At 43.9% G+C, this 66,860-nt stretch overlaps 7 protein-coding genes across 15 annotated transcripts in view; 2 read left to right on the top strand and 5 right to left on the bottom strand.

Moving 5' to 3' along the window:
• The window catches only part of LOC127785458 (endoribonuclease Dicer homolog 4-like), a 5,246-nt gene extending 1,342 nt beyond the window's left edge, over nt 1-3,904 (bottom strand). For 2 of the 3 annotated variants that reach the window (XM_052312909.1, XM_052312910.1), the window contains exons 1-3: nt 3,770-3,904; nt 3,251-3,684; nt 35-146 (exon numbers count right to left, since the gene is read on the bottom strand). In XM_052312909.1, the coding sequence (XP_052168869.1) occupies nt 35-146; nt 3,251-3,554 (416 nt within the window). In that variant the 5' untranslated portion in view covers nt 3,555-3,684; nt 3,770-3,904. The remainder of the gene's footprint in view (nt 1-34; nt 147-3,250; nt 3,685-3,769) is intronic. The other variant, XM_052312911.1, reaches the window with a different exon arrangement.
• A 2,828-nt stretch (nt 3,905-6,732) lies between these two features.
• On the bottom strand, nt 6,733-13,111 carry LOC127784988 (sugar transport protein 7). Its single transcript, XM_052312418.1, has 4 exons — nt 12,544-13,111; nt 8,332-8,651; nt 7,617-8,243; nt 6,733-7,361 (listed from the first exon to the last, which is right to left on the bottom strand). The coding sequence occupies exons 1-4, from the start codon at nt 12,686-12,688 to the stop codon at nt 6,918-6,920; spliced, it is 1,536 nt and encodes a 511-aa protein (XP_052168378.1). The 5' UTR covers nt 12,689-13,111; the 3' UTR covers nt 6,733-6,917.
• Nucleotides 13,112-21,570: 8,459 nt separating this feature from the next.
• LOC127783959 (ATP-dependent 6-phosphofructokinase 5, chloroplastic-like) lies at nt 21,571-28,751 on the top strand. Of its 5 annotated transcripts, none has more exons than XM_052311117.1 (15): nt 21,571-21,725; nt 22,971-23,094; nt 23,976-24,302; nt 24,408-24,480; nt 24,897-24,970; nt 25,179-25,290; nt 25,715-25,810; nt 25,892-25,993; nt 26,089-26,163; nt 26,653-26,793; nt 26,875-26,991; nt 27,078-27,182; nt 27,301-27,381; nt 28,137-28,265; nt 28,376-28,751. In XM_052311117.1, the coding sequence occupies exons 2-15, from the start codon at nt 23,030-23,032 to the stop codon at nt 28,541-28,543; spliced, it is 1,665 nt and encodes a 554-aa protein (XP_052167077.1). In that variant the 5' UTR covers nt 21,571-21,725; nt 22,971-23,029; the 3' UTR covers nt 28,544-28,751. The 5 variants fall into 5 exon arrangements, with proteins under 5 accessions (XP_052167077.1, XP_052167076.1, XP_052167078.1 ...); XM_052311116.1 differs by having other exon boundaries at nt 22,968-23,094; XM_052311118.1 differs by lacking the exon at nt 22,971-23,094 and having other exon boundaries at nt 21,575-21,725.
• A 101-nt stretch (nt 28,752-28,852) lies between these two features.
• On the bottom strand, nt 28,853-32,401 carry LOC127783958 (probable methyltransferase PMT2). Of its 2 annotated transcripts, none has more exons than XM_052311113.1 (7): nt 32,146-32,401; nt 31,009-31,661; nt 30,718-30,928; nt 30,276-30,570; nt 29,674-30,063; nt 29,517-29,594; nt 28,853-29,430 (listed from the first exon to the last, which is right to left on the bottom strand). In XM_052311113.1, the coding sequence occupies exons 2-7, from the start codon at nt 31,648-31,650 to the stop codon at nt 29,205-29,207; spliced, it is 1,842 nt and encodes a 613-aa protein (XP_052167073.1). In that variant the 5' UTR covers nt 31,651-31,661; nt 32,146-32,401; the 3' UTR covers nt 28,853-29,204. The 2 variants fall into 2 exon arrangements, with proteins under 2 accessions (XP_052167073.1, XP_052167074.1); XM_052311114.1 differs by lacking the exon at nt 32,146-32,401 and adding an exon at nt 31,978-32,131.
• An 18,071-nt stretch (nt 32,402-50,472) lies between these two features.
• On the top strand, nt 50,473-54,388 carry LOC127785468 (uncharacterized). Its single transcript, XM_052312924.1, has 3 exons — nt 50,473-50,855; nt 51,234-51,620; nt 53,280-54,388. Exons 1-3 carry the CDS (start codon nt 50,482-50,484, stop codon nt 54,070-54,072), a joined length of 1,554 nt encoding a protein of 517 aa, XP_052168884.1. The 5' UTR covers nt 50,473-50,481; the 3' UTR covers nt 54,073-54,388.
• A 7,906-nt stretch (nt 54,389-62,294) lies between these two features.
• On the bottom strand, nt 62,295-62,921 carry LOC127783774 (uncharacterized). The gene has a single exon (XM_052310940.1). The coding sequence runs from the start codon at nt 62,919-62,921 to the stop codon at nt 62,295-62,297; it is 627 nt and encodes a 208-aa protein (XP_052166900.1).
• Nucleotides 62,922-63,119: 198 nt separating this feature from the next.
• On the bottom strand, nt 63,120-65,909 carry LOC127783903 (uncharacterized). Of its 2 annotated transcripts, none has more exons than XM_052311053.1 (8): nt 65,557-65,909; nt 65,158-65,481; nt 64,920-65,063; nt 64,707-64,787; nt 64,592-64,614; nt 63,789-63,854; nt 63,541-63,620; nt 63,120-63,308 (listed from the first exon to the last, which is right to left on the bottom strand). In XM_052311053.1, the coding sequence occupies exons 1-8, from the start codon at nt 65,658-65,660 to the stop codon at nt 63,267-63,269; spliced, it is 864 nt and encodes a 287-aa protein (XP_052167013.1). In that variant the 5' UTR covers nt 65,661-65,909; the 3' UTR covers nt 63,120-63,266. The 2 variants fall into 2 exon arrangements, with proteins under 2 accessions (XP_052167013.1, XP_052167012.1); XM_052311052.1 differs by having other exon boundaries at nt 63,541-63,626; nt 65,557-65,904.
• Nucleotides 65,910-66,860: the final 951 nt, after the last annotated feature.

Below are 66,860 nucleotides of genomic sequence, written 5' to 3'. Positions count from 1 at the left end.
CATTGACAATTCACCAGTTAATAGAAAAACTTACAGTTTAAGATGGGAAGGCCCTTGTTCTTCAAAGTCATATGATGGTTCCTTCCAGTGAGTTGCAGAGCAGATTTTATGCAGTCTCAACCTTGCTGGTTCATTATCTGTAGTCCCTGCAAATTTCAACAAAATTATTAGCTTTTGAAATCAGCGGCTTTCCTTTAAATATTGTATCATGTAAGATACAACAATAATCTATATGATCTACTGATGTCTCCTCATTTTAAATGCCATAACCAATTGTTCTATGCCCTGGTTTATTTATGAAAGATCACATTTTGATCCAGAGTTCAGGATTCTTGATTTCAAGCATGGAGAAAATTGGATTGCCATTTACAATACAGTAGTGTTGATCAGCCAGAAATCCATGTGTTTGGAGTTTGGATGTTATTTCTCAAGAATGTATACTTAGTGGCTTCAATCTAATAAAGTATACCATGTATCAAGGATCTGCAAAAGCAAACTGTTAGATCGATCTCTAAATTAATTGGAGGCTCTCCTAGAAGTCACCCATGCTTTTCCCTAGGAGGTAAAAAGTGTACAAGGATTAATTGCCAGTTTAATCCATTTTAATTGACTTGTTTTAAGGTGCCCAAGAAATGTACGAGGATTAATTGCATGGATGCATGTATGCAACATTTTTTTTTAAGATAATGGAAAGAAATCCAGCCTCTATATCCACAGACGGATATAGACAGCCAGCATGCATGCAACATAGAAAACACATTCAAAATTAATTATCCAATTATGACATTGATGTTTAAGTTTTATGTAAGTTGATATAATGTTTGAATTTGATCGGTTGGGTCTAAGTTATATTGTTGGAAAGTCAAGTTTGCTTTGCCAAAAATTGATTCTCAACAAGTTTACTTGGTATTTCTGTTTTCTAATATACTGTAAATTATCTGGATCTTTGAAGTAATCAAATTTATATTATACTAAATTTAATTTTCTGGAATATTTCTCGGTTATTATTTGATATAAGGTTATATTGGTTTATGGTGATTAAAATATATATTAAAAATATTAATTTATAGTTTACTTCAAATGATGCGGCTGCAGTCCATGCGTGATGCATCAGCGCCGTTGCCATTGGGCCCATGCATCAGCGTTGTCGTCGATGGGAGCCCGTGAGAGAAGTTGGTGGCAGCGTGGGGAGAGGATAGCTAGGATTGTAGAGTTTTAGGGTTATGACTCAAAGATACTCCTAGAGATGGCCAGATGGACTTTGCTGGGATGGTTTGGGCTGCTATGCTGGGGACTGCCACTAGCAGGGCTTTCGTTGCTAGCTTGGCTCGTTTGGTTCGTGAGCTGCTCTGGCTCGAGCTGGCTCGTTATCTCTAACGAGCTGAAACGTCAGCTCGGCTCATTACAAAAACGCAAAGAGCCAAGTCGAGCGAGCTAACGAACTTTTTGTCCAGCCCTAGATTAGTAAATTTCACATGCCATTGGCATGCTTTGCTCCACCATTGCTCTGCTCCACACGACCATTGGCCCCATGTACAGGCTCCTTGCAATTGCTAGCGGAAACTCCGAGTGAAAGAGCAGCAGCCTCCTCCATCAACTTCTCCATGGCTGCGGCTTCAATCCCATGTTGCTGTCGGACTATGGAATCGGAAAACTTACCCCTTTTCACATTCAAAGTTAAATATCCAATTATGACATTGATGTTTAAGTTTTACGTACGTTGATATAATGTTTGAATTTGATCGGTTGGGTCTAAGTTATATTGTTGGAAACTCAAGTTTGCTTTGCCAAAAATTTATTCTCAACAAGTTTATTCGGTGTCTCTGTTTTCTAATATGCTGTAAATTATCTGGATGTTTGAAGTAATCAAATTTATATTATACTAAATTTAATTTCCTGAAATGTTTCTCGGTTATTATTTGATACAAGGGAATATCATTTTATGGTGATTAAAATATATTTTTAAAAATATGCTGTGATTCTATAGTAAGGGAAATATTAAATGGAATGATTTTAGCATTGCATAACAAACCCTTGCAGAAAGGGGAAGAATTGAGACACTGATTAAATCCTAAGGGGAAAAAAGTGTATGAGGATTGATTGCATGAATGCATGCGTGCAACAATTTTTTGGATAATGGATAGAAATCTGGACTCTATAACCACAGACGGATATACACAGCCAGCATGCATGCAGCATAGTTTTAGCATTTATTTCTTTCTATAATATGTTGCCAAAAGTCTTATTTCCCTTTGTGATAAATAATGACATTAGTACCTCCTATATTGTAATAGTCATAACAACCATAGGATGTTCTAGAATGGATGGGCTAGAATTACTTGGGAGTAATAAAAAAATTCCTAATTACAAACACAACTCATACATAAGGTTAGTAGTTAATGCAGCAACTTGCATATATCTGAATATGGAAAGTTTCAAGCAATGTCACCAAAGTTCTAAGGTCAATGGTTCGTGGAATGGGATCGAGGGACACTACTTTTATTAGGGTTTAACAAGGCAGGGACGAGATTTTTCCCGTGTTCCTGGGATGAAGAACGTGGCATAGTTCCACATTTGACGTGACTTAGGTTTCCGAAAAGTTAGTACAGGGTAACAAACACACCAAAAGAGAAAAAAAAAAGGAGGAGGGGGGTGGGGGGGGGCAGGTGAAGGACAATTTAGCCATGCTATGATGAGTTAGCATCTTGTGACCTTCTGCGTTATCCTTTCTCATAGATCCATGCATATGGCATTTCAGTATTCTAACATGCATGCATATTATATCAAATTCAGAGTAAAATACAGTTTGAACAGGTTCACACTTGTCTAAATTATGTATAGAGGTCATTTAAACTCATATATTACATGAACAAGGATGTCTTTGTGATCTAACAGACTATCCTTAACTGTTTGGATTTGGTTGGTTAATCTGTAGGAGACCATGACTAAGTGACTACATTGTTCTAGTACCATGCTAATCTGTCTTTATGTCAATTCTCAAATCCGTGTCCAGCTTGACTTCTCTAATAAACTAATTCAACAGATCAGATATCTGTAAAGTGTTACATAACAAATAATCAGCATTCATAGACGAGCAAAGGCTATTTCCTGGCGTGTTTCACATCCTACAAGGTGCTATATCCTAATTAAGGGGCTGCAAATATCCTACACCCTAACTTCAAATATTAGCACTATACTGTAAATCACAGTCAGATTAGCGAACTGTTCCGAAAGAATAAATTTCAGATACCATTGGCATGCTTTGCTCCACAATTGCTCTGCTCGACACGACCAGTGGCCACATGCACAGGCTCCTTGCTAGCGGAAACTCCGAGTGAAAGAGCAGCAGCCTCCTCCATCACCATATCCATGGCTCCAGCTTCAATCCCCTGTTGCTGTCGGACAGTGGAATCTGAAAACTTAGCCCTTTTGCGCTTGCATAACAAACCCTTGCAGAAACAGGAAGAATTTAGACACTGATTCGATCCTAATAAGGAAGTAAAAGAAAATAATAAAGAAAACCCAAACAACAATGCCACTCTAAACAACGCCATGGCTGCGGCCTGTGGGGTCACATCTGCTTGCTGTTACCTCCTCTTCTTCCAGCTCCAGTTCATCCTCCTCCCACGTGTTCACCGGAGTGATGCTATCCTGGTTCACGGGAGTCGCCATGACCAGAAAACCCTAACAATGCAGAGCAAAACCACCTGAGCAGTCGGAAGGGGGCCGGGCGATGGAGTGACGGAAGCAGGCGGGTTGAGGCAGATACCTCGTCTGGAGGCGGCAGCAGCGCTCTCCGGCCCGGGCTTGCTCGTCGCCGTCGCCGACTCGCCGGCGCCGCCGCGGCGTGGGCAACTCTTCGGATGGGCGGCGGAGGAAGACGAGCAGCCAAAGCCGGGCCTGGATCGGGACAGCGAGAGAGAGTAGAGCGAGTTATGGGCCGTAATTTGTGGACCGTGATGGGCCGGGCCTTCATCCGGGCCCACCTCTCCGCCGTCCGAAATCCGAGTCGGGGAAGGTATATTCCGCCTCGAAAAGCTATATATATTTGCCGCCACATCGTCCGCTCAAATCGTCTCCCGCCTTCTCGCGATCGACGCCGAGTTAAACACCGAGTTGATCGCGGCGTCGCCATCGCCATGGCTTCAGTGTTGACGCTCCGGCCCACTGACTGCCTCCGCGGCGGCGGCGGCGGCGTGCAGTGTGCAGCAGCAGCTGCCGCCGCTACGGATCACCCGACGCGTGCGTCCAAGCTGGCGCGGCCGCCGCGCCGCGGTGGACGGGCGAACGGGCGGCAGCCGCGCGGGCGTGGGTCGTCGTCCCACTCTCACCGCGCCGCCGCGCCGCGGCCGTCGCAGTCGCAGTCGCAGATGCGCGCCATGGAGAAAGTCGTGATCCTGAAGCGCGGGGACCGATTCGCGCCGGAGATCGGTGCGGCGGTGGCGGTGGAGGAGCACGCCGAGCCTGTTACGGCGGCCGGGCAGCGCGTCGCGCCGGCGAAGAAGGCTGAGCCTGTAGCAGAAGCAGATCGGTACATCGCGCCGGCGGAGATGGCACCAGTGCAGTGCGTCACGCCGACGAAGATGGACCAGCCTGCGGTGGCGGCGGCGGCAGAGCAGTGCATCTCGCCGGCGAATAGCGCGGAGCCTGCTGTCGCTGCAGAGCAGTGCATCGCCCTCGCCGCGGCGAAGATTCCCCGGCCTGTGGCGGTGGCGGTGGCGGCAGCAGGACAGCGACGAGCCCCGGCGACGAAGCCGAAAACCTCCCGCGTCTTGTACGGGGGGCCATCGTTCGTGATCCCGCCGGATCCCTCCGAGCTGCCCATCCCCGTGCTCCTGCTCGAGTCTCGCGGACGCCGCTCGGCAGCGTGCGCGTGATGACGACCGGTTCGCCGCCGCGCAGCACGCCGGCGCGGCGGCGCCGACGGCTATATGGGTATAGCTTCGAGTTCAAGCAATGAGAGGGACAAGGAGTCAAGCAGAGTAGAGTAGGAACAAACTACGGTGCAAGTGGATCGACCCGTGAACCCACGTATAGAACTGTAGTGTGGTGTACAAGAATACTCCAGTACGGTAGGATCTCCGTTTGTATTGTCTCCGCGACGAACATGTCACCATGGGATTTACAGTTTATATTGTGAAGCTGTATGTGGGGTTAGGATGATATATCTCAAATTTTGCAAAATTATAATTGTATGGTTCCAATTTTCCCTTTTAAGTTTTAACCCGTCGAAATGCAAAATTGGCTGTCTTGTTGCCAGATCCGGGAAAAGTCCAGTCCATATGGTCCTCAAAACTCCAATCTACGGTAGTGAGAAAGTCGAACTAAAATTAAAAGGATCATGTTATGTACACAACCTCATCTACAGAGCATGTCGAACTGTCCAGTACTTCAGTGTGAAATAACTGAAAATAATAGTTGAGATTCAGTCTTTGCGTCGTAAAACATGTAGAAACCGACGGTAAAATTGGCATAGGTTCGGAATAGGGAGTGCATTTTGATCCCTCAAGGGGATATCCCTTCGTGTTTTTATGTCATTCAAATAGTTATAAAAACAATTAAAAAAATTAAGAAGATATATATTAATATGTGATATATCATTCCACAAACATGCAAGTATAAATTCAACTTCTATATCTCACAACGAAAAAAATAAATTAAACTACAGCGAGTTAATTAACGTATATTCGCAGTTAAATTTGTTTTTCTTCGTTGCGAGATGTAAAAGTTGAATTTGAACTTGCATGTTTGTTGAGTGATATATTATATGTCAATGCATCTTTTAAATTTTTTTAAAAAATTTTTATAACTATTTAACTGACATGCAAAGAGCGAAGGGATATCCCCTCGAGGGATAAAATTAGTTTCCGTTCAGACCACCTCTAATACCACTTTTTCTTAGTCCTAGTTTACCGCTAAAATTATATATATTTTAGGACAGAGATACTAATACATATGCCACAATGTGTGAATGCAAAATATAAACATATAAGGTAGGCCCTACAAGAGAAATAAAAGACCAATCCCTAGCCTCTCACACCCTGCACCTATGCCTACTTTTATACCACATTGTGGTTGCTCACAAGAAAAACGAAGGCATTCATGATTTCAAGCGTATCCCCTCTGTCACATGAAAAACCCAATCCTAAGTTTGATTCAAACCTAAGATAATCAAACTTATGATTGGGTATTTTATAAAACAGGGGAGTACTTTTCATGGCCATGGTGGAATACACTGTAGGGTTACTTCATACTACTAGCAGATACTCCAGTAACTTGTGACGAGTTGAGTTAACTTGACTGTAGATGCAAAGGATCGAGTAAATATTAGGGCATGTATTCCCTCGTCTCATAAAAAAATCTCGTATGAAAAAAAAAACAAACCTTGTATAAAACATATTTTAGTATTACGAATTTGAACGAATATTTCGTACTAGATTTTTTTTTATATATGTTTGAGGGAGTACACAATGGGTCTATTAAGATTGATGTTATTTTCAATCATATTATTTTTTTAAGTTACCAAAAAATATATACATTTAGTTTGTTGCCAAACTTTGATAAACACATAAGAAATCTGAACAGTCAACTTTTGGTAAATGTTGGTAAATTTTGTTAAAATTTTGGTAATATTGTCAAAATTGCCATGCTAAAATTTGGTAAAGTTTATTTTTGCTACAATTTGAACAACCCCCAATATTTTCACGAGGATTCAGACAATTAATAATCGAGTAGTATAAAATTTTGTGTTTCCAATATTTCTCTTCTCTGCCACGACAAACAGACATCATGATCCATGAACTTCAATTAACATACACAGAATGCATTACCGCACATGATCAATCTTAATCTCCTCATCCTACATGTCATGTCTCATCTACTGTAACCCCCATATACTATCTCAGAGTACATTTCTTTCACTTGTGATGACTGTCGCCGTCCTCGAGCGGCAGGTCGGGCATGACCTTCTTCCAGAACCAGTGCTTCCTCCATAGGAGCACCATCTCCTCGATGGGCACGCCCTTGGTCTCCGGCAGGAAGACGTGGACGAAGACGGTCATGACGGTGATCCACCCGGCGAAGAAGAGGAAGATGCCGAACTTGAGCGCGCAGAGCAGAGACAGGAACGCCTGCGCGATGACGAAGGTGAAGAAGAGGTTCACCGCCACCGTGATGCTCTGCCCCGCCGACCTCGTCTCCAGCGGGAAGATCTCGCTCGGCACCGTCCACCCCAGCGGCCCCCACGACCACCCGAACGCCAGCACGAACAGGCAGATCACCACCACCACCGCGATCGAGTAGCTCCTCGTCAGCTCCTTGTCCGTCCCGAACTTCACCCCCAAGATCACCGCCACTATCACCTGCAATTGCGTTTTCCAATAAACTCATCAGGATATATAAGACATTTTGACTTTGGTTAAAGTCGAACTATTTTAAGTTTGATTAAATTTGTAGAAAAAAATAGTAACATTTTCAACCCAAGATAAATTTATTAAGAAAATATATTTATTTATTTATTAATTTAATAAAACTAATTTGGTATTATAAATTAATACTATATTTGTCTATAAACTTAATTAAATTTAAAGTAGTTTGACTTCTGAAACGGGGAATACCTGGCAGATGATCATTTGGATGCCGCCGCTGATGAGGAGCTTGCGGCGACCGAGGCGGTCGACGGTGGAGATGGAGATGATGGTGGAGGAGAAGAGGACGGCGCCGGTGAGGACTGAGGAGTAGAGCGACGCGCTGCCGCCGAAGCCCATGCTCTGGAACAGCACGGGCGCGTAGAAGAGGATGGAGTTGATGCCCGTCAGGATCTGGAACGCCGGCATGCACACCGCCATCACCAGCTGCGGCCGGTTGCGCGGCTCCAGGATGTTGCGGAACGGGTGCTCGATGGAGTTGGCGAGCTCGCTCGCCTCCGCCATGTCCGTGAACTCGGCGTCCACGTCGGCGGTGCCCCGGATGCGCTCCAGCACGCGGCGGCCCTCCTCGACGCGCCCGCGCTCGATCAGGCTGTTGGGCGTCTCCGGCAGGAGCAGCCCGCCGACGGTCATCAGCAGCGCCGGCGCCGCCGCGAGCCCCAGCGAGAGCCGCCACCCCCACGGCCTGATGTGCTGCGTCCCGTAGTTGATCATGTTCGCCGTGAAGATGCCCAGCGTCGTCGCCAGCTGGAACATCATGTTCAGCGCGCCGCGGAGGTGCGCCGGCGCCATCTCCGACAGGTACAGCGGCACGGCCTGCGACGCCAAGCACAAACACCATTAGCATCAAAGCAACGCAAGCACAAGAACTCGATTCATTTCATCGATGTCGCATATATCGCACCTGGTTGCCGAAGCCGATGCCGACGCCGAGCAGGATGCGGCCGAGGATGAGCATGACGAGGTTGACGGCGGCGGCGTTGAGCGTGGCGCCGGCGAGGAAGCTGAGGCCGCCGCAGACGATGCTGGCGCGGCGGCCGTAGTTCCTCGTCACCGGCGAGGCGGCAAGGGAGGAGACGAGGCCGGCGAGGTAGAGGGAGGAGGTGAACGCCGAGAGGCCCTGGTTGTCGTACTTGCAGTAGTTGTTCTGGCCGTCGTCGTTCTTCTTCCGGAACACCACCGGGAAGAACTTCTTGAGGAACGGATCCATGGACGTCACTCCCCCTGCAGCAACCGTTTGTCAGATCGCCGGAGCTCAACTGTGATTTCCAGGTGAAACATGATATTTTTTTTTAGCATCTTTGATGGAATGCGATGCTCTAGCTTCAGAACTGACAGTACAAACATAGCTTCTCGAGTAATTTTACCATCCAACGATTGCTACCTCGAGGTACCATAATTTTTTTTACCTCGAGGTATTTTGTATTGTAAAATTTAGAAGATTTACTTCAGTTTAACAAAAAGTATCTTGAGGTACCGATATTTCACGGTACTAAATTGTATCCAATCGTTGGATCTAGCTAGACAGGATGGATATTGTTAGATCTAACGATCGGAAACAATTTGATACCGCGTATAGATGGCCATAAGGCCCGAGGACCGAAGGCTTGGCTCACGGCATGGTATTTTGGCCCGGCCCAAGCACGGCACGCCCCAACTGCTGGGACGTGCCTAGGCCTCCCCACCGGCACGCTGGGCCGGCAGGCCGGGCCCGGCACACAAAGTATAGGGACTAAAAATAGACATATTAATGTCATGGTCCAAAGAATAGAGACCTAAAATAGACTTATTTAGCTATTTATATGTCACAGCCAAAGAAGAGGGAGGGCAAATAGACTTTTTAGCTATATATATGTCACAGCCCAAGAGGAGGGAGGAAAACTAGACTTATTCTGTGAAAAAGCACGATGGGCTGTCGTGCCTTCGAGCCGGCCCGAGTCATGTGCGGCCCGTGGGCTGGCACGGCATGGCCCGGTGTGTAGGTCGGGTCGTACCGGCCCGACTACTCTTGGCCCAGTCACGGCCGGGCCTAGGCCGTGCCGCCCGTTTTGCCATCTACAATACCGTGAGGTACCGGTACCTCGAGATACTTTTTGTTGGACGAGAGTAAATCTCATGTTAGCAAATACAACTATCACAAAACTACAATCTTGTTATCTCTCAACACTATACGTCATGGACCCACCTGCCATACAAATAGAACTTGGCTAGGTGAGACAGGGCAACACATTGGTAGTCCATGTCACCAAAGCTACTGTAGCAAGATACCACATCATACGAGTACGTGGGCAAGAAGATGATAGAACAACTCAACACGTGGGCATCGCCTAGGTCATAACCTTGTCAAAGCACACTACATGACTTTGTTCCCCTCTTCTCAGTCTGCGGGGGAAGGTAATGAAAGGAGGCATCACTTCTCCCAGCCATAGTGAGATGGCGTGATAGGGAATAGGAAGGGGAAGGGAGAAGCTTCGTCGCCTCCTTGCACTATCCACTACGCCGGACCAGGTCATCTCTGACGGGCCCAAACCCTCACCTTTGACGGGTTTGGCCTTGGTCAGTGATTAGTGGTCACTGATGACAAAATCACCTATGACGAGTGAAACACCCGTCACAGATAACTCATCTTTGACCGGTATATAAGTCATCTCTGACGGGTTAAAACTTGTCACCCGTCACAGATGAGTCATCAGTGACGTGTCGTAACTACATGACCGTCACTGATGACTAATCTCTGACGGGTTGTAACTTATGACCCGTCACTGATGACAAAGCAAGAAATAAGGGAAAAGAGTCGAGTAGTGTACGTGGAATTCGCTCCTTCCTCCGCTTTGATTAAGTTATGACTTTGGCTAGTTAAAAATGATTGATAGATGATGAACTTGTAACTTTATTAACCAAATCCTTTCTTTCTTACCATAAAGTTATAACCCACTAAGTGCAATTAAGATCCTAAAGTTCAAACCTCAATGTGCCACATCATCGTTAATTCTTAGTCGTTGGATCAGTAGATTTGATCTTCTTTGAACCGTTAGATGAAAAAACACAGTCCAACCATCGCACACCACATTCACGACAGGAGGCCCATCTAATTTGATCGTGGCCCAATTCAATAGTGAGGGATTTTTATACAACTTCAATTTACCAAATGCAACCAGCCAACCACCAATCTCAATAAAATATTCCGCTGCAACGCGTGGGGTTTCAACTAGTTATCAAGTAACATTAGCAAGCAATTTTATATAGCTACAACGTTAGAGAGTACAATTATCACAATTCACAAAGCTACAATTAATTCCGTTACCTCTCTCAACGTTACTGACATCATGGACCCACTTGTCATGCAAATGTACTTGGCTAGGGCAAGACGAGGTGACACGTTGTCAGTCCACGTCACCAGAGCAACTGTAGCAGGGCATGACATCATATCACAAGGCGTGTGGGCAGGAAGACAAGTTGGTCCGATTGGCTACAACTAACTTGCACGTTTGTGTGTGTTTTTTTGGGAAAAAAAAGTGAACTGCTCTATCTTTTTTTAAAAAAATAAAAACTGTATTGTGGTAGTTCCCTACCAATGGAAAAACATGAAAAACATATGCTAACATATTAAAATAAACAAGAAGACAAACTAAAAGTCATACCGCTGACAAAAAAAAACACAGCTAAATGAAAATATCAAAGACGGCCCATTTCAGCAAATGAGAACACTTGAATAAGTTAGCATCATACAAATGATTCTTCCTTCGATTAGCATGAAAACGATAATTATACACCTAGCTAAAGCGATGTTTTGTGAAGTGGAGGAGATATGGTGTCCCATCTGAATATGTTGACGCTAGAAAACCGGCTGGTCTGGTATCCCCTACTACTTGGGAATAAACAATCACCATTCACAATGCGTAAGGTCTAGTTGATTGTTTGTTAAATATAATAAAGTCATGCAAATATAAAGCAACAAAGCTGTTTTATTGGTGAAGTCAATGGTCTTCTATGGATGGTGTATTCAGCCTGGTGTTCTCTTTTTTTTCTTAAAAAAAATAGTTTTGTTCTCACACGAGGAAATGATCGCCTAATTGTTGGATATGATGATGCAATCGCCCTCGTCCACAAGAATCGAACCCCAAGAGCACCACTCATCAGGCCAGGACGGCCGCTAAGGTCTCGCGGTTGTACCAGGCGTAGTACCTTCGACGAAACTGCTGCTAAAATTCAGTGCCTAAGAACGAGTTTAGTTCCAAACTTATTTTTCAAATTTCTAATTTTTTTATCACATTAAAATTTTTCTACACATACAAACTTTTAACTTTCCCATCACATCGTTCAAATTTTAATTAAACTTTTAATTTTAGCGCGTACTGAACACACCCTAATACTAACCTCCAACTTGCAGCTCTTGCTGGTACGAAGCAAATCTCTCCGACATGATTACAGCTTGACCGAAAACACAACACCGCGATATCTATCACTCTGAACTGAAAGAGGACACACATACGGTGGGGATTCCGGCCACGTGTGTAGTAGTGTAGTCAAAAGCAGCTTTTGCGTGTGTAAAAGGTTCCCAGTTTTTCTGCTTCCCTGAATTTGTTCCAAATTCTACTGCTACAGGAATGATCACATCAACGGATCATGCAAACCCAAAACCACTGCACAATGCCTGCCTACGCTGCACGAATCGCCCAATCATTCGCCTAGCTAGTCAGTTCAGAAAGGCCACACCATTGAATCTCAACTACTACTCTATGAACCAATCCACCTTTTGATCGGGAGGAGAAAAAAAAGGCTCTCACAAAGCGAAACTCTAGGTGTTACGCTCCCGTTCCATCCATGTGCGAACAAATAATCGCCGGGAGAAGCAAACAAACAGCGAAAAGGCATGAGAGTATGCGTGTTGGCGAGCGAAAGGGGCCAACACGAGCCGCACTTGGCTCCAAAATCCACGGGGGCCACGGCGTACAGCGCTAGGCCGCTAGCGAGCTAGCAAGATAAGACACGGGACATGTTCGTGGAACAAAGCCACACAGAAGTTGTTGTCTTCTCCAATGACCCCCATGGTGGCTGACGAGCAGCCGATGCGAAAGGAGCTAGGAGGTGATGGGGGGTGGTGTACGTGACGTACCGGAGATGCCGATGTCGTAGCCGAAGATGGCGCCGCCGACGGCGGCGACGAGGCAGGCCATGCCGACGGCGAGCGTCATGCGGCCCTTGTACTCCGCCGCCCGCTCCTTCTTCACCCCCAGCGCCGCCACGCCGCCTCCCGCCATCTCCTCCTCCTCCTCCCCAAGAATTCACCACGCAGCGACGACGACGACGCACAGCGAAGATATAGCCAGATAGCAAGAGGGATATATGGCTATCTCGCTCGCTCGCTCACACCGAACCAGTGCTGCAACCAACCAACCAGCCACTACTTATACACTGTCACTCTGTCACTCTCCCTTTGACCGACTTTGCCGATCGCTCTCCTTCCCCCTGCTTCGGCTTTCAGTATGCTATGCAGACAGGGTGATTCAAGTTGGAGGCTTGGAGGTGTATAAATTTACAAGGGATTTTTGTTTACAACTATAAATTCACAAGGGATGGGCTGGCATTTGGCAACTGAATAATACAGAAGATGCAACGGATGCTGTTACGTTGACCCATCCGCGCCCAACTTGGATATCATCAGGATTAGGATATGGACAAGTGCGTGCGTGAGCAATAAATTTGATGGGAGCCAGAAGCAGGGCAGAGAGCGGCGGCCGTGGCGTAGCGCCAACCGAAGGGCGAAGGCTTTATGCGCAATCAACCGACGATGAACTGTTGATTAGTATCAGCAGCCGCTGCATGTGGGGGTTTCTGTGGCATGCAGTAATGTAAGCTTTGGCCGGTGTTGATCCAGTTTGGCAAGATTTTTTTTTAAGGGAGTATCTAAAAACTGCCCCAAGTTTTTTAATGAAAAAAATTCAAATATACGTAGTAAGTATGTAACTACAATATAATTGAAATATAATTATATTGTGTATTCAACTATAATTTGGTTAGTTAGCATTGGAATCTTACACGTGACGTGTGTAAAAATTTCTTTCTAGCATTTTGTTCTCTTCATGCACAAATCTCAATGTGATCCGATGGTCACAAATATGAAAGTTTTTAGGGCAAAAACTTGCAAAAGTTTTCTAGCAAATCCCTTTTTTTAATCTACTACTACCTTTATTTCATATTATTAGTTGCTTTGACTTTTTTTTCTTTGTCAAACTATTTTAAATTTGACCAAATTTATAAAAAAATTAGCAATATCTAAAACATAAAATTAGTTTCATTAAATCTAACCATGAATATACTTTGGTATTAGGTTTGTTTTATGTTGAAAATTCTACTGTTTTTATCTATAAAATTAGTCCAACTTAAAACAATGTAACTAGAAAAAAATTAAAATAACCTATAATATAAAAAGGAGAGTACTTCCGATGATAAAAGAATGCCATTCTAAAATCCATTATGCTAACTTTGGCCGTAATTATTGTTCTGATATAGGAGTTGGATGTTTGAAAATTACATATATACATACATATATATACAGATGTATATATATACACACATATATATATATACACACATATATATATACACATATATATATATATATACATACATACATACATATACATATATAGGACACTCATATGGGGCACCATGGTGCCCGGGCACCATGATATCTAATGTACAAAATCACTCAAATTTTTCAAATTATGAGTATATATCTAGTTATAATAATTCGGTTCATACCTATAACTATCAACAAAGCAACTCAAATTTAATTTTATTTCACAATCCATGATTACATACCTAACTAATTATATGTATGGATGCTATATACCTAGAATCAAAATCTAACAAAAACACGTTCAAATTCAGTTCAAACTTGCTTTGAACTAGTTAGTAAAGTAGTTAATGTTAATACCTAAGTAATTGAAAAAGTTTCATACTCATTTGAATTGGGTATATACTCAATTTCAACAATGGTGCCTAGGCACCATGGAGCACCAAACAAATTTACTATATATATATATATATATGTGTGTGTGTGTGTGTGTGTGTGTGTGTGTAGTACTGCAAATTGTATAACTATTTCTGGACCACAATTTTCATAGTACTTACACTTGGGTAACTATTTTTGGATTTATACAAACTAATTAAGTGCTACATTGACTTTGAAAAGAATAATCTAAATTGACATACTTCTATGACTGGAGGGTGTATTGAACTATTGATCTAGTAGGAGATAAGTAAAACCCAATGCAAGTATGTACTCCCTCTGTCTCAAAATATAAATATATAAATATTTTTAGCATGGTATCAAGTCAAATATTTTTAATTTTGACTATTAATAGAAAAATATATATAAAAAAGATCAATCATATAAAATTGATGTTACTATATTTATAATTAAACAAATTATTATAATATGTGATTGTTGGTTAAACTATGTCGAAATCTAAAAATATTTATATTTTGGGACGTAGGGATTAGCTAAGAGCTACTAGTTCACCCAAAAAAAAATTGCTTGCTGGCGGCTATGGGGTCAGCTCTGATCAAAATCTGTTCTAATCTGCCGAATATGTCTATACATCATACTTTGATTGCTTGTTGATCAGTTGATTTGAAGCTCTATACAGCTCATGTAGCCATACCTGGAGTTAGCATTTAGCAAGTGCTCGGTTTTTGGGCCGACATGGCACGTTTTGGAATCACTAGTTTATGCAAGGTCAAATCCATGCATGTAGCATTGCAAATTGTATCTTTGCCCGGCCTGTTTTTGCGGCCAATTGTCCATTTTATACATTTGAGCATAGCTTGCAACAGTAAGCATGTGGAGCTCTCTCATCTCGGTTATCAACTTAGCATGTGCAGCTTGCTCTTACAAGAAACTGTCATAGAAAACTGTAGTAGTGCAGCATGCAGATGCAATTATGTTTTTGGAGCAAAGCTTCAATCAGTCGGTTATTTCTCACCGAAAGCAAACCATAGCATGCAGTTAAGCTTTGACTAATCAGATATTTTTTTCAGTAGTGCAGTTGCAAATCATGCATGATTGCATCATGCGTGCAACCCCGAGTGGATGATTAGTCGCGGCTGCAAGACTGCTTTGCGACTAAACCTTCCATTCATATGTGCTTGGAGTCTCTGGCTCAGATTTGGCGAGCTGAAGATATCTCAGGATATCCCCCTTTATCTTGCGTCAGGATGAGAATCTTGTTGCCTTGAACATGCTTCTTAAAAAGTTGCTTAAAGCAACCTTTAATTATTTATTCATAACAACGTCTAATGGGAAAACGACTTTGTTTTCATATACTCTCTCTGTTTCAAAATATTTAACACCGTTGACTTTTTAGCACATGTTTGACCGCTCGTCTTATTAAAAAAATGTGAAATATGTAAAACTATATGTGTACATAAAAGTATATTTAACAATGAATCAAATGATATGAAAATAATAAATAATTACTTAAAATTTTTGAATAAGACGAATGGTCAAACACGTACTTAAAAAGTCAACGGTGTCAATATTTTGAAACGGAGGGAGTATAAATTAACCAGAGTGGGACTATCGTGAGCTAGTCCAAGGTTGCTGAAATGTTCCTAAAAACAAGAATGGTCCAAACCTACTTTGTACTGTATGTCATCATAACCGTCGACGATCAAAGGAGATGCAGTTAAATTTGTGCAGATCATCTCAAGTCGTGAGATGTTGGTACAAAGCTAGCTAAACTCCACAGAAGCTTCATGATCTGTACGTGCTAAATTATTGCGAAAGCAACGGAACATCTCCGCGTATTTGCTGAATTTCCATCGAACTGCAGGTGAATTCTACGGTTGGAATTTCTTCCCGAGAGATCAGCCAAGTCGTATCCCCTCTGTTCAAAAACATTTTTGCGCTCATTCAACGATTCCAAAGCCAATCCTTTAACCTAATATCAGTATCCTCCTAGATGCTTAGAAAAAAAAATTCAAGACAATCAAAATTCAAAAATCAACAACTGAAATGACTAAAAAAACTTTAATCTATCAATAATATTTGCTAAATGAACTAGAAATTTTTATATTTTGGAACGAAAACTATTTACGGGACATGAGATAAAATTTACGTTTTGAGACTAGCTAGTAGCGTGATTAGATCCTCTGTGATTGTTGATTCACACTTGAAACCGATGCCATGGTACATCCAGCCATATGAAAGCAGAGTCTTACATTCAGATTTCAGAGCACAAACGCTAGTGGTTATATATTACCAGTATATAATATTGTACTCATGTACTGTAAAAAGTTCTCTACGCTAATGCTCTTGTGCCATGTTCGTCATGGTGACGCCGCATGATGCAGAGAAGATCGAGCTAGGCTCGCTCGCTTCATCTCGTCTAACCCCCCACGAAAGCATGTGTCAATATGTCATCTAGAAGACACCAAAGGAAAGCAGGAAACCGAAAAAAACGACATGATTGAATCGATAAATCTATGGCCAAATCGGAGGCCAACCCGACCACGCTGACGCCTTTGCACGGTCGTAATCTAGCAATCACACCAATTAGCCGATGCTAATTATGTTGAATTTTTTTTTGAACCTTTTTAATTTTTAATTTTAAAAATAAACGATCTAAAATTTATTTTCAAGATCTCCGTCTTTTTTACCACGACAGCCAAATTGACGTGGCAAAACAATACTTGACGTGACAGTGTTATTTGGCCACACCGCTCTCGCTAGCAAATTTAGAAATAATTTTTGTAATGGTCTATTAATAAAACTAGAACATAAAAAGGTCTAAAAAATTTAAAAACTCAATTATGTTTCCTTTTTAGATAATGAAATATAATCCCGACCTTTGCTCAAAGAGTTACAACCAATTATTACACCAACTTAATAAAAACTCACACCTAAATAAACAAAAGCACATACGAACTAATAAAAACTCACATAGTATAAAAAAATCACAAAAAATATTAAATTCTATTTGTGAATCTTCATCCAAAGTTGACGAACAGCTACATAACCAATGACTCAAGATTACGACATGCAACTTTCACTGATTTGACTTTATCAATTATGTTTCCTGGTCGAGCTTTCCCCATCAGGCCATCATACCCACCATTTTCGCGAATTCGCAAAGCTGAACAGGCTCCATCACGGCGCGTACGGCGCGTCGCGGTCAGGGGCCCCGTAGGTAGTACTAGCAAGCAGCCCACGTCGTCTTGAACCGAGCGAGCGAGAGCTATAGCTTGTCGGAGGAGACGCCGCAGTAGCCCACGTCGTCTCGCCGTACGTGTGCCGTGCCGTGCCGTGCGGTGGCCGGTGGCGTACGTGCGGAGCTCGCCGCGCGAAGCGCGCGCGCGAGAGAGAGGTGGGGCCGTGGGGGGAGCTACTGGCTGAGCTCTTGGCCGGCGCATGAGCCACCGATGCCTCGTCAGGGTTTACGATTCTGATAGGCCTTTCGTTTTGGACGCTGGGGAAATCAGAATTTCGTGAAATCCGGTGAAAAACCGGTAAATTCCGAACAAATTTATAAATCAAAATTTAAATACAAATTTCCTAAGTTGTCGACAAGTTCTTGAAAACCGGTCGGTTTTGGCGAAATTCCGATCGAAATCATCGAAATTTCAATCATTAATTTGTAATAGAGGTAATTTGCTGAAATTCTTTTTTTCATGATGTAAATTTTAATAAATATACACAATACATCATTTTTTTCAAAAATTTATATCCCAGTAAGTTCTATGAATACCATAGTATTTATAAGATTTTATTTTATTTTTTCTTTTTTATCAATTTAAATTTAAATTTAGATGAAACTTCTCAAAATCTCAAACGGTTTCTATTTCGAACCTCGTCGGAACGTCGAAATTTCGCGAAATCTGACCGGATTTCGTCGGAATCGTAAACCCTCCGCCTCATGCCTCGGAGAGAGATTTGCCGATGGTAACAGCGGCCGGGAGTACGGGACACGGCTCCGACGACGACGAGGAGATTGAGCTGGTCGTCGCGCGCGAGCTAGCTGTGATCGGCGACGTACTTGATAATGACCGGTGAAGTCCGCGGCGACGTACTTGATGATGACCAGTGAAGTCCGCGGCGACGTACTGGCAGTGGCACTGCTCAGTCTACCGTTTAGACGGGAGTTATTGAGTGATGTTAGGCCCTTTTTTTTCTGATTAACACTATGCCCGTGCGTTGCAAGTTGCAACTGGTAAAATAACAACTATTAAGAACTGAGTAATAAATTGTATTATTCTCTTTGGCCTAGCCAAGTGGACCACAGAACCACCTCGCATAGCCCTTTTCATCTCTCAAAATTTGCTGTGGGTTTTTTATCTGCTCGATCCCTTTTTATGTCCATAAAAATCGGGACGGTTAGGGAAGGTGAGGGTTTTTTATCCGCTCGATCCCTTTTCTATTTTTTTCCTCAAAATCAAAGTAAATCCATAAAACTCGGGATAAAAATGGTTAGGGAAGGTGACCTGTCGGCTGTCATCGGCGACTGATATTAAATCCGGTGAATTAAAGTCCAATTGAAAGTGAAATTGCAAGGAAAAAAATGAGAAAATTTTTATAATTAATTGGAGGAGACAAATAAGAGAGAAGTGTGGAATCGATTTCTCCAATTAACTGGAGGAGAAAACTTACAGTGAAACTGATCGATGACAGCGCCAGGTTCGTAAAAGAAAATGTGATAAAAAAACAGACGGACTAAAAAAGGACGGACGGAAAAAATACAACGATAAAAAAAACCAACTAAAACACGGCGATGAGAAAAACCGGACGAAGCTTGATCGGGAAACTAGCGAAAAAAACGACACGGAAAAAAAAGGGAGATGGACAAAAGAATAGCAGAAGTAATATGCCCGTGCGTTGCACCGGATGATTACGGAGTGTGTATATTGACCAAAAGTGTTGTTTGGTTTAGCAAAAGTGCCCGTATATTGCAACGGGAAGCGTACAGATCAGAAAAATATGCAATTAATTAAAATACAAATTTGCTAAAATATTTGGTGTTTTTAAGTAGGTATGCGTATAATTAAATAAATTTACAAGTAAAGCAAGTGTGAGAAATAAAATGACATGGTTAAATTTATTTTTTAAAATTCTCCATGATTAGTTACGCTCTTTGAAATTATATAGGAATTTTCAGAGCTTAATTGCTAATTTTATTAATACAAACATCATTTAACAATTATTTAATTAGAAAAAGAAAGAAAATACCTCCTTTTTAGGTTTGCTTCAAAATAAACACATTCAATAACTATAATTGTAATGCTTCTGAAAAAATAAGCACTAAAAATGAATTTATTCTCTTTTTTTTCGGCCCAAGGGACCAAAAATAGACTTATTTTTGGCCCTTGCCGGTCAGCCCATGGCCTTTTGTGCACGCACGGGCGCACTTCCCCTCCCCAGGCCGCAACCTGGGCTTGGGCCGAAAAAGTGACCTCACTCTCGATCCCTCTTGGGCCGATTTTGGCCCGGACGACACCGACCGTCCGATCTCTAGAGTTTTGATCGGACGGCCGAGCGTCGATATCGGGGAAACAAAACCCCCTCCCTCTCCTCAGCCGCCGAAACCCTAGCCCATTTCCCTCCCTCCCATCTCACTTCGCCACCCTCCCCTCCGCGCCCCCGAGCGGCGGCGGCGGCGGCGCCCTCCCTCCGCGAGCGGCGATGGTGTCTCCCCCACCACTGGCGGCGCGGTTGCGTCCTCCCCCACCACCGGCAGCACGACGGCGTTCTCCCCCACCACCGGCGGCGCCCGAGGAGGCGTTGGCGGCCCGCCGGTGTCCCAGCGGCGGCGGCGCCCCTCCCCTCCGCCGGATCCAGCGGGAGGAGAGCTGCGGCAGCGGCTCAACGGCGACCTCCCCTTTGATTTTTTTAATATATTTGTGTGTATAATGCTTCCTCCGATTTTATTTTATTTGTGTGATGGATTGAATTTCGATTGGGAGTTTTTTTTTTGGGTGGGGGTGATGGAATTCCGACTGGGATTTGGGGGAGACGAGAGAGACGAAAAAATCACCGCACCTATGAGGTGACGATCGGAAAAATACGAATATTTATATTAGTTATAGATTAGGTATATATAGATCATATGGATTATAAAAAACCAACTAAAAACCGAATTAGATACGGATGACGTACTAAAATTCCGGTAAAACATTTTCAATTTTTATAATATGGATATACATCCATATATATTTTTTTATTTGGGTTTTCAGTAGCACGGTCTTCAAACTTTCTATATAAAATAATATAGAAAGTCTAAATGGTTCATTTCTTATATAAAATAATTTGCTTTAAAGTATTTGATAAATTTATTTTTCAAATTTAGAATAATTAAAACTTTATTAATTATATACTAATGGCTTTCTCGTTTTAGTTGTCCGTACTTCCTATTTCTATATTCGAACTGGCTAGCGTTGAGTTAACCATACAAGTCAAAGATACTCAAACTAAAGTTCAAATTTATCTGAGGTTTCATCGGTTTTGCTGAGTAGTTGAACGGTAACTGTGTTTATCGACAAAGAACAGCTTTTATTCCTTTTCAGTGACCAAGGTTTCGTACTCCCTCTATCCCATAATACAAGGTGAGTACGTATTTTAAGATTTAACCTTCAAAACATTTAACCGATAATTAGTATAATATAGATTGAATTATGTTCGCTAAAAATTATATCATTTGATTGGCATTTGAATTTTCTTTCATATAGAGTTATAATTTTGTTGCTATAAACCTTATAGATATAAAAAGATATAAGCTAAATATTATTTATGACGACCTTTGCCAAGTTTAATCATGCATTGTAATTATACTAGAGGGAGTAATACATGAAAGCTGTAAACTGGAACAAGGAGATTCATTCAACCAAACTCCACAAGTTTTCATCTGTAGCCTACGCGCGTCAAGTCGTCAACACACAACACGGAAGAAAATGAGATAACCTCATCTCAAAATGGAAAAAAAAAACAAAATTACCTGCGCCAATTTGCCAATGAGTTTTGCTTGGACCCAACTCAACTTGAGAAACGGCCCATTCTTTCTTTCTCTCCCGCCCCTCATGTGACCGACAAACCAACCCCCCCTGGTTGGTGGACCCACTCCCGCCACCTGGATTCACGGCTGGGCCCCACCTCCACCTCCTCCGCTTTCCTCTGTTTCTCCGCCGCGCTCGTTCGTCGTCTCGTCAACGAAGCGAAGCGCCGTCGCGACTTGCGTCTCTCTCTCCCCAAAGCTCGGAGCCCCGCCGCGATCCGCCGCCGCGTCTCGCCGGCGCAAGCTCCAGGTGAGATGCTCGTCGCCGGCTCCGTTTGCCACCCCTCTGGCACGTGCTCCTCCTCCGGGATCCCCGGCTTGGCTCGCCCGAAGATCTGGCGCGCATTGCCTCGTAGGCTGCTCGGTCGTCGTGTCGGGGGGAACCGGTGGGTGGGTGGGTGGGTGGAGCGCCATCTCCCCCGGCTCCGGCGCCGGATAAGGGCGATCCTCGTGTGAGCGGTTTGGGTTCAGCAGCGCTCCTGCTGCGCCGGGTTGATCGGGGGATGGGGATGAGGGGTGTTGGTTTGGGGTTTTTGGTTCGTTGGTGCCTTTGGTTGATTGGTGCAGAGTGGAAATGCTACCGATGGAGGATCTGAGGCGATTTGGAGGAAGTGTGATTTGCCTCCGTGGTTTGTGTGTCTGGTTTGCCCTTCTGCCGCGTTAGCTGCTTAGTTGAACGTGTGTGCTTGAATGCGACTCCCTGCATCAGTTTTGCTTCCGAGTCCTCTATGAGCTTGCTTGCATGTTCTGATCTCTGGAATTGCAGCTGGATCTCATTGCCACATTGATGGCAGTTGGTCAGTTGTTCTGTAGGTGTAGAGACTCTTGCAAGTTCCTCGTGTAATACAAGTCAGGCAGATGTAGGTCCCTTTGTTTAGGCTTAAGCTTTTAAGTCAGCTTATTGGCTTATATGATTTATAAGCCGGTGGATTTAATGTCCTAAGTTTAATGGTGGAATCATACCTCTACCTCAAATAAGCCAAAAAAAACCTTCTCCAACGTAGTTTTTAGCTTAATAGTGTTAGAGTGGCTTATGGCTTAAAAAAAGCTAAACGAAAAAGCTGCTAGTTTGTTTAGGCTTAGATTTTTTGGCTTATAAGCCTAAACAAAGAGGGCCAGCCATTTCCTTTTTTTCCCGGTAATGGTGGATTTACATTCTCTCAGTTGTAGGCAGTAACAACTGGATTAGTGATCATTGACGCATTGTTCATTCACTATGTTTTTTGTTGTTTCATCATCTAACTGCCGAACACACCTGAAGATATCAGCACATGCAATTATTGGGCTAGTGAACAACCATAGCGACACTCTTGATTTATTTTTAGTCGATTCTGCAAGCTCCAGTGTTTCCATCTCTCTTCAAGTTCTTAAGGTCCTTTTTGCTTTGCTAAAGTAGTAATGAATCATTCGGCCTATTTGAATTTATATGCAAATTAGTGGGTCCGCTGTAATTTTTATATGGCCGTATCTGAGATGGACATTGCTTTTAAAGCAGGCACAAACTCTTCTACTTCCAGCAACACTGGTTGCATTCAACCAAGTACCAATGTCAATATGGTTTCAGTTCCACCCCTCTGGCACGTGCCCCTCCCCCGCCGGAGATCTGGCAGCATTGCCTCGTAAGTTGCTCGGTCGTCGTCTCAGGGGAAACCGGTGGGTGGAGCGCCATCTCCCCTGGCTCCGGCTCCGGCGCTGGATTGGGCGATCCTCGTGTGAGCGGTCTGGTTTCAGCAGCGCCCTGCTGCACCAGGTTGATCGGGGGATGGGGATGAGGGGGTGTTGGTTTTGGAGTTCAGTTTGGGGTTTTGGTTCGTTGTTGCGTTGGTTCAGAGTGGAAATGCTAGCGATGGAGGATCGAGGCGATTTGGAGGAAGTGTGATGTGCCTCCATTGATGTCAGTATCCAAATCCAGCGTGGTTTGTATATCTTGTTTGCCCTTCTGCCACGTTAGCTAATTAGCTGAACGTGTGTGCTTGAATGCGACTCCTTGCATCAGTTTTGCTTCCGAGTCCTCTATGTGCTTTGCATGTTCTGATGTCTGGAATTGCAGGTGGATCCCTTTGCCAGTTTGCCACATCGATGGCAGTTGATCAGTTGTTTCTGTAGGTCTAGAGACTCTTCAAGTTTTAGGGACTGGAAGTATATACGGAGTTCGTGTAATACAGTCAGATAAATGTGTTTAGCCATTTCCTTTTTTGCCCGGTAACGTAATGGTGGATTTACATTCTCTCTGTTGTAGCCAGTAATAACTGGATTAGTGATCATTTCCGCGTTGTTCATTCACTCCATTATTGTTGTTTCATCATCTAACTGCCTAATGCATCTGAAGATATCAGCACTTGCAGTTACTGAGCTACGTGAAAAACCATAGTGACGTTCTTGATTTGTTTTTAGTCGATTCTTCAAGCTCTCTCTTTTCTACCACTCTTGAAATTCTTAAGATCCTTATTGCTTTGCAAAATAGCGATGAATCATTCAGCTTATCCGAATTTATATGCAGATTAGTGGGTCCACATATGACCTTTTCTGGGATGGACATTGCTTTAAAAGCAAGCACACACTCTTCTACATCCCAGCAACACTGGTTGCATTCAACCAGGTACCGGTGTCAATATGGTTTGGGTTCCACTCACTTGAATGGAAGAAAGAGAAGTCCTATGGTACTGTCTGTAAGAGCTGTTTCTGGGAAATCAGACTTAGATTTCAGTGATCCTTCTTGGAAGGAAAAGTACCAAGAAGACTGGAATAGGCGTTTCAGTTTGCCGCATATTACAGATATATATGATTTGAAGCCAAGGCTAACTACATTCTCTCTGAAGAAAAACAGGTTTATCCGTGCTCACCTCTATACTTCTTGAACTTGTTCTTATTCTGAAGAGATGAAACCGTAACAGGTTCCTCATTTTAAAAAGAGTATCTGTTACTATGACAGGACTGATGGTGGTAGTTTATCAGCAGATAAGTGGAATGGCTATGTAAATAAGGATGATCGTGCACTTCTGAAGGTCAATGCTGAGCACATATAATGTAAAGTATTTTTCAGTATTTGTAAATGCATACGTAAAAAAATCACTCTCAAGACCTTTGTGCAAATTATTGTATAAATTACCTATTTGGAGGGAGGCGGCAGTACATTGTACCATTGCTCCAACTTTTAGCTATTCATTTGGCCACCTGATCACTTCTTGGCAGGCATAACCAGATAATCTTGAAGGCAACATATTGGAATTCAATATGCTGGCTTCATGGTGGATTAATTGTTCCTGTTAATTTCTAGGCTTCATACCGCAGAACATTACTATAGATAGAACCAATAATACAAACACATATCAGTAGATGCTTCAGTAGAACTGTAAATATTCAAGTAAACAATCTTCTTTTTGTAGCTAAATTTTGCACTTAACATATTTTGTTTCTTCAGGTGATAAAGTATGCCTCCCCTACTTCTGCTGGAGCTGAGTGCGTAGATCCTGACTGCAGTTGGGTTGAACATTGGTATGTTCTGATGCAGCACATTAGTTAATTTGCGCTTTTTTATTATGAAAGTTGTTTTCCCTAAGATGCTTGGTGAAACGTTAGCTTATATGAGTATGACCAGTAAATAAACACTTGATAATGTTTACGTTCTCATATTTCAAACGTTTTTATATTTAAGAATGGACAAAGCCACAAAGGGTAGGGCAATCATAATTTCTTTCAATAGGATTCATCGTGCAGGGCCTCGTAAGGAGATATACTATGAGCCTGCAGAAGTAAAAGCTGCTATTGTTACCTGTGGAGGCCTCTGCCCTGGTTTAAATGATGTCATTAGACAGGTAATATGGTTGTTCAAGCCATCTTGTGTCTTCAAAACTGCGCTGTTGTGTTGAAACTCTAAAAATATCATGGCATTCATTTGTTGAGAAGGAACATGTATGAGTTATTTAATGAATATTTAATCAGATGCCACAAAACGCAGAGGCAGATTATAATCTATTGGATCTTATTGTAATGCTTATGTATCAATCTTGTGGACATTCTTTGGTGCTGGTGGCAGCTAACTTCTGAATAAACCTTATATAACATTATAACTTCAAAGCTATACTTTAGGATATTTCATTATCCCGAAGCAGAACTCCCTGCTTCGAAGACCTTTGCAGGTGGAGTTCATTACATGCTTTTATTTAATGTTGACAGATATTCAGTAAATTCTGGCCATCATTTTGCCTGTTGAATAACCAAGCTTTCCTATATTTTCAGATAGTATTTACATTGGAGATCTATGGGGTTAAGAACATTGTTGGAATTCAGTTTGGTTATCGTGGATTTTTTGAGAAAGGCTTAAAAGAAATGCCTGTAAGTATGCTTTTCCATATCCTCAGATGCTCTAGGGTGCTTGATTCAATTGTGGAGTTACAATTTGATGACAACCTTCAGCTTTCACGTAAAGTGGTGGAAAACATAAATCTTTCTGGTGGAAGTTTCCTAGGTGTGTCTCGTGGAGGAGCTAAAACTAGTGAGATCGTCGATAGTATACAAGTAAGTGATCTGAAATGAAAGCCTTTGATGTTAGTCTTGCTGGCTTGCTGCTTTTGTAGCTGGTATTGTTTAACCTGATCAACTTATGCTTGTAGGCCAGAAGAATTGATATGCTTTTTGTAATTGGTGGAAACGGTAGTCATGCGGGAGCTAATGCTATCCATGAGGAGGTTGATATTTCTACATTGCATCTTATTTGTTATTTGTTATTTATGCGTCCAGGCACTTATAGTAATAGAAAACTTCGCGCCTCTTTGGATTCATTCACCACTTTGAGTAAAGGGGCAATTCTGAGTAAAACCTAGTTAGACCCATATTTAACCTGACTGTACACCTGGATAGGGTGTACCGGAATTATAAACCCCCACCCCCAATTTGGCACTAAAAATGCAGGTACCGAGGGAGCTAAAGACATAATATTATCTATTCTCTAATAAAGAGTTCTTGGTCCCAAATATCCAATTAATGTAATTTTTTATGATAAACATTTACCAGAACTAAAAAACTTGCATCTTGTGCATTATTTTGTCTAAGAACTAGGAAGGTCAGATTAAATATCTCTCGTCCAAAAGATCTTCTGGACTCAAAACACACCTTTATGTTTCATGCAATATGATTGTTCATGCTAGTTTATGCTCATGTGTTTTTCTGGTTTGCAGTGTCGTAAGAGAAAACTGAAAGTGTCAGTTGTAGCAGTTCCAAAGACAATTGATAATGATATACTATTCATGGATAAGACTTTTGGTTTTGACACGGCTGTAGAAGAAGCTCAGCGTGCCATCAATTCTGCCTACATAGAGGTGCAGTGGCATTTCTCACCTCTTAGCATGTTTTTTTAGCATGGAAACTTCAATGAAGAGGATTCTTCCTTCGGTTTTCAGGCACGAAGTGCATATCATGGAATTGGGTTGGTCAAATTAATGGGAAGAAGTAGTGGGTTCATTGCCATGCAAGCTTCTCTTTCCAGTGGACAGATTGATGTCTGCCTAATACCCGAGGTGTGTAAACACTATGCTGACAGAGCTTTTTTTTCCCTTTTTTTTGGCTTCCCATCTACTGACAGAAGCGTACTATCTGAATGCAGGTATCTTTTACACTAGATGGAGAACATGGTGTCATGCGACACCTTGAACATTTACTGGAAAAAAAGGGATTTTGCGTGGTTTGTGTTGCTGAAGGTGCAGGGCAGGTAATAGGCAGTGCGTGGTGTCTTAGGGTTTTGCACAGATGAGTGCTACAAATACTCATACAACTCATTGAATTAAATGGATGGAAATTTGATTAGATTCTTGGATTTGTTCTTGCAGGATTTACTGCAAAAATCAAATGCAACTGATGCATCAGGAAATGTAATACTTAGTGACTTTGGTGTCCACATGCAACAGAAGGTATGTTTTCATCTTAAACCCCCTCGGGCAAACAGATTTTGCATTTAGCATCTTCTATTATTATTATTATTATTATTATTTTTAGAAACACAATACAAACGCAGGCGCTCACAACGCGCGTACACTCACCCCTATTAACGCACATGCACACCTTAGCCCTATGAGCACCTTCGGAAGACTGGGCTGGCATATCTTGAAATTGGCGAAGAACATAAGTGTTTGAAATCATCTGGTAACCAGTCATTTGGTTAGCTAAAACCAGATTATGGATTATCGAGCAAATTATTCATGCCATGCTTCCAAAAATATTATTTCTCCAATAACTTTCTTCATCAACATTGCTTAGATTACTTTTTACAAGCTATGGGTTAGATTTATATTATATAATAATATTTAATTAAACCCTATGAACAATATCCGCTATTTCATCTGTTACAAATTCCTGCTGGACCAACCAACCAAGCACTCACTAACTGCAAAATTTTGTTGGTTTGAAGGCACATAACAAAAGTCACCTATTTTTAACTGGCAGAGCGATGTGCCAATTTCCCCCTTTCTTTCTTTTGTGGATTTATCTACATTCATTTCGTGTACACTACTATGCTAGTGCTGTGAGCTTAATCGTTAAATACTGTCTTGGGTACAAAGTTTCCTCTGTATTCTGCTCCTACATTGCTATTGCTCTATTCTTTATGATGTTCTTTTGTGAGCTTACTTAGTATTTCTGAATAAATGACACTGATATCGAACTCCAGATTAAGAGTCATTTCAAGGACATCGGTGTTCCAGCTGATGTAAAATACATTGATCCGACATATATGGTCCGGGCCTGTCGTGCGAATGCATCTGATGCTATCTTGTGCACTGTACTTGGACAAAATGCTGTGAGTTCGCGTTTTTCCTGTTTGTCCTTCTATATCCTTCACAGATGTATGAATGTCATTTATCGATCTTTTGAATTTTGAGTGTTTGAAAATCGAATGGTTTTCTGTAGGTTCATGGAGCCTTTGCCGGGTTCAGTGGTATCACATCTGGTATTTGCAACACGCACTACGCTTTCCTCCCGATCACAGAAGTCATCACAAAACCAAAGCGCGTGAACCCCAACAGCAGGATGTGGCACCGCTGCCTCACTTCCACTGGCCAACCGGACTTCCACTGACCTTGTACTATTTGGCATTTACCTCACTTCTTTTATTGGAGTTAATTTAGCATTATTTTTGCTAATCATGAGACTAGTAGCAGCTCATGTTACCACAAAGGTGATCAATAAATAATGTTGTAACGCGATGACAAGTAACTCTGGTAGTTTATTTTCAGCACCAATATTTTTGTGTATCGCAATGCTGAAAAGATTCCTTTTTCTTCGAGATCGGCTGCGTGATTTCACCTATGAGACGTTTTATTAATTCTGAAGCAAAATCTTTCATCTATCTTGCTGGCTGCTGCAACAATGCTACTATAAGCAGACTACTCTTAACCTGGACGTTCTCTTCTCTTCTGTAGGCAAACTGATTACATAGCGGCTTACAGAAGACGCGAAACCAAGAAATCACCGTGACAACTGACAAGCAAACCTTGAATTAAGCATCGTAACCAGTTAACACTAGAGAGTGACAAATGAAATTACAAAATTGTTACAACAATATACGCCTGCCGATCATCAGAGCAACCAAGAAAAGCCCGGGTTGCTTCTTCATCGCCACTCCGACAAGATCACCTGGCCTCTCACTAAATGACTCCCCTATCTTACCTTTCCTGGAAGTCAGTTCAGGATGGATTGCAGAGTTCTTCCATCTTTTGTGTTAGGATTTACGCCTGCTTCATGCTGCAGTCTGGTTTCCACCTACCCAGTACTGCTTCACAGCATACAGCACCTTCTCACGCACCATGGGGCCGTCCTCGTGATCGACCAGCCTCGTGTTCCATTTCATGCCGAGGGCGAGCCTGTTCACCTTCGTCAGGATATCGACATCGTCCCTCATTATGACGGCGCCTTCTGGCCTCAGGACGCGGTCCATCTCCAGTAGGATGTCTTCCATGTTGCACCTGATGTCGGTTTTTAACCAGAGAAAATGAGTCATCGTAGGTAATTCGAGCCGTCAAACAGATGTCATAAAGCTTGAGGATCTTACTTGTTTTTGTACAGGGTGAAAAGGCCACTAGCGTGGATAAGATCATACGTTCTTGGGTAAGTAGAGAAAGCTTCGCACCTGGCATATAGTTGTCACAAATGGTTAATTTCACGCTCATATTGAAAGGATGTGCAATGCAAGCAAATAAAAGACATACCAGTCGTGGTATATGCCAATCAATCCTCGCTCGTAAATAGCCCCTAGAGTTGACATCTTTGAAATCGTAGGCACGACATTCATCACCCAAGATTTTGGGGACTCAATGGCGGCAGCAAATCCTCCAAAACCTGCATTCATGTCCATAATGTTTCTGTATCTTCCAGTGAGGAGGTACTTGTTCACACTGCTATAAGCCTTGACATGCTTCTTCCACATTTTGTTGTCTTTCTGGTAGGCCTGAGATGAAACACCTGGAATCAGGCCATTAGCAATCCTTGGAGGAACTGCATTGAGCCTGCTTGGGAAGGGCTTGATTGCGCCTCCAGCAACTTCACTTGGATCATTTACATCAGGAATAGGTGTCACACAAGGCTTCATCTTCTTGTACCTAGTATTACAGTGGTAAGAAAAAAAAATAGGATGACAAAGAGATTATACAATGTTTGAACCAGATCAGTATGTTTGTAATCTATTAGTGGACGTAATTCTACAAATGTTATACTATCATAAACCACCCTCGGTATCCAGTTGAAGGATCTTCAGCAAATATTAGCAATTCTGTTCTAAAGGTTGTTTAACAAAATCACAAAAAAGACATACCAGACATCATCTGCATTTGTTGAGTCACACATCTGCACACTTGATTCATCTTGCCTAGAGGGACAAGACTCAGTGTTTAATCTTTTCCTCCATATTGCCATCTCACCAATCTCTTTGACTTTTTCCCAACAAAGAAGGTCAGCAATTTCCTCTATTTTATTCTGCTCCGCCTCAAGATCTTTCTTTGTACGCTGCCAACCCTTGTAGTTCACTTTCCAATTAATCGGAGGCCCTGAAAGCACCCAGTATCCACCAGGTCTTAGAACCCTATCAACTTCCATCATGTATATTCCACCTGCAAAATGAAAAAATAATTATGACTTCCGAAAAGAACTGCATGAGAATGTTACATAAGCAACATTGTAAATGGATTTCTCCAGAAAAATTTAGCTTTGATGCAGAATACGAGAGACTGAAATGCTATACATAGTTACAGACTCACCATTTGCTCCCCATGGAATCAAACACCTGGAACAATGGGCCATGTCAAAGGCTCTTGATGGGTAAGGGAGTTTTATCGTCCCAAGAACACCGATAACAGCTGGGACACCCCTCTCCAGAGCAAACTGCACTTGTGCCTCGTGTGAATCTCTTGGCGCAAATGACATCGCCAAGACATTTCTCTTTAATAAGTAAGCTCCCCAACTAGCCACCTGAAATAGTTCCAGCACCTTCAGACATGATCTAGACCCTGCTACTTAAAAAAAGGTTCAAAGTAACAATAAGCCCTTACCCCACAGCCAGTGTCCAATGCAGTCCTGACAGTTCCATTGGCGATTGGAACAACCGATGCAAGTTGATCGATGTACTTATCAGCTCCTTGAGGGAATTGTGTTCCTCCACCAGGGAATCTGAAGACGTTGCCTTCGAACTGAACCCAATTCTGGATCGCTTTCTCGACTGTCAAGCTCTTATAGGGACAATTCGCGAAAGGAACATAGTCCCGACTTTTCGGCCATGGGAATGGAGCAACATATCCCTTAGGTGGCGGTATCAGGCAGTGCAGCTTCTCTTTCTGCGGTGGGCAATGCCGCTCCCTGTAATTCATATTCTCCCGAGGGAACTTCATCGCTCTGTTCTGATCTTGGCAAGGGGTATAATCCGTGTAGCGATCTGGGCACGGCTTAAACTTCTTCGCTGGCGAAACGAGATCGCGAGGCCTTGCCTGCTTAGCGAGGTGCGTGTCGAAGCTAAGGTTAGGCAAGATTGTGCAGTCCGTTCGCTTCGTGATCTCCAGCGCAATGCTGTCCCCCTTTCCAAATCCGCTCTTCTGCCATGCCCCAAGGATGTAGAAGAAGCAGCACATGCCAATCACTATGCATAGTGACACGGTGCTTCTGGTCCTGTTATCTGCAGAACTCGCCTTCACAGCCATGGCTGCTTACCCTGAGGAATTGTACAGTCAAGAAATCAGTTTTTTTCTTTTCACTCTTTTTACTAACCATGAGGGTGAATGCAATGCAAATCTATACAAACAATTCAGCTAAATCCAAGGCGATCTAGACCTAGTAGCTGACCCCAAAGTGGACAATGGGGAAAACTTTGAGCATGAACTGCCATATTTACCAGCATACTATATACTCTATCTATATAACGCAGCAAAAGAAAGAAAGATTTGGATTTAACTGCTGGCAGCAAAGAATCAAGCAGAAGAAAAGCTCTCCCAGCAAAATCCTAAGGCAAAGTTAAAAGCGCTTCTCACCAGCGAAACAGATCAACCCAAAGCCCGGACAGAAAATGCCACCACGAATGCCTCACAGAAGCAAAGCAGCGGCCTCACCGGATCTTGCCAAAGAACATCAAGAACCCCCCCATCCTTTTAACCAGGACGCTATAAGCAAGCAAGAGAGAGAGAGAGAATTGCTCTCACCGATTGGATTGGATCCAAAAAAGAAACAGCTGCTCCTACGCGGACGCCACAGCTTCCGCGGCGAGGTGTGTGCGTGAGGATTCCGGTGGGGGGGTTTTTCAGTTGGGTTTTTGGCGATTTCAGTGGGGGGCGAGTGAGGAGTGGAGATTCGCCCAACCCGCGAGCTTTACAGTTCGGCAGCCTCCACTCCACCGACGACGGACGAACAGTACGCGCGGCGCCGCGGAAAATATTTCGCCGAGTATTTTGTTGGTTGGAAGAGAATAAATAAAGCGAAAAGGGGGATTAGGAAATTCATTGGGGGGTTTTAAAGGGAAAACAAATTCGGTGGTCGCTTTCGGAATACTAGATCTGGGATAGCTTCCTTCCGGGTTCGTGGATCTGGGAATGCGGTAAAAGATCCAACGGGCTTGTTTAATGGGACTACCTATCCAACATCCGACAGAAATTTCCCTCAAAAATCTTTCAAATACAATTATGGTATAAGTACAATGTATAAATGTAAATAGCAATTGGTTGCCATTTTAAACTTTGGTAAAATTTAATTTTAGTATTATCAAATTTCGGTAAAGTAATGAACCAAAAATACTCTTATCATTGCTATCCTAGCAGGATTTGGGACTTTCGAAAGTTCTCGCAAAAAAGCACTACAACTTTGTTTTAAGAATAATATAGTATAACGTAGACACTCACAACACACGCACACTCATTCTTATGAACGCACGACGCAAACCCTACCCCTATGAGCATATTTGAAAACTGGGTCGGCAAATCTTGGAGATTGACGAAATCATCACAAACACCTTGCTGTCGAAAATATGTCAACATTTTAGTAAAGTTAATTTTGGATCACAAATTTAACATGCCTAAAAATGTTTCTCATAGTACAAGTAATCAATTTATAGTTTATATTTTCGTTATTTAGGACGTCTTATCGTTCTAAGAGTACGTTTGACTACCGACCATATTTTTTGTCATGACTAAGGTTACGTAAGTTGTGACAGCCACAAAATTGTGGCGAGCAAATTTCTAGTCACAAAAGTATGTAAAGTTGATAATAAAGTTAAGTCTATGACATACAGAAACATACTATTGAAAAGTATGGCAAGTTATTTGTGGTGGTAAACTAAACATATGTATGTGGTTGTCAAAAGTGTGGCCAGAACCAAACACCTCTTAAACAACTTCTTGGCTAGGCTATTTCCTCGTTTCGTGTTAGTAAGCTTCTCGAACTGCGAAAAGTATGTTTTGTAAAGAAAAAAAATCGATACAGAATTGTAAAATAATTTAGCTAAATCCATTTTTAATTTTATAATAATAATTAATAGTCAAACAACAATACGGTAAATTGGTAATAACTCTTCTAGTATCCCGTGCCCGCTAAAAAATCTAAACCAAAACTTAGGGCCTGTTCACTTTGATACCATTTTCAACCTTACAAAATTTTGGTAAAGTTGCCAAAAAAAAAGTGGCTACATTTAGTTTGCTGCTAAATTTTAGTAACTATATAAGAAATCCTACCAAAATTTTAGCATAGTTGTCTTGCTAAAATTTAGTAAGATTTTTTTTTGACATCAAAGTGAACATGCCCTCAATCTAACCAAAACGCCAAGGAACGTAACAGAGCATTCGTAGTGACGTGGGTCGGGTTTGGCCGAGACGTACTAAAAACCGGTAGAGCCCCGGCACCCGAAAGCGCAGATATTCTGTTTTTTGTTTACCAAGGAGGAGAAGGGGACAACGATCCGGCGTCCGTACCAACAATTCCGCGGAGGATATACATCTGTCGTCTCTCTTTCTACCCGTAGCGTACGCCCTCCGTTCCGCGCGCGCGTCTCATCGAGGCCCGAACCCGATGAGAGGAAAACCGGCGTAGGTACGTGGGGTGAAGTCGCACTGCCGCAGGCAGCAGCAGTAATGAGAGGTCACATGGCGTCGCGAGTGGAGTGCAGTGGGTTTGGCCGTGCCGCATGGGTGGCGCACGACGACTGCACGGCGCGCGTGGGCGTGGGACGTTTGAATGCGCGAGGACTTGATGGATGGATCCACATCCACCGTTGTCGCCGCAGCGTCGGTCCGGCTGATGACCGTGTGTGTGGACTGTGGACCGTGCCACCGTGTGCGGGGGAAGAATTGAGATGAGGGTCGTGTTGGGTCCAAGGATGGTGGGATGCACGATGCCAGTGTGTGTGTCAGGCCGTCAGCCCAAGTCAAAAATCTGGTCTACCACCATGACAGGACACGGGTGAGAAACCACAATGCCATCTCACCTACTACTCCCTCACAATACCCGTACAATATTTATAAGATAGCAGGATATGTTTAGTTCACGTTAAAGTTGAAAGTTTGTTTGAAATTGGAATGATGTGATGGAAAAGTTGAAAGTTTATGTGTGTAGGAAAGTTTTGATGTGATGAAAAAGTTAGAAGTTTGAAAAAAAACTTTAGATCTAAACTCGGCCATAGTATAAATCCAAATATTTTTCGGCCATCAAGTGCTTATACAAGGGAAATCCGAGCAATTTAAGGGCCACTTCTAAAGTGCTATTTAAGTTTTGTTATTCTTCATTTTCTAGTAGTACTTTTTTTACACTGCTAAATGGTACGTTTTGTGTGAAAATTTTTTATATAAAAATTATATTTAAAACAAAATAAATTATTTTTAAAATTTTCTAATAATACTCAATTAAATCAAATACTAATCACATTTTTTTTGTTGTGCGTGCAGTTAATCAGCTAAATTCATCCTAAGAAAGAACGCGCTCTAAACTCAAAATTTGATCAGTTAGATGATTGAAATATAATATCTTCTTAAACTTAATACTTAGTACCTGCTAAATGACATCTAAATGCTCATGCACTTTTTTGGGATTAAAAGCTAATTCCGGTCCTACTAAAATGTTGGCAACTTCAATACTATCAAATGAATTTTTGGTTTGCTACTAAATTTTGTCCGCACTATTTTACATTATGTACCACCAAATTTGGTAGTGGTAAAAGGTTTACTAGGAGAAGTATATTATTTTGCGCCAATGGTCCTTCAGTGAAGTATGCATGTGACATGAGATTTTGGTGTGTGTTTTAGTGTCTCCCAGTTTTACGGAAAAAAATGAGACATTCATGGCCAGTGGTCCGAGCTAGCCACTGCCCAGTCGATGAGAGCGACTATCTCACGGAGTCACGGCCTCACGGGCCTCCAAGACGCCACGACTGGGACCAATGCTCGCGCGGGCTCCCTCCCTGGCTGACGGCCTGCTCGAGCGGAAATTCCGAAAAAACCAAAAAAGACCGAATAAGTTTATTTCAGGTCTCTCAATTTATCGTCGAGTCTAAAATTCATCCATGAACCGCAATATTATACATGGTGTGCCCCTCAACTCCCCAAACAGTAAAAATCCCAAGACAGTTTCAATGGTGGTTTTGGCTGACGTAACGCCTACGTGGTGTTGACGTGACATTCAAAGTCGGAAAAAACCTACGTGGCGCTGACGTAGGTCCTATTTCACTGATTTGTTCTTCAGTAGTTCAATAGTTCTACTATTCACACACTTTCTTAGCTAGGTTGCTCTGAAGGATTCAACTTTCCGAGTTTGTTTAATTTTCAGAGTGTTAAGTGTATGTATGTATTGACAGTTTTTTTTTTTTTTAGAGAGAAGGCCTTACGGCCCGGTTTTTTTGAAAGCCATACACGGGCACACGGCGGAGTCTTGACATGGGGGTTGCCCATTTTACAAGGGGGAAAAAGTTCACTTTGACTCCCTCAAATATCGGCCGAATCTAATTCGTGACCTTCAACCGCAAAACCAGGTATGATGACTCCCTAAACTATTGAAACCAGTGCAATTTGACTCCCTGAGCGGTTTTGGAAGGCGGTTTTGCTGATGTGGCGCTGACGTGGCGATGTTGACCTAGTCTTCGTCTCACGTGGCACTTGCGTGGCATTCGAATTAAAAAAAATATATGTGGGACCCATCTGTCATTCACACAAAATATATTGTGGGACCCACTGACATGTGAGGCCCACATGTCATCCTCTCTCTCTATCTCTTCCCTTCACCAGTCTGCAGGGGCGGGAGCCGGACAAGTGGCGGCGGCAGCAGGCGACACTAGGGCGGCGGCTACGCCGGCCGAGGGAGTGGTCGGCGGCGGGGCCAGATCTTCCCCCTCCCTCTCTCTCCCTCATCTCTTTCTCCCCCATTTGTCCTCACGGGAGCAGGGGCCAGATCGGCGTTGGCGGTGGCGACAGATAGGGGTCGAGTTGGCGGTGGCGGTGGCGGTGGACGGGGCCGGAGCGAGATGGTGTCGCTACCGCCCTCCCGCCCGCCGCTGGCGGCGGGCAACGACACCGCGGGGAGGGGCCTTGGAAGCTGTGGCATCTGGACCGACGAGGCGGGGCGGCAACGGTGCCGTGGGCAGGGGAGGATGTCGACGACCCGTTTGGGAGAGAGGAGGGGCAGCGAGGGCGACTCCCGGCGGCTCAGTCGAGAGTACTTGCCAGCGCCGGCCACCGCCGCTCCGGCCCTCGTCCGCCGCCGCCGCCGCCGATCTAGCCCCTGTTCCAGCCCTCGCCCTCCCGCCCTCCCGCCGCCGTCGCCGCTAGCCCTTGTCCCACGCTCGCGAAGAGAAAGAGAGGGGGAGGATGAAGAAGGTAGAGAAGAGAGGATGACATGTGGGCCCCACGTGTCAGTGGGTCCCACAATATATTTTTGTGTGTGAATGACAGATGGGTCCCACTTATATATTTTTTAATTTGAATGCCACGTAAGCGCCACGTGAGACGAAGACTAGGTCAACATCGCCACGTCAGCGCCACGTCAGCAAAACCGCCCTCCAATACCGCTCAGGGAGTCAAATTGCACTGGTTTCAATAGTTCAGAGAGTCATCATACCCGGTTTTACGGTTTATGGTCATGAATTAGATTCGGCCGACATTGAAGGGAGTCCAAGTGGACTTTTTCCTTTTACAGGGAAGCATCAGGCGACACCAAAGGTGATTACAACTAATTGAAACTGACCACCCCACTAGCATCTAAAACCTCTCAGTTTCAGTCAAAAGGACGAACAGGGCTAAAAGCAGGACATAACAGGAACCAACAAAAAACTGAAAAGCTTAAACTATCCAACTCCAGATCTTGATCTCTCACTACGGTAGGATCAGGTAATCAGCTCCTTCTGTAGGAACCTCAGAAACTGTTATGTTTTGTTGATTACAAATCTCAAAGATCTTAGGGAAGATGGTTTTGAGAGGGCAAGTACCATGCCAAATATCATACCAAAACCAGATATGGCTGCCATCCCCCAAGAGCCATTCTGAACCTAGTTGCATCCATCTCCTTATGTTAAGAAGCCCTTTCCAAAATTGGGACCCCTTATCAGAGTTGCATTGGAAAATCCCCTTTCCATGCAAGTACTTTTTTCTTAACAACTCAATACAAAAACTCTTATCGTCTGATTCAATTTTCATGATCCACTTGGCAAGCAAAGCTGTGTTAAGAGTTCTAGTTTCAATTAGACCAATGCCACCAAACTCTTTTGAGAAGGCTAGGTCAATCCATCTCACAATGTGGTATTTTCTCCCCTGCTTATTGCTAGCCCAATAATATTTTTCTCTAATAGAGTCAAATTTCTGATAAATCCCTTCAGGCAGTTGATAAAACCCCATGGCATAAGAAGGGATCGAGGAAAGACAAACATTAATGTGAATAGCTCTCCTAGCATAAGAAAGGGGAACCATTGTAAAACAGTAAATATTAGGAATTTAGATAACTTAGAACCATAATGTTTAATTTTTGTATTGTTATGTTTATATGTATGACAGTATGAGGCTATAAGTTGCAATTGATAGGAATTTGCAGAATTTAGAGAGGGTCTTTTCTTCAATGAACTAAACAAGAAGTAAGATGGAGCAACAGTACTTTGAATGACTGTTTAGTTACCTTTATTGAAAGCGATTTCGTCTTGCAAATTAAGAATGAGGACATCATCATTTATCTTTAAGATATCAAGCATCGAAAAGTTCTAGATTGTAAAATTTCTTAACAATTTTCCATTTTTTCTATCCTTTTACATGTTTTATATGTTGCCATTTTCATACGTCGAACAATTATTACTTCTATATATTAAAGAATTTGGACTTATGATGAATTCTATATATTTTTTCCTATATGCTACTATCTATATTATACAATTACTAGTGTGCTATATTATACAAGCCAATTATTGATCTTTTGGGTGTAAAACGGTTTTTTTTCTCTACCTATTTCGAATTCCCAACATCTAAATCCTGGACCCGCCCCTAGGCTGGTGCACCAGAACGATGCATGAGACGGGCAACATCGAAGCTCGACATGACAGCCGACGCCGGTTTAGGACTTTAGGGTGGTGGTGAGGGTGGAATATAGAGATGGGAGACGGAGGGGAGAAGGCTATCGGCGAGGGATGGGCAGTGCGAGCGTGGTACTTAAGTCTAGGAGCCCACCGATGCATGTGCTACCACTCAAGCTCGGGCTGCGAATCTGGAACGAGGTCGAGGCAAAGTTGGAGGCTAGCGGAGCTTGTGCTACGGATCTTGCAGTCACGTACGTAGCGGGCTCCTCAGTGTTCGCACTGCCTTGAGCACCGCTTTCAATTGCCACAACGGATCTTGGTTGAGGGCTTTTGATGCACGTGATCTCCTCTTTCCATTTATCCTAAGATCGGAGCGAATTATAGCCGAATTCGAGAGGAAAATAATAAGGGAAGAGTGAGGAATCGATTTTTGCAATCAAGTAGAAAATAAACATATCGACGTGGTAGCTTCGCTAGGGTTTGGACGGTTTGGCCCAGCGGCGGCGGGAGGCGTGCTCGGCGCGCATGCAGCATGCAACATCCCGCCGCCACTCCGCGCGCGTGCAACATATCGGACGAGATATGGTAAAAGGCAACGTGAAAAAACCGGACAAAAAATTAAACGAAGCATGTGATCCCAAAAAAAAAATCGAAAAAGACGGAGAGGAATTTCCGGAAGCTTTACAATTTTTTAATTAAGTATATATATACTCCCATGCAATATTTGTTTGTATCGGGGTTTAGAACTGTGAAGTTAATTATTGCACTCATAGTCTCTCCAACATTATACCACCTGTTATTCTCCATTTTAACATTTGATTTTGCTAATTATTTATTTTTCAATTTCTAGAAACATAGGGCATTAACAGGATTAAATTACTTTGCCTAAATTATCGATGTGACCTAAGATTTCAATCTATTGTAGTGAATCCGCTGTATTGAAAAAAAAAAGGGTCTAAAAATCCGATTTTTGGTTGTGTTTTTCCTCCTTGTACTTTTTTTTACCTTTCGTCTTCTCTCTTTAAAAAAAAGCATATCTTTGCCTTAAGGTTTTTTTTCCTTTCTAGTGCTTTTTTAAATGTATTTATATTTTCTGTTTTTTTACTTTACTTCCATCCGTGCCCATGTTCAAGCAGGCCAGGCCCAAAGCTCGTGGGTACTTAGGGACTGTTTGGCACAGCTCCAGCTCCAACTCCACCCTTCTAGAGCTGGAGCTCAGCCAAACAGTTTCAGCTCCACTAAAACTGAAAGTGGAGTTGGGTGGAGCTCTCTCACTTGGGCCTGTTTGGCACAGCTCCAGCTCCACCCCTCCTGGAGCTAGAGCTCAGTCAAATAGTTTCAGCTCCACCAAAACTCGGAGTGGAGTTAGGTGGAGCTCTCTCACAAAATGTATTAGAGTTGTGGAGCTGGGTTTAGGCAGTTCCACAACTCCACTCCAGACTTAACTCCTAAAGTTATATTTAGGAGTTGGAGCTATACCAAACAAGCCCAGAGCAAGGATAATAATAGAGGTCACTTACTAATATTAGCCAATCTTAAAGCCAACACATATAATAGATTAGCTATAAGGTTGGGTACAATTTTCTTCTCTTCCCTCTGTCTCTCACTTATACATTAATTGTATTTATCTTGGAGCTTGTGTTAAGCTAGCTCTTACATAAGAGCTAACACCCTTAACTTTTTTTTACATCTCTCCTCCACATAAGCTTGTAGTAAGTTTATAGCTGTTATGCTTGCTCTTAGTACAGGCGTGCACCCTATGGCCGTCTCGCGCCCACGCAGCTAGCACCGTTTTTTCTTCCTTGCAAGCGTGTCTTTGTACACGTGTCAGCAAAACATAGGCCTACCTAACCAATCGTAAGTTCGTAACACAGCAAAACCGCCGGCTTGAGTAGTATAGCAGGGATCATAATATGAAGAGTATATGGGATTTGGGCGTTCGAAAATTTAATAAGATGTGAATACGTGATGTGATAGAAGTACCCAACAAAATTCAAAGCTCACTGTAGATAAAATATAAATTGTCTCTCTTTTAGCCAAACATTCAAGTTAGTGATTTGATCGAGGGGAGGCGAAGGAAATCTAAAGTCTTTAACCCAAGTTGACAAGAAACAAGCTAACTCCCATTTTGTCTGAACTTATGAAAGTCAATATTACTTTTTTAAATATAGGTTTTTGGATAGTGAAGGATGGGAAACAAATATCCATCTTTATATGCTATTATCCGAAGGAAATCGTCTTCTATTGCCACTGTCATGGGATCTGTTTTGCTTAATGTTTCTTTCAGAAGAGCCTTAGTTAGGCAGAATCTTATTCATCGGCATGAATTGTGTGCTTCTATTGTACATATCCAGTTGAATATTTCTTCAGCTAGCTTTAGGTGGAATTATCATCAGAATGGTGGGTTCTCAATAAGGTCAATGTACCTAGCTTTAATTAATAATGGCTATATTGAGAGAAATAAGTGTATTTGGAAGTTTAAGATACCGCTTAAGATTAAAATCTTTATGTGGTACTTGTTTAAAGGGGTTATGTTAACCAAGGATAACTTGGCGAGGCAAAATTGGAATGGCAGCTTGTGGTTTTGTTTTCGTATGAAGAATGAATCTATTCAACATCTCTTTATGGATTGTCATTATGCCAAGTTCATATGGAGAGCACTTCAGTTCTCTTTTGGTTTTAACCTTCCTACTGGTATATCTCATATTTTTTATAGGTGGTTTTGGAGTTTTTTTATAAGAAAAAAAGTAACCTGATACTTATTGGAACTTTTGTCATTTGTTGGGTTCTATGGTTGAGTAGAAATGATATGGTTTTTGATAAAACACCATCAATTTCTTATATGCAGGTAATTTTCAGGGCAACCCACTGGCTCCGGCTTTAGGCACAACTACAAAGGTGTGATGAAGATGGAGAGTTTCTCAAAGTTGCATGTCGCAAGTTGGAGACCACGGTTATACAATATTTTGCTAATTATGGTTGAAACTTTACAAATAGGTTAAAATAAATGTGTTCTTCTTATCTTGGTTTGGGTCCTTCTTTTTCCTGTTCGGCGTGTTCTACTTGTTTTGAACTATACTCTTTTTTGAAGTAATACTTTGTTGGCTGTATCTCTTATTAAATAAAGACCGTCATATTATATTCTATTATCTAAAAATGGCTCTCTAAACTACGGACCAAATAGAGATATGCACGATAGATATTGGGTATTTAGAAATATGGTATTTACTATATATAAAATGATAATAATTTCTATAAGAATACAGTAAAATATGACAACGGTTGGTATAACATTAAAATCGTTTTCGTTTATTTTTTTAAAGTGTCAATTTTCGTTTTCGTCTACTAGTATGGATGACTTCATTAAAAACATTAAAAATCATCTTTTAAGAGTACCATTTTTTTTCACTTGTGTCGGTCGGTCTGGAATTTCCCATTTTTCATCTCCGTCCGTGGTGATGTGATGTTTGGCGTGTGGCCGGGTGGGCACAGCGCCACAGCTGCACCGGCAGCACTGGTGAGATGGATGGAATGTACAAACTGGCCTGCACCGTACGGTGGTGGGATGTATGGAATGGATTCTTCAAACTGCAAGGGGTTGTTTGGGAGAGAAGGACTAAGGGCCCCTTTGAATCAAATGATTTATGTAGGAATTTTATAGGATTCAAATCCTATAAAAATTTTTCTATTTGGCCCTTTGATTCAAAGGATTGAAGTTTTCCAAATCCTATGAAATTCCTATGGAATGGCACATTGCATGTGGATTTTAGAGGAAATTTAGCAAGAGCTCCAACCTCTTGGAAAATTTCCTTTGAGTCTATCTCTCTCATCCGATTCCTGCGTTTTTCCTGCACTTCAATCAGACGACCATTCCTGTGTTTTTTCTGTGTTTTGCAATCCTCTATTTTACACTTCAATTCCTGTCAGAATCCTGTGTTTTTCCTATTCCTCCGTTTTTCTACCCTGCGATTCAAAGGGGCCCTAAAGTTTAGTCCCTCTCTCCCAAACACCTCCCAAGTGTGGTCCAACTCTCCACGGAGAGTGCTTCGGCGTGAGAAGAAAAATCTGATGCATCTTTGAGCCATCCGATCCACACGCATGAATCAGCCGTCCGACATCATCAAACATTCATGAATACAAAACTATTTTAAACTATTTTTTCTCTTAAATTATTTATCCAAATCATGATTCGATTATACCATTAAATTCGTTGTAATTAAATCTTTAAAACAAGACCACACATAGATATATTCCGATGAAATTTTTTTAAGCTTATTATCAAATTATTTTTAAATGTTGCATGATGTTCCATCAACTATATAGGAATTATTTCACTAGGTAGATCGAAAATATTTCAATCGTTTAAATCGAGCGTTGTTTCACCTTATATAAAAACAATATTTCAACAAATAGCAAAAGAATGTTTCAAGTCACTACAACATTTGATCCATGTAAAGTGAAACATTATAAGTACACTAGGTGAAACATTTTTGGTGGAACAAAAAATGAAACGAATTCTCTTAATAGAGGGTTTCCATCACATCAAAACTTTCCTACACACATAAACTTCTAACTTTTCCATCACATTATTCTAATTTCAAACTAGACACACCCAAAGATAAACAGCTAGCTCTTCCTTGATGGTCTTCGTGCACTGGTGCCTGGCCGGTTGGCCAACAGCTCAATTAGGACAGTCCCAACCCATAATATCTATAAGCAGTGTCTATGATGCCATGTCAATAAGACATCAAAATAGAAACTACACTCCACAACCCATAATTTCTTAAAGTGGGCCATTAATAAATACATCATCTCTCTTCTCTACCAATCATATTTATTCTTCATTTATTATGAAGACACTATTATCTCCTAATGTAAAACTAGATAGTGTCTAGTGCATAGGTTCTCGTGTTAAAGCTGGATCTTGCATGAGACCCAGTTTCTTCTTCTCTTCACTCTCTCTTAATTAATATAGTATGAAATAAGTTAAAAATCCTAACAATATAGTTAATGACATAAAAACCATCTTAGGTAAAAAAGTTGGGACTGCCCTTATTAATTTTTCCAATTAACTTGTTCCTCGATCTCCCCAACTCCCCATGGCCACTAGCGTGCTAGGGCAGTAGGGCTGCTGCTTGGGCGCTTGGCGTTGGTGGCAACCGGTGAGCTGGTGGCACAAGCGACGCGGGCTGGAGCAAATCGTGGGCGGCTGCAGGTGCAGGCTGCACGCTACCACTGCGGCTCTGCCTCGATCTACAGCTAGAAGAGGAGCAGCAGTAGCAGCCAGCTTGCCGAACCATGCAGGTGGTTTTTATCAACTACCGAGTACTAAACTACTAATCCATCTACTTTGAGTGCGTTCTGTTTACGCTAAAATTAGAAATTTAGTTAAAATTGGAACGATGTAACGAAAAAGTTGAAAGTTTATGTGTGTAGGAAAGTTTTGATGTAATGAAAAAGTTGGAAGTCTGAAAAAAAAAGTTTGTAACTAAACACGGTGTTTGTTCATTTGCAATGTTCTTACTACTCTCTAAATATAAGAGATTTTGATTGGATATGACATATTCTAGTATGACGAATCTGGACAAGAAGTATGTGTAGATTTATTGTACTAGGCTAGGATACCCTGAAACGGCTAGGGAGGAGCGTATCCATATCAGATACGGATACGTATCAGATACGCTCCGATACGTATGCCGTACGTATCCTCTATTTTCCTGATTTTCAGAAAAATGAAATAATTAGGGATACTCCCCTGGTACGCATGGATACAAGGTACGATCTAATCCTAACTTCTCACGGGATACCAATCCTCGCCGCGTCCATCTTTTCCTACCCAACGGCGTCGTCGTTCTAGAGCGAGGCAAAGGTAGAGCCGCCGCTCTGCAATGCGGGCCTACTACTGCTGCCGCACGCCGCCGCGGCGCCGCATCGTCGCCATGCCCCGTGGAGCCGCCGCCGCCGCATGCCGCACCCCCCTAGCTTAGCGCGCGCAGCACACACCTCTGCTCGCGGTTAGGGATTGCTTCATTCAAGTGAGGTAAGTATCGTGTATTGATGGTTCAGGGCATCCTGGATCTCGATTTGTTGGGGCCGGGGAAGGACGACATCAGTTTTGTGATATTGGACACCGTAAAGTAATACTACAAAGCTATAAGTGACTTTTTGAAGATCCAGTGCTACTGCAGTACTGTTGGTCTGGTCAAAGCTATACAATTCTAAGCTTTTAATGTATCTGTGTATTGCTCTATTAGTTATCTTTCAATTATTGGCAATCAATTCTCCCATTTTCTTTGAGGAGTGCATTGTTTCTTTTTAATTTATTATGTATATATAGACGTATCCACGTATCCATGTTTTTCGAAAATAGTCGTATCCCGGTATCCCCGTATCACATATCCGTATCCGTATTCTCGTATCGGGGTAACATAGGTACTAGAATATGTCACATCCAACCAAAATCCCTTATATACAGGGGACAGAGGGAGTAATGTTTTATATTCTATGGATAGTATCAAACTGTGATGTGTACATTTCCAAAGAAATTTTCTTGTATGTACTATACTTGTTTATATTTTGTGTGTCTGTATTCCCATAATATATGTTGACATAAATCACTCGATTAGTATATATTTGCTTATTTCGTGATATCAACGTGGGCAAATTTTATGTTTTTCCATGGATTAGATTGAAATGCTCCGAGTCAATTCATTTGTCTCCGCCATATAGCTATGCTTTTATCCTAGGTCCACCACTGATTTCGACACTTGCACAATTTCGAAAAATCGTTGTCTTGGCCTTTCCTCTTGTGGCTTTGCATGCAGAAGCTAGCCGGACAGTTGCTGCCTACTGATCCACTCCCACTGTCCTAAAATAAGTGCAACCGTGAGTTTTCATGTCTAACTTTGATTGTCTGTCTTATTTAAATTTTTTATGATTAATATTCTTGTTGTTATTAGATTATAAAACATGAATGGTAATTTATGTGTGACTTATGTTTTTTTAAGTTTTTTCAAAAAAAATTGCAAACAAGACAGACGGTTAAAATTAGACACGAAAACTTATGGCCGTGCTTATTTTGAGACGGAGGGAGCATTCGATTTGGAGGTCGTTCACGAGAATTTTAGAGGAATTGACCCATTTCTTATGAAAATCCTATAATATTAATTTCTGCCTATCGAAGAAGCCCTTATTATTTTACTGGTAGAGTAGTACTACTCCCCAAGCTCCTTAAGAGCAAATTTAATAGTATAGCCAACTACTAACTCCAAATCATCTATAGTCAATGTAATAGCCAATTTCTACAATAGTTGCTTACTATACTATTAATACCTGGTCCTACTTGTCATACACACATTATGTTTTGGAGTCCATGCTGCAGCTAGCTATAGATCTGTAGCTCGCTGCTCTTCTTTTTTCCTTTATCTTTTTAAAATATGCTTATAGCTGGTATATAGCCTGCTATTGTACCTGCTACTGCACCGATCGGCAATACCAAGAGGCTTAACTGATTTTCTCGGTGTGACGCATGCGACACTTTCACTCCTCCCGTGTGCAATGGCCTTTGCATGCATGCATGCAACTCTTGGCATTCTTCCCCATGAACTACCTGCTATTTTGGCGCTGAACAACCCCGCGAAAGCATGCACGTAAAAATTTTGGAGGCGCCATCAACCAAATTTAGGAATGCTCCATCAACCAAATTTTGGAATACATCAACGAAAATTTTGGACGCGCCATCAACTAAAATTTTGAATGCACCATGAACGAAAATTTGAATTGAGCTAATCTAATTGCCAGCTTGTTCTATAAATATAGCGAGACTATAATTTTGGAGTACTTCTATGTGTTTGTTGAAACTAGTAGTTGGCTATACTATTAAATTTGCTCTAATCCGGTCATGAATTTGTTGACGTTTTGGAGTTGGGCTGTTTGGCTTCAAAAGCTTGACGCTTTGGCCTCCACACACTCACTTTATTTAGAATGGTATACCCCTGGGCATGCATGCAAACCACATTAATAGATGTTGACGCATCGTAATTAATATGGACAGAACATGAAATAAACACCCTAAGAGCAAGTTTAATAGTATGTAGCTCACTACTAACTCCAATTCATCTATAGTCAATCTAATAGCCAATTCATACAATAGTTGCCTACTATACTACTAATATATGGTCCCACCTGTCATACACACATTGCATCTTGAAGTTCGTGCTGCAGCTGGCTATAGATCTGTAGCCCGCTGCTCTTCTCTCTCATCTTTTATCTCATTAAAATATCTTTACAGCTGACTAATAGTCTGCTATTATACTTGCTCTAACTAATCACTCCTTGGTATATGAAATTATGTTCAAAACATCAACAAATAGAGTATATTGTGTCTGGATAGGCTAGTGATGCGTGTGTATACCGTCCTCAGTTTCTTATTGTCACTACTAGAAAAAAGGTTTTTGCAGGCGGGCCAAATCCATCTTTTCAGGCGGATCGGCGTTCTGCATATAAGCAAACAATTGTGAAAATAGATAATTTTCACAGGCGGGCCCGAGGCCCACCTACGAAAATCAACTTTTACAGGCGGATCACATCTTCATAGGTGGTAGATTCACCCGCCTGCAAAGCACATTTCAGCGAATAAAAAAAAAGACGCCCACCGCCGCTCCCGACCTCTCCCTCCGGCCGACCACGGCTCTCCTCCTCCGTCCGTTGCTGTCCCCACAGGTTTGGCACCGTCGTCGCGTTGTCATCGAGGAGGAAGTCGGTGGCGCCGTCGTCACGTCGTCGAGGAGGAGGAAGCCGGTGGCGGCGGCGTCGCGTCCTCGTTGTCTTCCTGTTGTTGGCGCCGTCGTCGTCGTCGAGGAGGAGGAGGAAGCCGGTGGCAAGGAGGGAGCCGGCGGCGGAGGTGGGGAGGAGGGGAGCCGGTGGATCCGTCGCTTCACGATGCCGCGAAGGTCGTCGTCATCGCGGCCGAGGGGAGCCCACGGCTCGCGGAGGTGGCGTTGTCGTCGAGGAGGGAGCCGGTGGCGGATGCGGGGAAGAGGGCAGCCGGCGGTGGAGGCGGGGAGGAGGGGAGCTAGTGGATGCGCCGCTTCACGGCGCCGTGAAGGTCGTCATCTCGTGGCTGAGGGGAGCCGACGGCAAGTGGAGGCAGTGTCGCGGTCGTCGTCGTCGAGGAGGGAGCCGGCGGCAGAGGCGGGGAGAAGGGCAGCTGGTGGAGGATTTTTTTGTTAAGTGTGTGAGAGAGATGTGCAGAGAGAGGAGGGGGATGGAAATGAGTGGTGGAGAGGAGAGGATAAGGATGATTGATTTTCTTTTGTGGAGGCATGATTTTTCCATGCAGAACATTTAAGAGGCCGGCCTGCGAAAATAAAGGTATTTTGGTAGTCGGGCCTCTTAAGTGGTCCGCCTGGAAAAATTAATTTTCACAGGCGGACGGTGAGCTCCACCCCGATTTACATTTTTCTAGATGGCTATTTAGCTCCAAGGGTTATATCCGCCTGAAAAAAAAGGCTAACGTTGTTAAAAATTTATAGTAGTGTGTAATTGTCGTGATAGCAGTGTACGTACATTCTCGATGCCATGTTCTAGGGTTGATCGTTGGGAGCATGCACCGAAAAACGAACGTGTGTTTGGAACACTAAACAATTAGCCTCAAAACGGATAGAGCAGCTGGATTAATTAAACAGAGGAGATCCTGATACCGAATCTTTAATTAAACAAAACGACATGCCAATGATTTTCCTCAGTCGGCTGTACGGACTACGGAGTACTCAGCTGAACACGTGTGGTTGGAACACTAAAACAACTGGAGTACTCCGGTTTTATTTTAATTGACGTTTTGAATAATGACACGCTCTATAAAATATACCTTTGATCTTATTTTTCTATTATAATATATACAATAAATAAATGCATGTTTACTTTTATTATAATGTTTTGAAAGACAAATCTATATATGTTTTTCTAGTTTCTTTAAACTAAATATTTTTAAAGTTATTGATGATCAAAGTTATAAAAGTTTAACCTCAACCTTATCTAAAACGTCAATTAATATAGAACCAGAGGATCTTTGTGTTTAATTAATGACTCGATTAGCATATTTTAATTAGCGTGATCTTTGTGTTTAATTGCTGGGTGAAGCCAGCTTAACTACCGGCTGACTGGCTGTTGGCCAGGCCGCTTTGGCATCCTCCGACGACCGGAAACCAAAGGGTTTTTTTACTCATCCGACTGGACAACAGCGTACATGCGTAGTAGTAGTAGTAGTAACTAGCGTACATGCGCTGGACGCCTGGACCGATGGATTGCCCTTGCATTGCATAAAGTTGCGTGGCGGTCTTGACGAGGTTGATCATCGTATCGCACGGTATCACAATCGTATCTGTCGAGAATACGAAGAGCTCTCGTTACATTGCCGCATTAACTGCGCAATAACTGTAATGCATGTAACGCATCAACTTTCGTTACTCCGATCTACGAGTACTCCTACTAGCAGTCGGCTGTATTTGGATCTAAAACTTCAGTCTTTTTTCATCATATCTACCTGTCATACACACACAACTTTTTAGTCCTATCATCTTTAATTTTAACCAAAATATAAACTTTGCACCGAACTAAACACAGCCGTAGTATAAGATTGATTGATTCGAAACGATCCTCCAAAATACTGTACTACTCCCAGTCTCGTGAGTGTATATATTCCACTCGATTAGTTAAAACTGAAAAAGGCCGCACCATACCACAAGCTGATCAACTGCTGAACCTCTAAACATTGACACGTACTGTATATTCCATCTTCGCTCCTGATTTTTTCTTTAGGGCATACGAGTATATATATGAGACAATACATATGCTTAGATTAAAATATCTCTTAGAATCCATCTAATAACAACGTGTCCTTGTTTCCCATTAATACGTTTTTTAAACCACTAAGCGGTAACTTTGTGTAAAAATTTTTATGTAAAAGTTTCTTTAAAAAATCAAATAAATCTATCTTTTTTATTTTAACATATTTTCGGTTAAAAACTATTTATATAATTATAGTATAGCAGTAATACTACTACTCCTACCCTGACGCGTGACCCGGCCGGTGAAAACACCGACACTTTGGAGTCGAAACGACTCGGAGTGGAGTCGAACCGCTGCGTCACTCTGGTCAGGCGGCATGTGATCGAGGCCGGTTTTGGTTTGACCGGAGTCGACGCCGGTTCCAAGGGCAAAAGCGATGTTCGGATTAAAGGAGTGGAAAAACATGGGAATAGGAAAAACACAGGAATACTATAAGATTGCATTTGCAAAACGTAGGATTGAAAAACATAGGAATTTGATAGTGTGGAGCGTTCGGAATACAGGAATATATAAACTATAGGAATTTTCCAATCAACAGTAATCTCATAGATTATAGTCTAATTAATCAATAAAATATTAGTCCCATCATGTCACTCCAACTGATTAGGGCTTGATTTCCTCGGTCTTACGTGAAGGAAATGAAAAAAAGAGTTCAGAGTCCATGTATTTTTTCCTGCGTTTCTCCCTTGGAATCAAGGGCGGAGGAAAGTTTCCCTTGGTTTTCCTGTGATCCACTTTTGCTATCCGAATGATAGGAAAGGAAAAATTCCTATTGAACAGGATTCCTTCAAAAATCCTCTAGAAATCCTCTAATCCGAATAAGGCCTTAGCTTTTCGACGAGGGGCACGTCTCGAGTCGAGTCGATGAGGTTGATCAATCAACATGGCGAGACCTAGCTCCGGTGCCGTTGCGCCTAGACACAACACAACCCTCTGCATGTTCAAAAAAACGCCATGCTTATTTATCCAAACGATCCACACCATGGCCGCACAGGGGGCACACCGCCACGCCAACTGGTACTAGTATAAATAACCTCACGAACGCCACGCACCGAGGGAGCGGAGGCGACGCGAGGCGAGGCGAGGAAGAAGAGGAGGGGAAAACAAAGGGAGAGGGGAGAAGAAGAGGCAAAAACCCTAGCCCTAAATTCTCTTCTCAAAGATGGAACCAGACGTGGGGGCGAAAGACGCGGCGGCGGATGCCTCCACCGGCGGTGGGTCTCGTCGGGGATCCGTTCCCGGCGGTTCGGCCGCAGCAGCCTCTCGCGCCGCGCCTCCTGCTTCGCCGACGTCAGCGGCGGCGGCAACCACCCTCGGCGCGTCACCCGCTGCGGCTCCGCCGACGGGGCCAGCAAGCTCCCCCGCCGCGTCTCCTGCTTTGCAGACGTCAGCGGCGGCGGCAGCCTCCCTCGTCGTCGTCGAGCCTCCTGCTTCGCCGACGTCAGCGGCGGCAACCATCCTCGGCGCGTCACCCGCTCCTGCTCTGCCGACGTCGCCAGAAACCTCCATCCCCGCGCCTCCGCCTCCGCCTTCGCTGTAAGTGCTGCTCCTTCCCTTCCGTCGGCGATTGAAAGATTGATTGAGAATTTGGGATTACACAGGATTTTCTTAGGATTGGCAATTCCTTTGGATTTGTCACTGTTTATGCATTCGTTTCATAGGAACCATGCGCAGGAATTTCGTAGGAATACTGTAGCAACCCTGTGAAAACATAGGAATTTCATAGGATTCTGAACATCCACACACACCTCATTTTTTTCCATTAGCTACCATGGGACAGATGCTAATCACGTTGGAGTGACTAGATGGGAACTAATATTTTATTGCTTAATTATACTATAATACATGAGATTAATATTAATTGGAAAATTCCTGTGGTTTATATATTCCTGTGTTTTGAACACTTCATGGCAGGGTGAAAGTTTTAGATATGGACCGTGCCAAAACTCTGATAAAAGAGCAAGACTGGGATGCGGTTGAAGGATATATATGGAGTATTCTGTGTGATAATCAAGAGCACTGTGTCGATGACTTTGCTAGACTTCATCCTGCGTTATATCTCATGTTTCGTGAAGAGAAACTGTTTCAGCTATTGGCAGAAAACAAGATTGATGAAGCTCATATCTTCTACCAACACTCAATCGTTTCACTTGAGGACAGAGATGGAATTTTCTTACCTGTTGATCTCGGTGTTAGGATAAAAAATTTGGACCCATCTAATTCTTCGTCGGATCCAATTAGAAGAAGCACGCAAGAAGAGCTCTCGCGCTATGTGAAACTTTACTTTCCAAAATCAATTGGGTAAGCATTGTTTTTTAAATTCAAATTGAAAATAGTATTAATTAATTGTCTTATTTACTGCAATTGAAAAATATATGTCATTCTTTGATGAATTGAGATCACCTGCAGTGGTTATAGCCACAGCAACTTAAGCAGTCAAATAGGCACCGTTGGATTGGAAAGTAGTGGTCAAGAATTTTCCTAGACGCTATTTGACAAACACTTTAGCTGGATTTCTCCTGTAGCTAACACTGTAGCATCTACTGTTTAGAACCAATGTGGCACAGATTTTAACCGTTGATTGTTTCAATCCAACGGTGAAAAATAATTCTGACTGTAGCTCTTGATGTTTTCAAGTTCACTGAAAGAAAAGAAAAGGTAAATTCAGTTGAACGTAGCTACATGATTGAAAAATATGATCTACCTTATCATCTCACTAATTTGGATGACTTGATACCCACGATATGTGCTGCCTGTTTCAAACTTTGCTTAATCTCATACAAATTTAACTAAAATATGTTCAGGGAGAATCTTTAGAATTCATTTCAGCTTGTTTGTTTGGGATATAGACATTGAGGTGGCTACGTAATATGTGCAGATATAGCAGATTCCACATAAAATGCTAGGCAAATTAGTTCATATAAGACAATAATACTGTTCAATCCTAATAAATATGCTATCTGAAAGGATGTTATCAACTACTCTTTATCAATATTGCCATGTGCATTTTCCACAGCGGTGAGAGCCCCACTGTCATTTTGTAGAGTCTATTTTATCACATTCAACCAAATATATAGTTGAAACTTAAAAAAATAATGGTATCACAAAGTAATAAAATTTAGTAAAACAGCCATACTGTGGAAGTTCCCGTCGAAACAACAGCTAGTCTTCACAATTTTGCTTTTGCCTAATTGAGCGTATTAGCAAAGTAATGAGTTTTTTCCCCAAATCCTGTAATGTACTACTCCAAAGAACATGTGTACATTCTGCTGTAATTCACAACTACACCATTAAGACAGCCGAGGTAGTAACTTTAGACCAGCTGTATCAATCACTATATCTTCATTTAAATTGAATGGCAGGACTATAATATATTATAGAGATGCAAGAGGCTTCTTTTATACTACTCTATTTCAGTACACAAAATCAACTTGAGTGTTTTCCTATTATGTTATTATTCTGAGAAACTGTTGAAACTGCCATGAACAATTCATTTTGCATTAAAACTGGTGTAGTACATGTTATCATTCCCATTAGTGAAATTTTGTACTTTTTGAAGATTTTAAACTGGCTGGAAACTAGAATGTCGTCTAGATAAGGATGGATGCAGTTATGCAGTTCAGCACACTCAACCCTAAAAATTGAAATTGATAGAATATATCCCCTTACCTTTATCTATGAACACAAATCAAAACCTGGTGTTCCAACCATATGCACTTCTTCCTCGGTTTCTTTAAGAAACCCTCTTGCATAGTAACCATTTGGATGAGAAGGCAATACCTGCGTCTGAAAGCAACCCTGTTGATGTCGATTAGGAGAGAGGCAGGCGGCGTATGTAAGATGAGATGGTTGTGATTTGGACTACTTTCACTACTTTAAGATTTGTTTTTGTTAAAATTTTGTTAACTGTGAGCAATTTGTGGAGAAATATTTTCATGACATATTTTCTTTTGAATTCAGACGGGAGGAATACGCTACGTGTGAGCAATTCGTGGAGAAACATCAGCTGCAGAACAATTCATCTGAAAAAGATTGCATGATTTGCCTTGCTTGCGGGTGGGAAGTTTTGGGTATGTGGAAGATGAGACCTCACTTCGTATACTCACACCATGTTAAGCACTGTTCAGGGGTGACTCAAGATCTGTTGAATAGATTGAAAAATATTGATGGTAAGCCTATTCTAGATTTTACTCATTTGGTTGGCAAGTTTGAAATGACAGCATCTTCTATGTCAAGCAAATATTCATCAGCAACCAAGAAACTCAAAAGGAAGAAAACTGATATGGTTGCATGTAGGTCTGGTTCGAAACGATCTAGGGGAAAGAGAAGTGAAGAAAAATCAGAGTTTTGTGATGAATTTGTTTTGGAGAAAGCTAAGCTAATTCACGGTTTTTGTGTTGATCTTGCCAGCTTAATGAAAACATACGTTCCTGAGGAAGTACATGTGTGTTATAAGAAGATTTTGGATATTCAGCTGGTTGCATCTTCATTGGAGTCTAACATAAACCAAACGAAGTTAAAAGATGTTTTTGGGAGTAGTAATGAGGACCTCTCTGGTGATGACTTTGATGATGTTATGCTCAAAAAGCTTTCTGAACTGTACATGCTCTGTATTGACCTAGGCAAGTTCACGAAGACAAGTGGTGTGAGGGAGGAGGACTTGGATCATTTTGAGGAGGTACTTTTGAGGATTGAGTCTGAAGTGGGATTTACTTTGAGGGTCGCTGGGTTGAAGAGGGCCATCTGGCTTTGAGGGGCTTGGGGAGCACAACCATCAGGGTGTTGGGAAGTGACCTGGAAGACTTCGTGGTTGTTTTTGTTGGGGAGCTCACCTGGAAGACTGGTTTAGAAGATGTTTTGATTGTATCTTTATGTATTTTGGGGGAGCGCACAAGACTTCGTGGTTATTTCTGTTTTTGGAGAAGATGTTTTGGTTGTATCTTTATGTGGAGTAGATGTTTTGGAGAAGATGGTTCTTTTTGTTTTTGGAGAAGATGTTTTGTTTGTAACTTTTGGTTTGTAACTACTTCACAAGGTTTAATGGCCCTTTCTGTCGTGGGGCACTAGTAGAGCCGAAATTTTTGAAATTGCAGACATTTTGAAATATTTTGGTCCGAAATATTTCAAAATTTAAATAGATTTTATTATTTTTTTTAAAAAAGCAAAACTCTGAAAAATTACGTTGAAATTGTTTCTTTTTTTTTTGGAGGCGGGAGGGAGGACCATCTATCATTTAATCTCTACTATTTTCTGAATGAATCTGACCTTTAATTTCACCTCTCTCGTAATCGATATCCCGTGAAAAATTCCAGAAGTTCTTACATTGATGGAGTAGCTAGCAGCTCAATTTGCTAACTGGTGGCACGTCACTCAGCAAGTCAACTTTCATGCAGCTTGGAGACGGGAGTCATGACCTGATGATGGACTTATATCCGTAAGAAAAATGAGATCGGATCAGACTATAAAGCAACAGACTAAACTTGATTACGATCAGGTTGGTGCAGATCAAACTAGAATTGAACTCGAAGTTCACATCCTGCAGCAGCTAGTCCGATGAGTTGACCCAGATCGATGGCCTAATATTCATGTATGTGATCGATGCTCGTTTAGTCATATATATGGTGTTGTGTTGATCAAGCAAGCAATGATTTTTGGTATCCCTAGTTGCAAAGCATGATTGGTGCTCGAAGAAAGGGCATACAGCTAATTCAGCGAAATGAAAAACACACCTAGGATCGGACGATGACATCAAACTAAGGCAGGATCTTTGATCGTGAACAAAGAAGATTGTAAGAACATATTCCTGCTGAATTAAACCATTTCCATTGTCAATTTCACCATGTCTGAAAAGTCCATGATCCTTGCAATGTAGACGAGCCTAAATTAAACTAGTGTACCAATTTTCATCATCACCTTGCTTGCAACCAAATTTCAAAATTCAAAAAGGAAAAAGAAAGAAACCTTGCTTGCAACCAACGACGATGCACACCGTGAGGAAGCTTGACATCAGAAATGCAAGCTATAATTACGTCTCTCCGACAATGCATGCCAAAACTTGTCTGAAGTTCTGAACAGTATCGTGTTTCATTGACCCGTTGAGACTTGAGAATGGAGATGAGTTGACCACATTTGCAAGAGTAGTCCAATAACTGAAGATGAATGATTTCTTGGTTCTTGTTTCATTAGCTGAACTAAACTCTAAACTATAATTGGTGTGCGCTCGCTGAAAAATGGTGTTCTTGATTTCACATGAACAAAACCCAGACCGTTCAGTGGTCGACAGAAAATTAAATTCGTGGAAAATGGAATAGAGACGAATAACTCAAGACAAAAAAACACTCTGTTACATCCAACAATGACACATTATTATTGAGATGGTTTTCTTGCAAAATACATGGATCGGTTGTAATACAACGGGGACGAAATGCAGGACACATCAACATTACACACACGCACATGTATACGTTCGAACAATTAATCGTCGAAATTAATTAAACAAAGCATTGTTAAGAATCTCAAAATCAATCAACGATCGATCACATCATGACACGCAATAATCACACACACATGACAGACAGTCAAGCACAAGTCTAGCTAGGTCTCTACTTCAATAATTGGCTCGTGTTGTACGCTGCGCATACGTACGCGTACATGTATACGGTCACTGCACACCGTATGCTCAAGGAGAAGAACGCCGTCAGCTTATTCCGATCCTTCGCCCCTTCCTCTACTACTACTTAATTATACGCTTACACACATGTATTCCGAATTTATACGCCGTATCTACTACTCCCTCTATCCCTAAATGTTTGACGCTGTTGACCTTTTTAAATATGTTTGACCGTTCGTCTTATTAAAAAAATTTAAGTAATTACTAATTCTTTTTCTATTATTTGATTCATTGTTAAATATACTTTTATGTATACATATAGTTTTACATATTTCACAAAAGTTTTTGAATAAGACAAATGATTAAACATGTTTAAAAAAGTCAACGGCGTCAAACATTTAGGGAAGGAGGGAGTACTATGTATTTATATGGTAGTATAGTATAGTGTATTTATATGCAGATACGTCGCCGGCTGACCGGGGTGGAAGGAGACCGCAGATCGACGGCGGTGGTCGGCGATCAGTGCGCCGGCGGCGAGTTAGGGTTGGTCGGGGGGAGCACGCCGCCGCGGGGGTTGGTGTTGGTCTTGGGATCCGAGTAGTCCGCCACCGTCGACACCATTCCGATGCCGGCCTGGAAAACCGAGCGCCACCGCACGTAGCGGCGCACTAGCTTCACCAGCTGCACGTCCCTCGCTTTCGCCACCGTCGCCACCACCACCCCTGCATCGATCGATCGACCGCACACACACCACACCAAAAATCATGAAATTAACCAATTAACACAGCGAGAGATCGATGAGGCGAGAGATGCGAGCGCGTGAGTACCGTGCGAGAAGGAGAGGGCGAGGAGGAGAAGGAGGAGAGCGAGCAGCCTTGGCTTCGCCATTGCTGTGTGGAGATTGGGGGGAGAGAGGGATAGATGGAGAGGAAGAGATAAGAGGGGGGAATGGGATCGATGGTGGTTTTCGTGAGGCTTTAAACGAGGGTTTTGAAGGCATCGATGGCGTCGGAGGGAGGTGTAACATCCTCAAATTTTAAGCTAAAATTTGACTGCGTCATACTAGCTTTTGACTGGTTTTAATTCTTAATTAGCAAAAATCAAAATCCTCTTTAATTGAACCCTTTTTATTCTTGATTTTGGTTCAAGTGTTGACCCCTAGGATTCCTTAACTCATTTTCACCCTTAAACCCTAATTTTTCCCCTACCCTAAACTCTAGTGTTTTAGCAATTTTCTTTCAAATTTCAAAACTTCAAAAATTTCCTTAGTTCACCCTTATATTAGTGAGATATTGCTACAGTGCAGAATCTTTGCAAAACCTTTCCAAAAACACTAGATTAAAACCCTTCTCTTTAGGCAAATATTCAAAATTTCCTATTCAAATCCCCTTCAAAATTTAGAAACCAATTCAACTCAAGCTGGGCCGAAACCTTCTTTCTCCTCCAGCCCAAGTCGGCCCAGTCTCCAGCCGAAGACGCCCTCTCCTCTTCTGTGGGCGCACGCGGCGCCCAATCCCGGAAATGCTAGTTAGCGCGTGCGCACCGGCGGCACGCGTTTCAGGCCCAGTAGGCCCAGCGCCGGCACACGCGCGTCTTCTTGCGAATTTTTTTCGTTTTTTTTTTTACCTTTTTCCCTTTTTTTTCTTTCTTTTTTCTGATTTTTTTTATCTTTAGCATGTTTTGAGTTTGAAAGTTTTTAAATTGACTTGAAAATTTCAAATTTAAACTTGAAAGTTTTCAAATCTCGATTTGAAAGTTTTCGAATCTCGACTTGAAAGTTTTCAAATCTCAAATTGAAAGTTTTCAAAATTTTCAAATCTGAAGTTTTTAAATCGAGTTGAAAATTTTCAAATCTCAACTTGAAAGTTTTCAAATATCGACTTGAAAGTTTTCAAATCTGGATTTGAAAGTTTTCGAACCTCGAGTTGAAAGTTTTCAAATCTCAAATTGAAAGTTTTCAAAATTTTCAAATCTGGACTCAAAAGTTTTCGAATCTCGATTCTCGAGTTGAAAGTTTTCGAATCTGAGTTGAAAGTTTTCAAATCTCAAGTTAAAAATTTTCAAATCTGAGTTGAAAGTTTTTAAAATTTAACTTTAAAATTTAAAACTTAAATCGAAAGTTTTCAAATCTAACTTAAATTTTTTTCAATCTGTTAGTAAAAATCTCCCAAAAAAATCTCCAGAATTTTTTCCTAATTATCATCATTAGTGTTAAGTGTTAAGTATATTAACTAATATAGGTAGTTAACACTAAATTGGAGGGAGTGCTCGCGAGCTATTTCCCTGGCGCGCACGCGCGCCCTAGCAACCCCCGCCCACGGAAACCGCCTTCGTCGCACACGCGCTCACGGTACGCCGCCGCCTCGGTCCTCCCAATGCCGCCCACCGAGTCGCGCCGACGTCATCGCCGTGCCGTGCCTCTCCTCCTCCGCCGCCCAACATCACTGGCGTCGCCGCGTGTGCACTGCCGCCATCACCAGCCAATCACGAACGGAAGCCGGTGCCGTCCCCTTCTCCTTCACGAAGTCGTCGCCGTGCCTTCCTCGTCCTCCTCCGGCGAACCAACCTTCGCAAGCAAACCGACATCTGCCGCCTATAAATAGCCGGCGAGCCCTCCCCTTTTCTCCACACAAAACCGAGCCGAGCTCTGTCTCTGTCTCTGTCTCTCCTGGCCATGTCCGGCCATGGCCGCCACCGATCGATCTCCATCCATAGAGCATCCCAAACCAAATCCATTCGCCACCAGCCACCCCGTACACCGAAGAACCCATTTTACCCACTTTCCCCTTCACTTCCCCTTTGAATCGAGCGTCACCGGAGCTCTCTCTCTCTCTCTCTCTCTCTCTCTCTCTCTCTCTCTCCGGTTCATGCAATTGTGCTCGCCGTTCCGGCCTCCTCTCTCACTCCCTTGTCCAGCCACCGCACTCCCTAGGTGTGCCACACCCGGGAACACAACCCGCCGCCAGTATCGCCGCCCTCCGGCCACTGGAGCACCGACGCCCCTCCTCTCCCTCCTGTCAGTTTGCTCGGCAGAAGAAGGAAGAGGAGGAAGATAACGGGAGGAAGGAGGAAAAGAAAGCCTGACAGGTGGGCCCATGAATACGTCGTGCAGCCGAGTGCCGGGTGGAAGCGCCAAACGATAAGCGACGTTGTTGATGACGGCGAGGACCTGGTACGGTCCATAGAAACGGGGCCTCAACTTGCCCTTGGTTGCATCCGGCAGCGACGCCGGCACTCGGTGGCGAACGCGAAGCCATACCCAATCACCGACTGAAAAGGAGAGTTCCCGATGATGCTTGTCATAGTAGCGCTTGGCGTACTGTTGGGCCTGCTCCAGACGGACGCGAACGTCGGCGAGGAATGCGTCCCGTTCCTCCATGGACTGCGCCACAGCCACCACCCGCGTCTCACTGGCGTCGTAGGCACGGATAGATGGAGGGTCCCTGCCATAGACGAGCTTGAATGGCGTCGTGCGGAGTGCGGCGTGGAAGGAGGTGTTGTAGACGTATTCCGCCCATGGCAACCAGCGAAGCCAGTGGCGCGGACGGTCACCGGTGAGGCAGCGAGGATACATGGAAATGGTCTTGTTGGCCGCCTCCGACTGTCCGTCCGATTGGGGGTGGAACGCTGAGCTCCGGTGCAACTTGGTGCCCGTTGCCGCGAAGAGCGCTGTCCAGAACGCCGAGGGGAACACGGTGTCCCGGTCGGAGACGATGGACGTGGGTACCCCATGGAGACGGACAATGTCGGTGAAGAACGCGCGCACCACCGTCTCCGCCGTGTACGGGTGCGCCAGGGCGATGAAGTGGGCATACTTGGAGATCCTGTCCACCACCGTTAGTATGACGGTCTTGCCTGCAACGCGCGGTAAACCCTCGACGAAGTCCATGGCGATATCGGACCACACCGCCGCCGGCACCGGAAGCGGAAGCAGCAACCCCGCCGGGTGTAAGTGCTCCGTCTTGTTGCGCTGGCAGACAAGGCAGCCACGAACAAAGTCGCTGACGAGGCGGCGGTCATGAGGCGTGTGGAAGTCACGCCGGAGTCGATGCAGAGTCTTTTGATGCCTTCGTGTCCTTCGTCGTGAGCGGCCGCCACGATCGCCGATAGCCACGGTGACTCGGGAGGCACGTAGATGCGGCGCTTGAAGGTGACGAAGCCGTCCACGAGTGCCCACGGCGCACCGCATGTTCCTGCGTTGATTTCATCCCGGAGGGTCACCAGTGCCGGGTCGGAGGCCGAGGAAGAACGCAGCTCGTGGAGGAGGTCGAATGTTGGCATCGACAATGCAAGAAGCTGGCCCTCCGGTGGCGCGCGGCGTGACAGGGCGTCTGCCGCCGCGTTCTGCTTCCCTGGTTTGTATTCCACGGTGAAATCAAATCCCAGTAATTACTTACCCAATGGTGCTGTGGAATCGTGGAAAGCCGCTGATCAAGCAGGTATTTGAGGCTGTAATGGTCCGTCTTCACGAGAAATTGGCGCCCCCACAAATACGGTCTCCAGTGTCGAACAGCTTGCACTAGTCCGATCCGATGAGCTCCCGTTCATATGCCGCCAGTGCTTGGTGTCGAGCGGCGACCGGCCGACTGAAGTACGCGATCGGCCCGGCGCCTTGGTGTAGGACCGCGCCAAACCCCGTGCCAGACGCGTCGCACTCCACCGTGAAAGCCGTGGTGAAGTCTGGAAGGGTGAGGACCGGAGCGGTGGTCAGTGCGAGCTTGAGCCGTTGGAACGCATCGTCGGCGGATGGTGACCATGTGAACCCGTCCTTGCGGAGCAATTGCGTCAGCGGTGCGGCCACCGTCCCAAAATCTTGGATGAACTTGCGGTAGTAGCCGGCCAACCCGAGAAACCCGCGAAGATCCTTGGGTGAGTGAGGGCGCGGCCAGTCCACGACGGCTTGAATTTTGGAGGCATCCATGGCGACGCCGTGTCGCGGCACAATGTGGCAAGTAGGCGACGCTGGCGTCCCCGAATGAGCACTTGGAGCGCTTGACGAAGAGTTTGGCCGCGCGGAGCGCCATGAACACGGTACGGACGTGCTGTAGATGTGCTGTCCACGACGGGCTGTAGATGAGAATGTCGTCGAAGAAGACGAGGACGAAACGGCGGAGGAACGGCCGGAGCACATCGTTCATCAGGGATTGGAACGTGGTTGGCGCGTTCGTCAGGCCGAATGGCATCACCAGAAACTCGTAGAGCCCATCGTGCGTCCGGAATGCCGTCTTGTCGATGTCATCCGGGTGCATACGCACTTGATGATACCCAGACCGTAAGTCGAGCTTGGAGAAGATGGTGGCGCCGTGCATCTCGTCTAACAGCTCGTCGACGACCGGTATCGGGTACTTGTCTTTGATCGTGCGCTCGTTCAGCGCTCGGTAGTCGACGCAGAACCGCCACGACCCGTCGGCCTTCTTGACGAGCAACACCGGCGATGAGAACGCCGACGAGCTCCGGCGAATGAGGCCTTGTTCCTCCATGACACGACATTGGCACTCGAGCTCGTCTTTGTGGCGAGCAGGGTGGCGGTACGGCCGAACCGCCACGGGCGCCGAGCCTGGCAACAGCTGAATGCGGTGCACGCGGTCGCGTTCCGGCGGCAAACCGGTCGGCTCCGCGAACACGTCGGCGAACTCGTCCAGCAGCGTGTCGAGGAGGGGGGTCGGCGCGCACACCCACGCGCGAGGTCGCTGGTTGCCGGGCAGCCCATGGAGTGTGACCTGGCGATCAACGTGCCAGAATGACATCGTCAACGCGGAGAAGTCCCAAAGGATCGGGCCCAATGTGGCGAGTCACTGAGTGCCCAATACCAGGTCATAGCCACCCAGCGAGAGAACGTAGATGTCCGTCTTGAATTGCTCGGTGGGGACGCGGAACTCCATGTCGGGGAAGACGCCGGGGCAGGGTACCTTGTCGCCGTTCGCCACCGTGACGTGGAGACCATTGCGCGGCTGGGGAGGCCGGCCGGCGCGGGATGCCGCATGTTGCGACATGAAGGTGTGCGTGGAGCCCGAGTCGATGAGAGTGTAGAGGTCGGCGTCGCACCATGACATGCATGGCGTCCGACGCGCGGACTCCTGTGGCCGCGTGCAGGGAGATGCGCAGGTTCTCGTGCGGTTCGTCGGGGTTGGCGACCTCATTGGCGTCGGGATCATCCTCGTCCAGCTCGAGGAAGAACAGGCGCCGGCAGGTGCGATTATGGCCCCGTGAGTACGGCTCGTCGCAATTGAAGTAGAGCCCTTGTCGGCGGCGTTCGTCCATCTCTTCTGGCGACAGCCGGCGGACAGCGCGTCCCGGCGCAGGTGGCGCGGCCGCTGGCTTGGCAGCGGCGGCTGCGATGTCCGATGCCGGACCTGGCGGGTGCGCTACTTGTGGTAGGGGAAGGATGCCGCGGCCCGCAGCCTGTCATGGTGGACGCTGATGGCGCAACGCTCGTATGATCGCGCCAAGCTCATGGCCACCTTCAGTGTGGTCGGATTCTGCATCTGAACATCCAAACTGAGGGGTTCTTGTAAGCCAACCGTGTACAGCTGTACCTGTGGATCCTCGGAGAGATAGCCGGCGCGGGCCAGAAGGTCGAGGAAGCGCTCGGAGTAGTCGTCGACGGTCGTCGTCCGGCGGCAGGCCGCCAGCTCGCCGAGAGGTGCCGACCGTAATGGCGGTCCATAGCTCAGGTTGAGGAGATCGGAGAAACGACGCCAAGAGGGTGCGCCATGATCTTGTTCCAGACGGGTGTACCACTGTTGAGCACCATCGAGGAGATGGTACGAAGCCAGCCACACCTTGTCATCTTCTGGTGTGCGTTGACCCCGGAAGAATTGCTCGCAACGATTAAGGAACGGGAGTGGATCGCCGTGGCCGTCGAACTTGGGGAAGTCCAGCTTGTGGTAGCGGGGCGGCCGATCGCCTACTATGGCGGCGTCGAGGCATGCCAAGACTTCCTCAAAACGCTGGCGCCAGATGTCGTCGTTGTCGCCATTGTTGGCAGCCATGGTGGAGGTGGAAGCGCGACATGACGAAGGATCGCTGGAAGCTGATACCAAGATGTTAGGAGCTACGGCGAGCAGCCCCCGATTGCGCAAGTGGTAGGAATGGGCGACGGTAGGGCGAGGCCGATAACCTCGCCTCCCCGGCGCCGTGTTGTCGAGCCGAACAGAAACAGAGAAGGTAGAAGAGAGAGAGATTGGAGGTAGATCAGATTAATTTACTTCTTGATTTAACCATAAATATCTCGGCTTAAATAGCCTTACAAATCATAACAAACCAGCTAACATAAAGGGATAAGAATAACAAACTAACAAACTGATCCTAATCATCAAAATCCTTCAGCGCACGCGCTATTCACCGTCCGGCACGACAGTCGTTTTCTTCCTGCGTCGCTGAAACGGAATTCCCCACATAACATACAACTAGGTAAGTACAAAGTTGATCAAATCAAGTAAAACATAGAAGTGATCAAATGAAGCTTTGGTGATACAGATTTTCAGTTTGCTTTGTATGATGTGAAGTAAATGACAACTTGTATGAGTGTATCGCAATTGATTTGGGATTTGGAATGTATGTGAGCGATTAATGAAGCAAAATACACTGTCAAGTATGTGAGCGACTTACTGGACATAATTCCCTAGTTGTAGGTGAATGCTCCGTACTAGCAACACTTTCAGAGTGACAATCTTCCTGACTCAAATGCTCTGTAACTGCCCAAGAAAAATATGAAGGATCACCATATTAAGTTATCATGAGGCATGATGCCCCTTGGGTTCTACATTTAATTAACTAACAGGCCATGAAGATTTTCAGGGATCAAAGGTGCAGACAAAGATTCGATATAAATTGTAAAAAGATTGTGATTAAATTACCTGCATTAGCAGATAATAGACCACAATTTCTACCTATACATGGCACAACTGGGGCACCTGGAATACCTGCAAGAATTCAGCAATTGATATTAGAAAGGGAACAACACACATTTCTTTTTCATCAGCAAAAGGCACCCTAGGTGTTCAGGAAACTGCAGGCTGTAGTTACAATTACAACCAGAGATAAAAGGCCCAGATTGTATGTGACTACTGAATAAACTAAATAACGAGGCCAGAAGTGAAAAGCAGCTGAAATAAACCTCTACTGGAGCAAATGATGGTTTCTTACAAGAATCCGAATGTTCTTTGACCTCCAACACCCTAGCTAGCACCTAAACCGCACGAGATTGTCCATCATTGCATGTAGAATTTTCTTAGATAGGGCAGCTGACAACTATGGTTTTCTCAGGGAAAAAAAATCTTTTGCATAATATAATATAGCATACTTGCTGTTTAGAAACATTGATTGCATTGGATGAATTGATGGTCACAACAAATTCTTTCTAGTGTGTCATTAGGTTGTTACAAAAGGTGTTTTTTCTAAAGAATGATAGCAACCGTTACAAAGACACCGTAGCTGTTCTTCCGATAGAGGAGAATGCCATAACTTTACTACTCAGAAACAAAAAGTGAAGGGCGTAAACTAAATCCAGGTGATACATTTAGCACACCAGCTTATGCATGAACAAGGACAGAAACAAGGCAAATGTTTCACCAATAATGCCTCCAGTAATGCAATCGAAACATATGACCATCAACTAGCGTGCTTATACAATAGTAATACGGTGTTTTAAGAGACAAACCTTGTTTCTTTGGTGAAGGACACCTGCATGAAGGAAAGAGTTAAAAGCTGTGAACTTCCTTAACCAGAGAACAGTCGAACAGAGAGGAGCATCAATTTAGTTCACAGGATATTACCTCTCCTTTGGAAGAAAACAGTGGGCTAGAAGAGATGCCGGCATCCGACCTATGATCTTTCTCTGATGCTTCCGGCGACACCTGAAAATAGCAATATGACGCAAAACATTCAGTTACAAATTGATAGTGAAACTGTAAGTCGGCTACACATCCAGATAGAGTAAAATTGAACTATATCTTCCGCACGGAGCCATATCAGGATGTGGCACTTACCCAAACCAGACGGGCATCATGCATTCCAGATTGACTGGGTACCGTGGCAACTGCAACAGATGACTGAACTCCGGAGTGTTGATGACCAATTCCTTGACGATCAATGCTGCCTGGATCCTAAGGAATTGCCATTCAACGGAATCCCTGTGTAGGAGAAACCAAGAGGGTGAAGCGACATAGTGAAGGATGATAATTGGACAGATGGAAGGGGCGAAATTAGAGCAGATGGGGGCGAGACCATCTTCCTGGGAAAGAGGAGCGCTTGCGGGAGATTTTCCGGACGAAATCGGCGCAGACCATGGTATTGGAGGAAGTAGCGTCAGCTTCGAACTCCCTCTCGAGATGGTCGCCGGCGAATTCGCTCCCCGGACGTCTGCCCTGGGCGACGTCGTCGACGGCGCTGAGGTAGGCGATGAGTCTGAGGACGGCGCGCGCCTCCACCCCTATCTGGCGGCGCGGCAGGAAGCGGCCGACGTACCGCCGCGCCTCCTCCCACCGGCAGTCCGCCAGCATGGTCTGCAGGGTCCGCGCGTTGAGGAACAGCCGCGTCTCGCCGCCCAGCCTGCATCCGATTCAATCCGCGACTAGTAGTAGTAGTAGAAGTAGTTAGGGAAAAAGGAGAGAAGGATTCGCGTACGCGTCCAAGGTGGCGTAGAGGTGCTCGCGCCGGAGGAAGGCGAGGAGTCGCCGGCGCCGGAACCGCCTCAGGAATCCGTCGGCTCGCTTGCCGGAGCTCGTCATCACGCACGCCGCTGCGATGCCCACCCCCCAAACTTAGAGATCTCAGGTCTCAATCTCTCTTCCCTGTTTATAGGGAAGAATCGCTATCCGAATCGGATGGGGAAAGGGAGCAGAAGCAGCGAAAGCGAGAGCCCTTCTCGGACGGGGTCGTGCGCCGCCGTGGGGCGGTGCCGGACTTGGGACGCGGCGGCGGCGGCGGCGGCCGGCGTTGGAAGTGCAGAGTGTGTGGGCCTCGCTTCGGGCTTTATTTGGCAACCTTGGTTCCTGACCCCATTATCCCCGGAACACACAGCCCACTGAGGAAAGTTTCACGTTTGGAAGGGGAATAAGTTCACCGGAGGTCCTCAACTTAACAGCGAGATTTTTTGAGGTCCCTTAAACACAAAACCAGAAATACGCACCTCTAAACTTACACAAATCATGCACACAAGGTCCTATGGCAGTATATGTGGGTGGTTTCGCTGACGTGGCGTACTAGTCAGCAAAAATAAATAAATAAAGCACGTGGGGCCCACATGTAAGTGAGAGAAAACGATGTGGGCCCCACATCCCTTCTTTCTTCCCCTTTCTTCTCTTTCCTCCTTTATTTTCTTCTCTTCTCTCGTCTTCTTCGACGGGCCGAGACAAGCGGGGCGACGGTGGGTGAGCGCGGCGTCGGCAGGCGAAGCAGGTAGGAGCAGCGGGGGTAGGCCACCGCGCTCGCCTACCCCCCGCAGCTCCTGCCTGCCGCCACCGCCGCTCTCCCCGCCGCCGTCCCCCCACCCGTCTCGGCCTGTCGAAGAAGACGAGAGAAAAGAAGAAAATAAAGGAGAAAAGAGAAGAAAGGGGAAGAAAGAAGGGATGTGGGTCCGTATCGTTTTCTCTCACTTACATGTGGGCCCCACGTACTTTATTTATTTATTTTTGCTGACTAGGATGCCACGTCAGTGAAACCACCCATATATACTACCATAGGATCTTGTGTGTATGGTTTGCGTAAGTTTAGGGGTGCACATTTTTGGTTTTATAGTTAAGGGACCTAAAAAAAATCTCGCTGTTAAGTTGAGGGACCTCCGGTGAACTTATTCCTTTGGAAGGAAACGGGAAATTTCCGGCCCAACAGGCCCACGCCATCTGTCCGATGATCGGCTCGCTGTTCCTTCTCCCGGTCCCGGCCTCCCGGGTCGCCGCTGTTCGTTCGCTTCGCTCGCGGCGTTTTTT

This window comes from Oryza glaberrima, chromosome 9, assembly GCF_000147395.1.
Source record: "Oryza glaberrima chromosome 9, OglaRS2, whole genome shotgun sequence".
Classification (NCBI taxonomy): domain Eukaryota; kingdom Viridiplantae; phylum Streptophyta; class Magnoliopsida; order Poales; family Poaceae; genus Oryza; species Oryza glaberrima.
This window is presented reverse-complemented; position numbering and strand designations above follow the sequence as displayed.

Bases quoted from the DNA above. Each gene is read 5' to 3' on its own strand.
- LOC127784988 (XM_052312418.1), bottom strand. From the start codon at position 12,688: ATGGCGGGAGGCGGCGTGGCGGCGCTGGGGGTGAAGAAGGAGCGGGCG. The intron at 8,652-12,543 runs GTACGTCACGTA...CGGTTGCTGCAG, and splicing joins CTACGACATCGGCATCTCCG to GGGGAGTGACGTCCATGGAT. The intron at 8,244-8,331 runs GTGCGATATATG...TTGGCGTCGCAG, and splicing joins GCATCGGCTTCGGCAACCAG to GCCGTGCCGCTGTACCTGTC.
- LOC127783959 (XM_052311117.1), top strand. From the start codon at position 23,030: ATGGTTTCAGTTCCACCCCTCTGGCACGTGCCCCTCCCCCGCCGGAGA. The intron at 24,481-24,896 runs GTCAATGCTGAG...TTGTTTCTTCAG, and splicing joins ATGATCGTGCACTTCTGAAG to GTGATAAAGTATGCCTCCCC. The intron at 26,794-26,874 runs GTGCAGTGGCAT...TTCGGTTTTCAG, and splicing joins TCAATTCTGCCTACATAGAG to GCACGAAGTGCATATCATGG.
- LOC127783958 (XM_052311113.1), bottom strand. From the start codon at position 31,650: ATGGCTGTGAAGGCGAGTTCTGCAGATAACAGGACCAGAAGCACCGTG. The intron at 30,064-30,275 runs GTATGTCTTTTT...CTGTAATACTAG, and splicing joins ACAAATGCAGATGATGTCTG to GTACAAGAAGATGAAGCCTT. The intron at 29,431-29,516 runs GTAAGATCCTCA...AACCGACATCAG, and splicing joins TTCACCCTGTACAAAAACAA to GTGCAACATGGAAGACATCC.
- LOC127785468 (XM_052312924.1), top strand. From the start codon at position 50,482: ATGGAACCAGACGTGGGGGCGAAAGACGCGGCGGCGGATGCCTCCACC. The intron at 50,856-51,233 runs GTAAGTGCTGCT...ACTTCATGGCAG, and splicing joins CCTCCGCCTCCGCCTTCGCT to GGTGAAAGTTTTAGATATGG. The intron at 51,621-53,279 runs GTAAGCATTGTT...TTTTGAATTCAG, and splicing joins TACTTTCCAAAATCAATTGG to ACGGGAGGAATACGCTACGT.
- LOC127783774 (XM_052310940.1), bottom strand. From the start codon at position 62,921: ATGGCTGCCAACAATGGCGACAACGACGACATCTGGCGCCAGCGTTTT.
- LOC127783903 (XM_052311052.1), bottom strand. From the start codon at position 65,660: ATGACGAGCTCCGGCAAGCGAGCCGACGGATTCCTGAGGCGGTTCCGG. The intron at 65,064-65,157 runs GTCTCGCCCCCA...TCTCCTACACAG, and splicing joins TCCTCTTTCCCAGGAAGATG to GGATTCCGTTGAATGGCAAT. The intron at 64,788-64,919 runs GTAAGTGCCACA...TGCTATTTTCAG, and splicing joins ATGATGCCCGTCTGGTTTGG to GTGTCGCCGGAAGCATCAGA.